Source organism: Rhineura floridana, chromosome 17, assembly GCF_030035675.1.
Source record: "Rhineura floridana isolate rRhiFlo1 chromosome 17, rRhiFlo1.hap2, whole genome shotgun sequence".
NCBI classification, from domain to species: Eukaryota; Metazoa; Chordata; class Lepidosauria; order Squamata; family Rhineuridae; genus Rhineura; species Rhineura floridana.
Window position 1 is genome coordinate 856,926 of NC_084496.1, and position 51,635 is coordinate 908,560.

General features: G+C 53.3%; 3 protein-coding genes across 3 annotated transcripts; 2 read left to right on the forward strand and 1 right to left on the reverse strand.

Annotated features, from left to right (window-relative positions):
* The first annotated feature begins 880 nt into the window (after window positions 1-880).
* On the forward strand, window positions 881-24,392 carry ERN2 (endoplasmic reticulum to nucleus signaling 2). The gene is made up of 25 exons (XM_061600291.1): window positions 881-884; window positions 1,870-2,079; window positions 2,666-2,675; window positions 3,059-3,443; window positions 5,821-5,938; window positions 6,713-6,746; window positions 7,405-7,477; window positions 10,136-10,208; window positions 10,643-10,765; window positions 11,905-12,006; window positions 13,463-13,721; window positions 14,577-14,655; window positions 14,749-14,899; window positions 16,630-16,751; window positions 17,444-17,620; window positions 17,958-18,243; window positions 18,414-18,504; window positions 19,492-19,681; window positions 20,416-20,515; window positions 20,633-20,832; window positions 20,963-21,110; window positions 21,674-21,801; window positions 21,929-22,052; window positions 22,234-22,301; window positions 23,130-24,392. Exons 1-25 carry the CDS (start codon window positions 881-883, stop codon window positions 23,304-23,306), a joined length of 3,432 nt encoding a protein of 1,143 aa, XP_061456275.1. The 3' UTR covers window positions 23,307-24,392.
* A 2,233-nt stretch (window positions 24,393-26,625) lies between these two features.
* PLK1 (polo like kinase 1) lies at window positions 26,626-38,877 on the forward strand. Its single transcript, XM_061600206.1, has 10 exons — window positions 26,626-27,234; window positions 30,976-31,144; window positions 32,319-32,463; window positions 33,321-33,414; window positions 34,687-34,906; window positions 35,404-35,562; window positions 35,715-35,792; window positions 36,387-36,541; window positions 37,150-37,332; window positions 38,171-38,877. Exons 1-10 carry the CDS (start codon window positions 26,833-26,835, stop codon window positions 38,375-38,377), a joined length of 1,812 nt encoding a protein of 603 aa, XP_061456190.1. The 5' UTR covers window positions 26,626-26,832; the 3' UTR covers window positions 38,378-38,877.
* Window positions 38,878-42,422: 3,545 nt separating this feature from the next.
* On the reverse strand, window positions 42,423-43,949 carry LOC133372023 (ras-related protein Rap-2c-like). Its single transcript, XM_061600220.1, has one exon. The coding sequence runs from the start codon at window positions 43,895-43,897 to the stop codon at window positions 43,235-43,237; it is 663 nt and encodes a 220-aa protein (XP_061456204.1). The 5' UTR covers window positions 43,898-43,949; the 3' UTR covers window positions 42,423-43,234.
* Window positions 43,950-51,635: the final 7,686 nt, after the last annotated feature.

Sequence of the window (51,635 nt, forward strand, 5' to 3'; positions counted from 1 at the left end):
AACATCACCTTGGAGGCCCCCACCAGGAGCAGAAGAATGGTGAGGAAGGGGACTTATCTCCTCTCCCTTTTCATGGCCACCAACTGTTCACTCTGAGGCAGATGCTCACTTTGATTTTTTTAAAAAAACTGTCAGGAAAAAAATGCATGCAGTTGTGGATGTCTAGCCCAGTCTTACACAACCTGGTGCTTCCAGATGCTTTGAACTACAACTCCCATCAGCCCTAGCCAGCATGGGAGGCGTAGTTTGAAATATCTGGAGGGGCCTAGGTTGGGGAAGACGGGTGTAACGTGAACTTTGGGTCCAGCCCACAGCTAAAAGCATGGGTGATGGCCTCATTCCCAAGAAGCAGAAACATCCCCTGTAATGCTGGTGGTGCAGAAGCTGTGCTGCAGCTGGTACCAAGAAACTGGGGAGAGTGCTCCAGGTCTAATCTTGCTCCCCCTAACTTGTTGCCTCCCCCCCCTTTCCTTAGGAGGGTCTGGGCTTAGTTCTGCAATGCACATCTTTCATCCGAGGTGCCATATTCTAATAGCATTTCCCTTTTCATACTTGCAGCCGAAGGGAACCTCCGTGGTCCCCCCTTCTCTCTCTTCCTCCCCCCTTCTACACAAACACACACACTAGCTGACTGGTCTTACAAGACTGGCTTCCACCACGGGGGCCCACTTTACCGCCACTTGCTCTCTTTGAAGGCCCCGTCTTCCAGACTCCCACTTGTTCAACAGGCAAGGAGACGCACCACACACACCCCAGTGCCATCTGTGTGAACAAGTGCAGTTTCACCAGCAAACAGGGCGCTCAGGAAGGATCCAAGCACTGGAAGCAGCCAGCCAGGGTGCGGTTGGCATACACACACACACACACACACACACTCAACATGGGTATGGCTGTTTTCCAGGGCTGGGATCTAGGTATTCGATTTCAGGAAATATCTTGCCTCCCCCGGTATCCCTTCCTCTTGTGCCATCCTGTGCCTACAATGCGCTTTTGTGCCCTCCAAATCGTAGCAGGTTTCTGGTGTGGGCTGAAGCCAGGCAGGCAGTGTCTCCCCCAAACAGTCCCTGTATCACCCCAGTTCTGGTTTAGGAGGAGGGGAGGGAGGGAGGGAGGAGGCTGGGTCGGCGTTTAGTCTTAGACCTGCACTGCTGGGACATTTTTAAGTGTAACCTTGTTCGGTAATTATCCTCCTTGTTCTATTCTGTAAGATCAATCAGTCTTGTCAATTAAACTTTGATAATGAACACCTTTGTGTGTGGAGTGGTTTCTCACATGGCACCTGCGTTTTCTGGGAGGGAGGGTTGGAGTTGCCATCTTATTTTGGAGATCGTGGAACTGGAGTTGGAAGGGGCTGTGGCGAGGGGAGGGGAAGTATCCTGAATAACATTTATTTTTTCGTGACTGGGCAGTATTGGAGGTTTGGGGAGGGTCCACATAGCTCAGTGGCAGAGCCTCTGCTCCCCTGCCATAGGTCCCAGGTCCAGTCCCCGACGGCATCTCCAGGGAGGGAAAGACTTCTTGCCTTGAAACCCGTCTCCCAATCTCAGGATGAAGCTGCCTTGGTGGGGGTTGGGGGGGCAAAAACATGGTTGTGCATGGCAGTCTGCAGGCCACCCACACGCAGGAATCCTGCACAGCGCAGGGAAAGGCAGGCAAAGAACATGACACTGTATGCTTGGCTTTGGCGTTCATAGAAGGAAGGAAGGAGCACTCCGCCCGGGAATACGGTCTGACTTAGGAATCGGGAAGGCGCCTTGCCTCCTCTATTCCTCCCTAGCAAAAGCAACCTCATACAGGGGCAGGAAGGACTGGAGGCCCTCAGTTACCAGGGTCTTTGCCCCTCCCTCTTTTCTGCACCCCCTTTGATAGGAGAGCCTTCCACAGAGGAGCCCTTCCCTGGGCCCCAGCATTCGGCCTTGCTCCTGCAGGAAACTGGCATGGTGGAGCAGGGGCCTGGGCCCCTCCAGGTGTTGAGGGCTGCAGCTCCCACCGCGGGCCCAGCACCACAAGGCCAGGGGTGCCAGGGCCGCTGGCGGGAGTTGCAGCCTGACATACCTGGAGGCCCCCAGCTTCTTCCAGGTGCTCTTGCACCTCACCTACCCTTGCCGGTGGGGCCCTGCTGGCTTCCTTGGGCACCATGGGGCAACGCTCGAAAACGGGGCTGTTCTTTCTAAGTTGGTGATCTTTGGTTTCTTAAAAAGCCCACCAGGCAAACAAACAAAAAATGGTCTGCAGAAAAATGCATCTTTGTTGAGGACCCTCCCATAGAACGCTTACTGCAGTGGCTGTGTGCAGATCTCTCTCTCTCTCTGGCTGAACAGGTGAAATAGTAGTTGGCACCCCTAACTGAGTGAATAGGAAGCTACTCTGTGGGGCAGATTCTCTCCCTCCCCCCCAACTAGAGGTGGGAGGTGTAATTGTACATCTTTCAGCTGGTGGACTGTTCTACACAGCCCAGGAGTGAAGGCCAAGAACCGGGGGGGGGGAGGGGGGAGTTCCGCCTTGGCCGCCTCCTAGTCCTCCCAATTTGTTTCCTTCTCTACCTGTCTAGATTTAGGTCCAGGCACTTCCTGCTGCCAAGATCCCTGGGCCGATTGTGGCTGCAAATCTGTATAAGAAAGGGCTCCCTGAGTGCCCTTTTCCCTATGTCTGTCCTTAATTTTAGCTCTTGGGGGGTGAGTTCCCCCGCTTGTCGAGAAGGAAGCACAAAGCTGGAGTTCACATTCCCAGCTGAGGAGTGGGCCTGAGCTTTGGAAAAGGGCCGATCTCCCTCTAAAAGGCTCTTTGCACATGCTCACTTTGCATTTTGTATGCAGGGGGCTTGCTTCATTCTTCCCTCCCTTCCTACCCCATTTCCTTTCAGTACCCACAAAAGAGACTTGTCGCACGGCCCGGCCCGGCCCACTTCTTGGTTCTGGCCAGGCCTGAGCAGCGGAGGGACTCTTCACCCCTTCGGAGGCGAAACAGTAAAAGTGTTCGCAAAAGCATTCACAACTCAGAGGTCTGAAATGCGTTGGGAAGGTGCGACGTGAGCCTGAGTGCCTCTGGGCGCATGCAGAGTGCGTGGGGGGGGGAGGCTTGGCCAGACCCTTGAAGCGGTGCTTCAGCCGGGCCAAGAGGCTGTCGGACTGTTGCTGGCGGGACTCGACGAGACGGTGGCAGGGAGAGGCCCCGCTTGGCTACTGGTCCCAGCAGGGCAAGGAGCCAGATGTGGGGCGGAGGCCTGTGCCAGGTGGGGCAGGAGCGCCCGGGAGGGCGTCGTCGTCGCAGGTCCGGCTCCTCCCCGCGGGGATCTGCGCTGGGCTAGCGGCCCACGGAGGAGGAAGAGGAGGAGATGCCTGGACGTTGCCGCCGCCGCCCCGAGGCCACCCATGGATCCCTCCCAGGAGGAGCAGCCCCGACGGGGCGCCCGCCTGCTGCTGCTGGGCGCGTTGCTGGCGCAGGTAACCCGGGAGAGGGGTGCTCGGTGGGCCAAATCCCGCCCCCCATGTGATGCACCCCGGAGCCGAGCCCAGCCAGACCCAGATGGACGCGGGGGGGGGGCGAGTCTGTCTGGGGAGGGGGCAGAGCCCAAGGCCAAAGGGGGGCGTCCTTCCAGTTCTCCGTGGGGGGGAGATGATGCCGGGACGGCTAAAGCCCCCCGCCCGCAGAGTGCCGTTAGGGCGGGAGTGCCTTTCCCCGCCCCCCAAGCGGCAGAGTCACACGCGGGTGGGGCGGCAGCGGAGGCGGCTCGCCCCCGTGTGAAGCCGCTGTGGTAAAGCCCGTTCCCGTCTAAAAAGGGTCCCCGTAAGACTACCCAGCCCGACTAACTGCCGCCTGGGCTGTGGGTCCCGCCCTGCAACTCTCCCCCCGGCTGTGGCTTCCAGCGCTCCTGTGTCCTGAGGGGCCACCCCGCTCCCTTGCTGGCCGGGCGGCTTCTTTCCTGCTCTCCAGAGTCTTCTCCTCCTGAAGCAGAGCAAGATGCCGACCAGCAAAGGGGCTAGTCCTTCGCGAGGTCTGCTTGCACGGGAAGAAAAAAGGAGGCGAGCGGGAGGGGGGGGAGCATCGATTGGGATGGAGTCCCAAACGTCCCCTTTGCCGGGAGAAGCTTTGGGGAGGGCTGTGTGGGTGAGGAGACGGATGGCTTTGGAGGAAGACTCCATCCCTCCACCCCACCCAACTGTTTGCTGAGCTCTGTTTGCCAAGGGGGAGCGCCTGGTTGGTTGAGCTGGGGAGCTCAGCAGGTGAGTTGGCACAAGTCTGGCTGGAAGTGCTTTTGCCCAGGAATGCACCCGGATGTGGCCCAACCTCTCCTGCAGGTGTTTCTCAGGTGTCCTCTTGGAGAAACTAAACAGCAGCGCCCAGGAGCATCCTATGATGCCCCCCCTTCTCCCCCACCCCACCCCTACCCCCACATTTAGCAGGGAAATTCCTTCTCCCCTTCTACCTAAGACAAGGTACAGCCTGTGAAGGGATGGCTGCAGGGGGCATGGCAGGACCACCAGCACAGCACAGGGGGGCTCAGAACAGAAATAAATTTCCTGGTGGATGGTGTGGATGAATGGATGGCACCCTGAACAGGAACACTGAGCACTGCAACATTTTGTTCCCACTTGTGCACTCTGCTTATGGTAGTTGCTGTCTCCTGGGTTAAGTACTGGACATGAGCTCAAATCCAGCTGAGCTTGTTGCAGGCCAAGTCAGATGCATGTCTGTATTAAAACATGCCCTTTCCCCGTGGGCTGCAGTGCAGGGGGTGGCAATCTACTTCCTATATCAAAGGGGAAGAGAAATGGCACCCACCCTGCTTTATTCTGCCATGGCTGCTGTTAACCCTTTCCTCGCCGCCTGGCTCCTTCATAGAAAACAGCAGAGTGTGGTGAGATAATTCAGGGGAGGGCAGGTGCTGCTCCACCCCCCCTCCCCAAGCTCTGTTTATTATAAAAATCAGACACCCCCCAATGCTGCTTTATAGCCAAACAGGCAGGTGTGCTTATTAGATGCACATAAAACATCAGAAGGGCTGGCTGGTGGATCAGGCCAAGGGGACCCACCTAGTCCAGCATCCTGTTCTTGTAGCAGCCAACCAGATGCCAGTCATGGGAAGCTGCAAGCAGGACCTGAGTGCAGCAACACACACACACACACACCCCTTCCCCCAACAGCCACACATCTGGATTGGCTCTGGGTGTTCTAGGGAAGTCTGTCCACCTGCCCCCCACCCTCTTCCAGCCTCATTTCCCCAGCGACAGTATGATAGAAACTTATCTGGGAGGAACCAGTGGGGATCCGCTGGGGTCATTCTGGATTACAGAGCCATGGCATCCCTCCCCCTTGCAATGGCTCGCATGGAGAAACAGTTCCCTGAACTGGGCTTCACTCTGGCTATAGTCTGGACCCACTGGCAACGTCCAGGGGCTCCCACTTGCTGTGATGTGTTGCAGCAATCCACAGTGGCCAATCGAATCCCTGAAGCAGCTGCCAGAATTGGGTTAAGACAAGGAGTCGCCCCACCTCAGCCCCAGACCAGGTTGGCTTAAGGCCCTCCCAGGGGCATTTTGCCTCCTCCTGCAGCCTGTGCCCTGGCTGGCTGGCTGGCTAGCTGGCTTGAGGGACCTCCAGATTTTTCGTCCGTGAGCACCTTTCTGTGCTTGCTCTTTGCTTGTGCCTGGCCTGGCATGATTTGGGTCAGGCAGGTGGGGCTTTGGGCCAGTTGAGAGGCTTGCTCCACAGCAGCAGGTGAGACTCTTCTGAATAGCTCTTTGGATCTTGCTGTCTCTGCTGCTCTGAGTTCCAAACTCACTCATGCCTCATCTCTTCTGTGCCTGCCCACCCACCCAGTGTCTTGCTGACCACACAGTGACTGTTCCAGAAACGTTGCTCTTTGTGTCGACCCTCGATGGGAGCCTCCATGCCGTCAGCAAGAAGACGGGGGACATCAAGTGGACCCTCAAGGACGGTGAGCCCTGGCAGTGACCTAAGTGGGGACACTTCCGGTATTCCTTTCGCATTGGGAAAGGTTGGGTTGAAAACTTTTTTCTAAACTGTATGATTTGATTGCTGTTGTTTTTTACATGAATCTATGTTGATGCATCCTCCCACCCCCAATTTTATGTTATATAAACCACTTCGAGATTTTTAAATGTATATATATTGAGCGATATATAAATTTCATAAGCAAGTAACATAGACGTAGCCCCTGGGATGTCTGAGCTGAGGTGGGCAGTTGGAGGAGACCCCCAGGGATTTGCTTCTCATCACCTCCCCAAGGGCCACAATCCCAACACCGGAGATTTTGCCAAATCTTTTTGGCTGCCTCACTGATTTGATGCTGCGCCCAGCAGTTTAAAACATTTTTCTGACCTTCTGGTTTTGTTCTGAGGCATCAGATATGGGAAAACAAGAACATCAGAAGAGTGTGGCTGCTGGGTCAGGCCAAAGGGCGCCCATCTGATAGTTTGGCATCCTGTTCTCTCAGTGGCCAGCCATGGGAATCCTGCCAGCAGGGCCTGAGTATAGCAGCCACTCTCCCTGCTACTCAGAGGCCTCCCGCCTCCGAGGGGAGGGATAAGGTAGTCATTCTGGCTAGCAGCCATTGATAGACTTAGCCTCCGTGAATCCTTGTTTAGAGTCATCCTTGGAAAAATGTTACACGCGTACACACACACACCCCAGGCTGGTGACTGCTGATTGGTCTCTAAATGAGCAACCCTCTCTTTCTCTCCCCTTACAGATCCGCCCCTGCAGGTGCCGAATTATGTGGCCGAGTGAGTGTTGCCTCCTGTCTGAAGAGGGGAGGGGGTGGCTCTCCAGCCTTCCTTTGGGAGGAAGGGCTGGCTTCTTGTCCTCCAGCCATAACCTCAAGAGCTCCAGCAAGGCCCAGGGCAGCCAGATGGGCTCCCAGTTTTGGCTGGAGGTGACCGTCAAAAGCACACGCTTAAGAGTAACCCTGAATGTACGGTTGCACATTGCCTCCCCCCCTTTCCAAAATGCAGTCCCAGATGTGATAGGAGGTAGCAGAGAGAGAGGAGGGAAAAGACACTTTGTTGGCCAGGCTGAAAAGGGGGGGCAGTTACAGCACTAACGTCCCATCCCTGGTTGTGGAGAGCTCAGAAAGTCAAAGAATGGTTGTGAGAATCAGCACCGCGAGATCTGGAAGATTTTTTAAAATTAAATCTGAGCTTTTCCTGATGTTAAATATTGCTCAAGGTACCCACTTCAGATTGGGGTGGAGACTGAAGGGCCGAGGTGCATTGCCTGCTGCTGGGGGAGAGATTGGATGCCTCTGCAGTGTTGTGATTCTGAGCCCCAGAAAGCAGCCACTTGCACCCCCCACACCTTTGCACGGATTGGGGAGGCTTGGGGAAGAACCTTGCATAGAGGAGCCGTCCCTGAAGACTCTTTCTTTTGCCTGTCCCTGCTCAGGCCAGCATTTCTTCCAGACCCGAATGACGGCAGCTTGTACGTCCTGGGGGGCAGGAACAAGGAAGGCCTGATGGTGAGTGGCCTGGGAGCAGAGGATGGGGCTGGGGGGCCTCCAGGCCAGAACACTCTTCGCAGGGGCCCTCCTGGCTGGCTGAGTGGGGTTAGCTTCTTCCGGCCGGAAAGCCCCTGCTGACGGGGAGGTGGAGATGGGCCAGGATGCTGCATCTTTGCTTTTGTTCTGAAATAAACCCCAAGACCATACGAGGAGCCCTGCAGTGCTGGATCAGGCCAAAGGGGCCCACATAGTCCAGCATCCTGTTCTCACAGGGGCCAACCAGGGGCCCAATGGGAAGAAGCCTGCAGGCAGGCCCTGCATGCAATTCCGCTTCCTCTGCACTGGAATTCTGAAGCCTACATTAATTATGCCGCTTCCTCCCCCCTCCCACGCATTGAATGTGTGCCTGGGTGGTGCCCCTTGTGCCAGCTCGTCTGGCTCCTCTTGCCTTCCTTGCCATCAGCAGTGCCCAAAATGGAATGCGGTTGCCTCGCTTTGCCTAGTGGCACTTGCAGCCATCAGCCACAGAGTGGGGTGTGTGTGTGTTTTGTCTCCAGCTATTTTCCGGTGAATTAAAGAACTCCTCCAAGGGTTGGTCTCAGGGGGTCATCAAGGCAGAAAAACTGTCCCTGCAAAGCTGTCTGCCTATCTGCTGTGGCTGATTTTTGCTTGCAAAGGGCAGATGCAGGAGGGCGCTGGGTGTTTGTCGTGACCTTCCAGGGAACACACGCAATTAATGGGGTTGGAGGGACGGATCCGAGTGGCCTTGGCCTGGCCAGCACTATGCAGCTGAAGGCAGTTCCCAGTTCCTTGTTCCTACAAAAGTTCCAAGCAGAGTGGGATGAGCTGCCTCAGAGGGAAGGGTGGGGCCATCATGGGTGGGGATGCCTGTGGAGGTCTGCCCCCTAGGGCAAATGGGGCATGGCCACACCGACTTCGCCTGGCCCTCAGCCAGCCCCTCACCTGCCAGCCTTCGTAACTTACTTATTTATTTATTGAATTGATAGCCTGCCTTTTGTCCAGAAGGAGCCCAAGAGTGGCAAACAAAAACAAAACAATTTAATAAGAAAAAGAAAAACATACCACAACAATTGAAAACATTCTGAAATGACAACTGCTGTTACAGCTAGTCCAGGAGGGGGGGCTGCCTCCTCCGTGGCCTCCGTGTTCCCCTTCTAGGAGTCAGCAGTGCCCATCGTTGGCTCTGCTGCCACCTACTGTTGAGCCTCCCTGCCGTCTGCCCCACCAGTCTCGATGGGCCCCAGCCAACAATGGAGAAAGGCACAGATCATTGGTAGAACACATACCCCAAAAACATATTTTGGAGTGCAGGAACATCAGTTGCTTCTCATATGAGCCTGTCTGAGCCCTAAGACCATCCAGGGAGGCCCGTCTCTCAGTCCCACCACCCTCACAGGTGCGTCTGCTGGGAACATGAATGAATGAATTTATTTATTTCGGTTGTAGACCAGCAAATGCAGTACAGAACAAATTCGCATTATAAAATAAATATTTACAGAGGGAAACTTCAGTTTACAAAACTATCGTTAAAACTAATTATTAATAGAAACTAGTGCAACATAAAATCTTTAACTAAGACCCTCCAACGAGCAATAGCGGCTGCACAGAATTTCGCCACCATATCGGTAACCCCTGGGAACCGATCTGCAAGTAAGCTGTAAACATATGTTGCCTCAGGGGCCCTCGACATTTTAGACAAACACGGGTAAATAAAAAGGTCATGGAAATCATAATATAGTGGTCAATGTAATAAAACGTGGTCCACAGATTCCACTGCCCCGATCTTACAGGGTCAAACCTGTTCAGCATAAGGGACTCTCTTATTCCTCCCTTATGCTGGAAACATGGGGAAGAGCCTTCTCGGTGGCTGCCCCAGACTCTGGTACTCCCTTCCTAGGGAGGTTAGTCAGGCTCCCTCCCTGCTGTCCTTCCTTCAGCAGGTGAAGACTTTCCTGTTCCGACAGGCTTTGGGAACTTAATGCAAGGGCTATTAAATAGGGTGCTGTTTTTCCTGATCCCTATTTTGTGGGTTTTTAAATTGCTATGTTTTAATTGGTTTTAATTTTATAGTTAAACTACATTTTAATGAGACCTAGAAAAGTTACTTTTTTGAACTACAACTCCCATCAGCACCAGCCAGCATGGCCACTGGATTGGGCTGATGGGAGTTGTAGTTCAAAAAAGTAACTTTTCCAAGCTCTGATTTTAATTAACTTCTGTATGTTTTATTTATATGCTTTTAACTGTATTTGTTTTAATTTTTGTAAGCCATCTTGAGTCCCATATCTGGGAAGAAGGCAGGATATAAATGAACATCGTCATCATCATCATAGATTATTAGGGCTCCTCATTCAGCTCTGCTCAAATCTTTGTGGGTATTGAGAACTGGGAGCTAGTGGCCAACTTCAGCCACGGCCATCTCACATGAATTGAGTTTGTGCCCTGGAAACCCCCCCCCCAAAAAAAAGCCCTGCTGGGGTTCTTCAGCAGAGAACTGCACATGGAAAAGGGGTCCATGAAGGTAGAAAGTTATACAGCCTGATCTGAACCTGGCTTGAGGCCACAGCACAGAAGGTGAGGAGGCAGAGTAAATCTGGACAAGCCTCTCCTGTGACACCCAGTCTCTCTCTCTCTCTCTCTCCTTCGCTGCTACAGAAGCTGCCTTTCACCATCCCAGAGCTGGTGCAGTCTTCTCCTTGCCGAAGCTCCGATGGGATTCTCTACACAGGTATCAGTTGGAGGGCAGGGAATATGATGGGGGAGGGGCAACCCCTAGTTGGCTTCTGGATGGCAGAGCAAGTATGTCAACCCAAGGCTACTCAGGCTTGGCTCTGGAGTCAATTTTCATTTTGAAGTAATAGTAGTGTCTCTAAGCATGTGCAGAGTGCCTTTCCCTTGCCGTTGGACAACTGCATAAGTTGCATAAGAGCAACTTAAAGGTTATATTTACAATTAAGCCATACACAGATTTTATGAAATGAATCTATTTCTGAGGTCAGAAGGAGGCTTGATCCCCAGAGCTGCTTAATTTAGAAATGGGGTCCTGTGTGGTCCACTGTGTGCAAGAAGATATATGGAGGCAGATGATGCATGGTGTGCCCCCCACTTGCAGGAGGGATGCAATGGCCACAGGGTAAAAAAGCCCCCCCTGCAATTTCCTAGGGAAAAAAGAGGACATGTGGTTTGTTGTGGATCCGATGTCTGGGCAGAAGCAGACCATGATGTCCACTGAGGCGTGGGATGGGCTGTGCCCCACAACTCCGTTGCTCTTCATTGGACGCACCCGTAAGTCAGGTTCCCTTTTCTCCTTTGGGGGCTCGCAGTATGGATATACCAAATGGCAGGTTTCATGTGCACTTGCACTGGCAAGGTAACTTTTGTTAATGTCTACATACGCCCCTCTCCCAGAAAACACTCTCCTCTTTTTATGCATTAAGTTAAACCTGAGTTAGAAATAGTACAGACTCTTTGCTGTTACCTTTTGCTTTTGGATGGACCTACAGCATAGTCACAGCTGCACTAAAACCCTGGATTTCTCCATTATTTTCTCTGGCAACAATCCCTTCTCTACCAAGGAAGAGAAAAAACCAGCTTCATTCTCCATTACCTGAATCTAGAGAGGAAGATCGAGAGTGCCACATGAACAAAGAAAGACCCAGAAATGGCTTCAAAACGAAACAAGGCACATCTGTTCTCCATGGTCTGGAGAGGAGAATTCCTGGGCCATTGTGAAACCAGTTTGGGGTCTTCCTTTTGGCTTGTATGACTCTAAATTTAGCAGTCTGCCACAACTCTGATTTTGCTGATGGACTAAAAACCCTGGAAGGTAGGACAGTCTTGTGTCTCACAAAGCAATTGCTTGGAATGGTGTTGGAAGCCAGAGGAACGGTGAGCGCTCTGGGGCTCACCGCCTGCTTGGAGGCCTCCCATAATGGGCACCTGGTTGGCTGCCGTGAGAACAGGGAGTTGGACTAGATGGGCCTGATCCAGCAAGCAGGCTCTGCTAAGTATTCCTTTGCTTTGCTTTGCTTTGTGGGGGTGTTGCCCACCTGTGCGGGTCTTGGGGAAGGGGCTTTTCCCAGAGCCCTGCAGAATCCAGGTGAAATAATTCCCAACAATGTACTCTTGGAACCCAGTTTCAGGATCCTGGTAAGTGGAACCCAGATATGTGCTGTGAGGAACATATAAAATCATGTCAGTTCCTAAAGAAATCGTTTCTTCTAGACTACTTAACCTTTGGGAGAGGACAGAGCCCCCTCCTTGACTGCTGAGCAGAGGCCCATAGGCAGCGGATATCCCCACCAGATGACCCGTTCTGGGTGTATGGAATAAGTGCAGGCCATGAATGTGCCTAGCTCCTCATGGGGTATGTCCTTGGGGGGACATTGCAGGGCTTTGTGACCACCCCCATTCTCCGCCTGCAGAGTACATCGTCACTATGTATGACACCAAGTCCCGTAAGCTGCGCTGGAATGCCACCTACCTAGAGTACTCGGTCCCATTTTACCACCAGAGCAACGATTACAGTGAGTAACTGGAGAACCAAGGGGGGGCCCACCCAGCCCTGGTGATGGGGTTCCCCTCCATCTCTTTCCTTTAGCAGCTGGGTTTGTAGAAAGAAGAGTGGTATGTCTGCAGGTGCCCACTTGATGCCAAGATGGAATCTGCACTCCCATATTAGGTGGGGTGGAGGGCTATAAATCCTAAAGTGGAAGGTCTAGGCTGGGGGGGGCAGACCTGTGGTGTTCCAGATGTTGCTGAACTCCAGCGGCCAGCATCCCTGGATGTTGGTCATGTTGCCTGGGGCTGATGGGAGTTGTAGTCCAGCAACATCTGGAGGGCACCAGGTTGGAGAACGCAGCCCTGTTCCCTGCAGATCCTGCAAGACAGAATCCAGATCAGTGGCGGGGAACCTGTGCCGCCCGTCCAGATGTTGTCGGACTGCCAACTCCCATCATCCCTGACCACTGGCCGTGTGGGCTGATGCAAGTGGGGAGTCTGACAACATCTGGAGGGGGCACAGAGGTTCCCCATCCCAGTACTTCTTTTGGCTCTGCCCCCTTGATCCTCTGTGTGTGTGTCCCTTTTGAGTGGACAACTTTCCCAGTCTGTGTCTGTATTAGTATTTTTTAAAGATGTTTTAAGGAAGTTTTTTACATTGTTTTATCTCTTGTTGTTTGCAACCTTGGTCTCCTAGTAGTATGTATACTGTCAACCAAAGAAAACATTTCAGGTGTCTGGTGAAGTGTGCACTAGTCCACAGAAGCTAATGCTACAATCACAGTGAATTTCTATACGTGTCTGCTTAGAAATAAGTCTCACTGAATTCAGTGGGACTTACTCCCAGGGAACACAGAATTACAGCCTGAAATTGTTTGTCTTTAAGATGCCACACTTTCCTTTCTTGTTTTTTATTGCAATAGATGGAAATATAGCTACCCCTCTGGATGTAGATACCTTAATATTTGCAAAAACGGTTAAAATCTTCCTATTGCTAAGCTTTCAGTATTCTCATTATATTTAATGTACGCTGCCAAACTGAATTAACATTCTGGTTGGATTACAATTTTACCAATTTTCACAATAAATAAATAATGAAACTTAAGAATTTAGGCCTCTGTTATCTTGCTCTGTACTTTCTAATCAAGGCAGACAAAAGAACTAAAAGCTTGTTAATAACCCTCTGGCAACTGAACTGCTTCTCAGATCTTTCTTGCAAGACCTTAGCTCTTGGCCTATTTAGCAGTTCAGGTTTAACAAAATTTCTTGGCTCCTATGCAAAATGCTTTCTGTTTAGTCCAGCAAGTTCAGCTATCAAATTTAAATAATACTGAACCGTGTGGCACCTGACAGATGAATCCATTTATTTTGGCGTAAACTACAGCTCACTTTGTCAGATGCATCAGAGACTAACCCTCTGGAAATTCAAACAATATTACTCAGGGAAGCTGCTCACTGACTTTCCTCGGCCCTTCTGCCCAGAAATGGCCCACTTTGCCTCGAGTGGAGATGGTCTGCTGGTGACTGTGAGCAAGGAGACTGGAGGGGTGCTGTGGATGCAAGACTATGGCTCCCCTGTGGTTGGCGTCTACACCTGGCACCAGGACAGCCTGCGGAGGGCGCCGCATCTCAACATTGCCGTGGACAGTCTGCGCTACCTTGTCCTGCGCTCCCAGGACAGCCTCTTCATCAACTGGAACTACCAGTCCACAAAAGACTTCACCGCCAAGACTCGGTTGCTGTGGGTACTGCCTTCTCCACCCCTGGCAGTGGGGTCTGGGTGACGCAACAGCTGTCTTCTGTTCCAGTGACCTAGTTGTATGTCGAGTGGGTGTTTGGGGTTTTAGTAGCTAGCTCACTCTTTAGGTGCTCCTGTCTATGCAGCATCCCAGGAAATCACTTGCTGGGGGCTGAAGGGAAGGGGTGGGAGTGGGCGGCAGTATTGTTGAGCCTGCAGGAGGGGTATGGATGTCATGACTGGCCATGTGAGGCAGGCAACAGGCAAGGAGCTGTGCAGGGTTTCAAAAACTGCAGCAGACACAGACCCTATGTTTCTGAGCTGTCCGCTGCAATACAGAGGACTAGCAACTTGCTAGGTGTTCTATCTGAAAGCAGACGGTGAGGCAGAAATGTTGCCTCAGGACATTGCTTTGCTCTGCACACTGATAGGGCTGGCCCTGCCTGGGATGTTTTCAGATGGGCAGTTACTCCCAAAGAGATCATTCCTTGTGCCACCAGTGAAAATGGTTTTCAACCCTAGAAAAATCCCAGGCCTTTATTTGTTTTGTTTTAAACATTTGCAGCCCACTCTTCATTGCAGAGTAGGTTACGATTACAAGACGATTAAAATTGTGCATGTACATAAAAAGAACCATGTTTGAAAAGCAGATTGATCACATCCACATCTAACAGATAACCAAGCAGTCTTGACATCCGTGATTTGCACCATGCACATGTTTCCCGCTCTTCTCTGAAGGTTTATTCCACAGCAAGTGCGAGGTTTTGGTTGCTCTCCAGCTGTGTCTCAAATTTCTTCTCTGATATTGAGATGTGTCCCACTGTGTGACTAACTCCTCACTCCACCCCGGTTTTTCAGGCCAACACTGTATGTGGGCAAATATGCTGCAGGTTTCTACGCCTTGACATCCTTAGTGCATGAGGGCACGGCTCTTGTGGTGAGCACCCACTTTCCCCCTCGGGTGGCCCTGGGTGGGTAAAGGATGAGGTTGGTTGTGGGGTGCTCACAGAGCTGTTTTGTGCCCCTGCAGCCTCAGGGCTTGACACTGGCACGGAGCAGTGGCCCCACCACAGAAGACGTGACGCTGCAGAAGGCCGGCGAGTGTGAGATCATGCCAAGCACAAACGTCAAATATCCCCAGGGCAGCGTCACCATTCCCCACAGCCAGTGGCTGCTAATAGGTGGGTCCCCATCCCCCTTGTGCCTTCTGCGTGCAGGAGAAATGGGGGGGGGGAGAGCCCAGAGGTAGGAGAATGGCCTGCGCCACTTTCGTCATGCAATCATCTTCCTAATGAATTTCATATCTTAAAAGAAATGCAAGGAGAAGACTAAGGGCCCTTGCAGACAGCTTTTTCATTGTGCATTTATGATGATTTGTGCTTGCGATGGTAGCAGGGTGCTTCAACGCGACTGCACTTTCCATGCTGTTTCTTTTGGAGCAGACGTGCTCCTTCGTTTCCAATCAGCGCATGTCCTGGAGCTTCTGGCTGAAACCCTGTATCTTTTCGTATCACAAATGTTCTAGTCGGGGGGTTTATTCCACTTTTGTTGTGCTATAGTGCAAGAGGGCCCCTCTGGAGGGCAATCATGTGAGTAACATTGGGGAAGCATCACAGGACAACCAATAAAGCAGAATGGTGTGTGGATGGTCCAGTATAAATCCACCCCTAATGCGCTGTTATTGCGTCAATGATGGGTTGCACAAGAATACACCGGCAACTCCCCCCCCTGCCAGTCTGGAGGGGGCCTTAAGAGAGCTGGCCCTCCTTATTTTGCTAAATCTGTTTCAGTAGAACCGGGGTGTGTGTGCTAGGCTGCAGCCCTCCAGATGTTGCTGGGCTCCAACTCCCAGGAGCCGCTGTGGCCAGCATGGCCCATTGCCAGGGAGGATGGTGAGAGCGGTAGCGCAGCAGCATCTGGAGGCCCTAGATGCCCTGACGTCCCAGGTCACTCGCTGTCACCTGGGACTCCACCTGGCTCAGCCCACACACACACATAACCTCCCTCCGCCACTGGGGGGGCTCAGGACCTTGCTCCTCTCCAACCCCCCTCCCCATTTTATTAAAAAATACCATCACGTGTACCACAAAAAGGCTTAATTATAACAATCCTGGACTGACAGCCATTTATTCTGCTTCCAGTACTGTTGACGGTCTTGAGTCCTTCCAGGTTGAGGCGAAACGAGGGCGCTTCCAGACGAACAGAGCTGGGCGGCAACTGTGATTTGACTAGAGATGTGAAGGCGTGGAGAAACCCGAAAAGTCAGGAAAAAACATGTTTTTGTGTGGTGAGGGGAACGGCAAAACAAAAAAGGCTTTGGGAAAACGGGGGGGGGGAGGAGCGGTCTCCAGATTTTTTTCATTTCCCCCCTCCCAAGGCCTTCACATCTCTAGATTTCACCCAGCAAGGCAGGCTGAGGATACCTGTTGGCTGTCTTAGCCACAGGAACCTCCATTTCCACAGGCAGTCTACCTGAGTAACAGATGAAGGGGTTAAAGAACAGGGGAGGGCCTGCCCTCCCTTGTTGGTTTCCCAGGGGCTGTTGGACTCCACCCCACACCCTAGTCTGACCCAGAAGGCCGTTCTTCCTGGCTTCCCAGGGGCTGTTGGACTCCACCCCACACCCTAGTCTGACCCAGAAGGCCGTTCTTCCATTTGTAGCTGGAGAGGCTAAATTTGTGATATGTCAAGAGTTTGTGCATTGCCGGTTTGTGATGATGTCCTTGTCGCCCAGTGGCCATGGCAGAGGCTTTGGAGCTGAGGCCTCTCCAGGACAGAATAGTCTCTCTCCCTGAAAGCTGCCCAGGGCCTTGCTGGCATTTCCACTGGGCCGGGTCAGATGTGCGCTGTGGATTCCACGTGGGGTGATGGGCTGCTGGCTCCTCCCCTCCTCCTCTTTCTTTCCCCCCAGGGCACCACGAGCTGCCACCTGTGGTGCACACAACCATGCTGCGGGCGTTTCCCGAGGCACTGCGGAGGAGCACAGAGACTCTCGTGGCCCCCAGCTCCGCTGCCAGGACCCTCTTTGATGATGTGAGTGGGGGGACAACGGTCTGGCTCTGCAACAGAGAAAGGGGTGGCGGGGTGGATGTGGCGAGGGAACGTTCCAGAAGACCATCTTGCCACTTGTGGGGTCTGTGTGCATATTGTGTATGTGTTCAGGTTTAATCTGAACTCAAGAACCTATTTTACAGAGGAGAGGAACTCTGTGCTTGTATCTGTTTTAAAAGTTGTACACTCCTTTTCTGCCACAGTCAAGGCAGCTTAACAAAATGTCATGAAGTCATGCAAGCTGCCTCCCCCTACCTGGTGCCTTCCAGAAGTTTTGGACTCCAGCTCCCATCAGCCACATCCAGAAGAATCAAGTGATGCCGGGGCTGATGGGAGTTGTAGTCCAAAACATCTGGAAGGCACCAGGTTGGGGGAGGCTGCAACAACGGATGAAGTTAGAAAGCGCACCATTTTGCACATAATCCCAGTGAAAGTAGCAACTGACAACCCAACCCAACTGAGGGGTGTGCGGAATATCTAAAGGCCTTTCCTTTTCTCTCCTCCAACTCCTCACCGCTCCCCCATCACCACAACCAGCATCCAGGGCTGGGTGGAGGGGCTTAGTATTGCACCGGACGGGTATCCTTGGGTAGGTGGGCCGCCTTTGGCCCGCCTGCCCCACACTGCCCTTCCCCTCTGGTGCCAGCAACGCCCCCCCCCGTTGTCTGTTTCAGTTCCTGGCCTCCCACAACCTCGGGGAGCATCCTCCTGAGGAGGGCCAGTATGATGCAGGCCCCCCCTTGGAGATGGAAAAGATGGAGGTGTACCCAGAGTTTGGCATCTGGCATCTGGCAGCAACTGGAGCCGCTACTGTGTTTCTGGGCGGGGGGATCCTCTGCCTCGTCCTCTGGGTGAGTGTGGGCTTGGGCCTTTTCCTCTTCAAGGGCCGCCTTGGGCACCACTGCCCCCCATCCCCAAGACAGCGAGTCTCTCTGGCCCCTTTTGAGGGCACCCACCTTCCCTGCTCTGAGATCTACCCCCTCAACCTGCCATCTGCTCCATGGGGAGGGCAGACTGGGCCCCTCCCGCTTCGCAGCCATGAGGGCAAGAAACTTGTGGTCTTTTCAAAAAGGGTCCTCAGAAGGCTGTGGAGCCTGTGGTGGCAGGATACAGCTGGCCTGCTCAGCATTCCTGTTTTGGTGAAGTGGCTGGTGCTAAAGACGTGTGTGGGGTGTCTCCCCTCCCTAGCAAATGCAGCAGCAGCAGAACCGAGAGCACCGGCGGCAGCAGTACCTGGAGGCGAGAGTGCAGCTCCTGCAGCAGCAGCAGCAGCAGCAGCAGCAAGGGGCTGGACGGCCCCCTCCTGACCGCGGCTCTGGGGAGCCCCTCCCAGCAGCAGTCTCCGGGGCTTCACCAGGAGCAACTCCTGAGAGTTCCATGAAGGCGGAGCAGAGTTCGGGACCCTCCTCTTCTTCTGGATTGACTGATTGGGTGTCCCGCCAAAGCTCTCTTGTGAAAGGTGGCACTGGCCACGGTTGGTGTGGTCACACTGCTGGTGCAACCAGGCTCATTTTGTTTTGGGGGGTGGGTGGGAGGTAATTGAGCTCCTTTCTTCAGGCAACGCCTGGCACCCTGAGCCTGCCTGGGGATCCATCTGTGGGCACCGGCCACAGTCTGCTTTCTCTCTCCCTCTCCTCACGACAGGTTCTGATGCAGAAACCGTCCGCGTGGGGAAAATCTCCTTCAACCCCAAGGATGTCCTGGGCCGTGGGGCAGGGGGGACCTTTGTGTTCAGGTGAGAAGCAGCTGGGTCAGCCCAGAATATAGGGAGTTGCCTGGCCCTGAGTCAGGCCTTGGATCATTTGGACAAATGTGTTGCTACAACATCTACACTGACTGAAAACAGAACTACAGTTCATCTCGCCATAGTGGGAGTCACGTCCACACCATGGCCTGTATTCATCTAACTTGTATTCAGAGTAGACCCACTGGAATTAATGACCATGACTGGCTAACTTAGATCCATTAATTCCAATGGGCCTGCTCTGAGTAAAGGTTAGTTGAATACAACCCCCATATATTTAAGGCATGCGGCTTCCTCCAAAAAATCCTGGGAACCATAGTTTGTTAAGGGTGCTGGGAACTGTAGCTCTCTACGGGGTAAACTACAGTTCCCAGGATTCTTTGCAGGAAGCCATGTGCTTTAAGTGCATGGTGTGTGACCAGGTGACGGCCTTGAAGTCGCTCACCCACAGACAGCACCTTCACAGGCCCCCTCGTTGCCCTCCCTCCTTTAAACTGGCAGCTCTTCAAATAGACGACTGTCCTCTGTAAAGCAGGATGCGTGGCCACCCTAAGCTGAAGTCTGCCTTGTAGTGTTGCCCTGGAGGACTCTGCCCAGCCCCTCCCCTCATGTTCACCTGCTTTGTGCAATCCAAAGGGAGTGGGGCTGGGGGGGGCAGGTCTTTGTGCAACTGGTCAGGCACGACTGAACCAACCCAGCTGGCCCCAATCAATCAATCAATCGATCCTGCTGGATCATAGGAAGGTGCCTTGTACTGAGTAAGACCATTGATCCATCTGGCTCAGTGTTGCCTACACTGACTGGCAGCGGCTCTGGAAGGTTCCCTTGAGATGCCATTGGGATTGCACTGGGACCTTCTGCATGCAAAGCAGGGGCTCTGTGCCACTGAGCTACAGCCCGTCTGGCCCAGCTCCCAGTAGCTCACCAGATGCCCAAGATGGGAGCCCAAAGACCGACCCCCTCGTTCCTCCCTCCCAGGGGCCACTTTGAAGGGCGCAAGGTGGCCGTGAAGCGGCTGCTTCCAGAGTGCATCCATCTGGCGGATCGCGAGGTGCAGCTCCTGCGCGAGTCGGACGAACACCCCAACGTGGTGCGCTACTTCTGCACGGAGATGGACCGGCAGTTCCGCTACATCGCCATTGAGCTGTGCGCTGCCACGCTGCAGGAGGTGAGCTGGGGAGGCGCTGCAGGAAGGAGAAGGGGGTCAGGGCTGTGGGGCACTGAGCATGATACACTGGGTGGTTCTTCCCTGGCTTATGGCTCCAGAGCAGGCAGGGGGTTCCTGCCCTCTGCCTCTGGGACCGCTTCCACATCTGCCCTGGGCACAGGACCATGAGAGGATCCTTCCCCCCCCCCGGAGTGATGATAACAGGGCTAGGGATGTGCCAGGCCCCCCTCACCACTTGCCCACAGTGCCAGAGGTTGGGGGAGGGGCACCTGGGGCTGCCCTTTTGGATCGCGCTGCATGGAGTGGGACCCCCAGGATACCATTGTGCCATTTTCAAAATAAATCCTTTTGACTCTTATTTCTACACATGAAAACATTCAGATGAGAAAGAGCAGAGGTTAAAAATAAGCTATGTACTTTTAAAATGAAAGCCCAGGTCTGTATAAGATGACTAAAAAGCTAACTTTGATCAGTCAGTGGGCGTGTGGCAGGTTGTTTTTTAAATGCTCCAGTTGCATTTTGGGGGCCCTCCAAAAGGCTATTTGGTTTTGTTTTTAAGGGATCAGAACCACCATGAGTATGCCCTACGTATGGCAGAATAAGTTTAATCATTTATGTATGGTTTGCCGAGTGCCCCCCCCCCCCGCTGGGCCTGCTATGCTGGGTGGGTGGCAGAGCCCCCTCCTTGGCTTCTCGGCATGGCTGGTCATTCCTGTCTTTCCATCCCCTTTTAGTATGTGGAGAGCCCCACTTTCGACCGGCAAAGTCTGGATTCCGTCTCGCTGCTGCATCAAACCATGTCTGGTTTGGTTCATTTGCACTCCCTCAACATCGGTAAGGGCCACTTGAGGTAAGGGGAAGGTGGCTCCAGGGTGGCACATTGGAGGGCAGGCTGCCCCCCACCCCTCCACTGAATGAACACTGGTCTGTGTGCTGGGGTACTTTTTTCAGTCCACCGTGACCTGAAGCCCTGCAACATCCTGATCTCGGCCCCCAACAGCCACGGGCAGATGCGCGCCGTCATCTCAGACTTTGGCCTGTGCAAGAAGCTGCAGAGGGGGCGACGCAGCTTCAGCCTCCACTCGGGTATTCCTGGCACGGAGGGATGGATTGCGCCAGAGGTGCTGAGAGAGGACCCCAAGCAGAACCCTGTGAGTACGGGCCAGCTTGCTCCCGTCATGTCTGAATCGTGAGGTTCTCAGGCTGCTTGAGAAGCAAAGGGTCTGGCCTGGGAACAGAGAAACCAGCAGTTTCCTCCAAGACCCTCTTTGTCCCCAGCAGACATGCACGGTGGACATCTTCTCAGCAGGCTGCATCTTTTACTATGTTGTGTCCAGCGGGCAGCATCCCTTTGGAGATGGCTTTCACCGCCAGGCCAACATCCTCACTGGGGCCTATCGCCTGGAGCAATTTCAGCAGGAGACGCATGGTGAGGGGGGCACTGACCATCACTGGGGGAGGGGGGCTGAGGAGCACTTCTGCTAACATCCCTGACTCCTCATTGTGGTGAGCTGCAGATCAGGTTGTGTCCCTGGTCCAAATCTCTTCTCTAGAGTCTCAGCAAGCTGCTGTCTCACATTCTCAGCCCCACTCTTCTGAAACCAGTGTGTGTAATGATATAGGACTTCCTTACAGGGGTGTTGTGAGAATAACTGAGGCTTTCAACAAGCCTCTTAAGTTGAAATATATCCCAGTCTGCGTCTTTGTTGGAATTGCTTTTAATGTTCTTAAACCTTTTTAAAATGTTTTTTTAATCTTAGATGTTTTGAAAACTTTTTTTAAGTAGCATTTTTGAAAATGTTTTGTTTTAATGTGTTTTAAAGTTTGTTTTTATGATGTTTTAATGGTTTTGGTGCTTTTGTTTGCCGCTCTAGGCTCCTGCTGGGAGGAAGGGTGTGATATAATAATAATGATGATGATGTTGTTGTATGTGAAGTGCCACTCACCACAGCCTGCTTTTTATGCCTCTCTTCCTGACTCCTTCCACCCTAGACAATGTCATTGGACGGGAATTGATCGAAGCCATGATCAGCAGTGACCCCCGCACGCGCCCCTCAGCCACACAGGTCCTCATGCACCCTTTTTTCTGGAGTCATGAGAAGCAGCTGCAGTTCTTCCAGGTGAGTGCTCTAGAAGGTGGACTTAGGTTTGTCTTTACCCCCTGCAGTCCAGGCAGCAAGTCAACAGGTGCACCCCTGCTGGGCTTGCAAGGGTCAGAGGCCTTTTACCAAACTCCTTTGTATCTAGGATGTCAGCGACCGCATTGAGAAGGAGCCAGCGGATGGAGCCATTGTTAGTGCGCTAGAGGCTGGAGGTCGCGCAGTGGTGAGAGGCAACTGGCGGGCACATATCTCCATCCCCCTGCAGACAGGTATGGGCACAGGTCCCAAAGGTGCCTTGGCAGTCATGGCTGGCTGGGTTGGCTTGGCCCCTGCCCTCCATCGGTTCCAATCCACAGGTGGCGGCAGACAGTCTCCACCTGGTGCCTGGAACTTCCAGGCCCTCAGCAAAAGCAGCTGAAGACGCTCACCTCCGCTTTTTCCCTCTTGCAGACCTCAGGAAGTTCCGGACGTACAAAGGCAACTCAGTGCGTGATCTCCTGCGGGCCATGAGGAATAAGGTACCATAGCTGCCCCAACACCTCGAGTTCTTCCTGCCCAGAGTCACCTTCCCAAGGGCTTGCACCCTGTGAACTCTGCTGGATGGGTCAAAACCTCTCTCCTCTCCCCCTGAACATTTTAGCTTCCTAGAAAGCAGCTCCATATTATTTTTATTACCACTTACTATAAACAAAATTGAAGCAGTTCACAATATCCATCAGATAGGTACAACTGTGCGCAACATCAATCATTGGGGGGGGGAACTGGAAAAGGTGCAGATCAGAGGACTAGAGCAGCCCCCTGATGAGGAACATTTTGGGCTGTTCAGCTTAGGAAAACATTAAGCTAGAAGTGGGTGTAAAATTATGCATGACGATGTGGAGAAAACTATTGTTTTTTTAACAAAATTAATATATTGCTTGACTGTGAAAAAACCTCTAAGCCTGGGATCATCCCATGAAGCTGAGTGTGTCTGGAAATTCAAGACAGACAGACAGACAGGTCTCCTTCACACAGGCACAGCTATGGCATTCACTCCCACAGGAGGCAGCATTGGCCACCGGCGTGGTTGGCTTTAACGGGAGTTAGACAAATTCATGGAGGAGGGTAAGGCTCCCAGTGGCTACCAGCCGCGATGGCTATGCTCTGCCTCCTAATCCGAGGTGGGTCTTGGGCCTGATCCAGCGGCAGCGCCCTTCTGATGTAGATTGTTGGCCTTTGAGTTGAGTTTATGCACAAGCCCTTCCCCCCCGCCTGCCCCTTGCCGCCCTACCCCCAGCTTGGGCACCCTTCCTCATTTCCACCGTGGTTCTGTCCTGTGGGGCATCGGGGTCTCTCTCTCCCTGCAGAAACATCATTACCGTGAACTGCCCAGCAGCGTGCAGGAGACCCTCGGCGCCTCCCCACGGGAGTTTGTCCAGTACTTCACCCTCCGCTTCCCTCGCCTGCTGCTGCACACCCACCAGGCCATGAGCCCGTGCGCCAGCGAGAGGCCACTGCAAGCATATTACTACCCAGCGCCATGAAGCTCCTGAGGCCAAACAAGGCCCACACAGGCATGAGTGGCAGGAATTCATCAGGACAGAGGAGAGAACAACCAGTTCTGGGCCGCCGTCCTCCTTGTGGTTGAGCAGACGTTTCTGCTGTTGGGGCATGCAGGTGCATCGTTGCGTGTGCACCAGAACGTTTTCTGGGGGCCATTTGGAGTCTACTCTACCCCAGGAAAATCCAGTGCTGCAGAGAGACTCCAGGATTCCCCCGAACGCACTGTGGAAGTTCTCTCTAGAGGGCAAAGCTCCTTCCGAGGGCAGAATAGGGAGCAAAGACGCTGCCGTATTCTGAGCCAGTAGGCCATTTAGCTGATTATTGACTACACCGACTGGCAGGAGCTCTCCAGGACTGCAGGCTGGGGTCCTTCTTAGCCCTGCCTGGAGATGCCACCAATGGGGGCTCCTTCAGGGCTCCCCATGAGCACTTAGGCTAGTGGAAGGTCAGGTGCCGCTTTTTAGACAGGACTGCTTTGCCTTCCGTGGGACAGCTGAAGTCCATTTGTGCAAAAATGGACGGGGTCCATCCTGACGCTCGCTCTCTCTCTCTCCCTCTGCCCGCCCCCAGTGCAGCTGGTGTGCTCTCCAGAGCTGGCGCAATGCCACCTTTTGTTGGGGTGAAGCCCACCCATCCCCTCCGACAAAGGCCCATTTGTCCTGGGTGGAATGCAGAGGGTGGCATGGCTTGTCCCAGAAGGCCAGGGGAACGGACTGGGGATGTTGTGGCTGACATGATTTAAGTCCTGTAACAGTATGGCCTGGGTGGATATGGGAGCAGGCATCTGGGTTTGTTGCTGGCCTCCTACAGAAGTGCTTTCAGGAAATTCAGCTCATGGAATCCATTAACAGACAAGGGTCGATGATGCCATCAGCCAGCAAGTGGCTCTGTCACCCTGAGTACCTCCAGGGCCCCTCCACCTCGACCTCTCACGGGGACCACTTGATAAAACGGTTGAGCATAACTGTTTGTGCAAGATATTGCAGTGGCATTTTATCCTAGCAAATGGCAATTGTTGTACTATGACGGTAGGCACGTAGTATGTCTTGCTGGCTCTTTAAATGGCTCTGAGGGTTTTGTAAAACAATATTGTCAATAAAAAAAATTTTTTTTTAAAGAAACAGCTGCATACATGATGTATGTAAAGAGAAGGAGGCTATAGTGTTGCCATAAATCTTTCCTTCTCTGCCCATCCGCTGGCCCTGGGGACAGGACTCTTTTGTGCCCTTTGCTTACAGGATCTGTGCAATGGCTCAAGGGCAACCTTTTCCCCAGCATTGTGTCTTCATCCCAGGGAGAGTTTCAGCTATTCAGACTATTACATGACAGGAGTTGGCAACCTGAGCAGGCAGCATCAGAAGCAAGCCTTGCAATAAAAGTGTGTTAGTGTGGGGCAGGGCTTCAGCCAGGAAGCTCCCTGGGGGACCATGGGTGGGGCCTCTCCTTAAGGCCAGCCGTCCCCACACTGCTGCCCTCTTGAATTCTGGAACACTCTTTTTATCAACTGGATTTCTTACCATAAGGTCTCAGGGCGGATAATAGAAGTACAGTTGTTACAATCATCTAAAACAATTGTCAATCAAAATAATAGGATGGGTTCTAAAAACATGCAGCTCAGACATTAAAAATCCAGGGCAGGTGTGGGGAACACGTGGCCCTCCGGCTATTGCTGAACTACACGCCGCATTGTCATTGGCCAGGCTGGCCTGAAGCTGATGGCCACACGCAGAGACACCAAACGTTCCCCACTCCTTGGTTAACGTCACTGGTAGATTATACACCCAAACCTGTAAGGGGGCAGGTGGGAGGCCAACAGGCTACGGGATACAAAAGGCAGAACAGCTACATGATGCCCCCTCATTATCCTCAAATCCCCCCAGTCATGCCTGCAACAGCCTTTCCCAATGTGGTGCCCTCCAGCTGTTTTGCAGGGCAACAAAATGAAGCTGGATGAAGCGAGATGCGAATGGGAAAAGAACGGCTGTTTCAGTTAGAGGTGCTTAGCTTAGCTCAGGGGTGGGGAAGCCACAGCCCTCCAGATGTTGCTGGGCTCCAACTCCCATCATGCGTGTGGGGGGGGCTGCTGGGAGTCCATCCACAATGGACCTATGCATTTCTTGTTCGTTCCCCTTCCTTGCCCCCTCAAGTAATTTTGGATTATAAGCACCTTGGATCAGGAAAACTGGGCCACATCAGTGCTGCACATGTAAAGCAGCGTCATGCCATCTTAAACAGTCATGGCTTCCTCCCCCAAAGAATCCTGGGAGCTGTAGTTTGTGAAGGGTGCTGAGAGTTGTCGGGAAACAACTCCCAGAAGAACTTCTAGAATTCCCAGAGTGGTTTAAAAATCAATCCCTCTTCCCAGGATACTGTACTCTGAGAATTGTAGCTCTGTGAGGGGAATGGGGCCTCTCCTAACAACTCTTTTAGCACCTTTCACAAACTACAATTCCCAGGATTCTTTGGGGAAGAAGCCATGACGTTTTAAAAGTATGTAATCGTGCTTTAAATGAAGAGTGCAGATGAGGCTCTGGTCTCTTGCAAATTATCCAGGGTGATCTGATGCCCCCACACAATTAAGTCATCACAATTTATTTATAGCGCAGTCCTAAATCTACTCAGAAATAAATCCCAATGAATTCGATGGGGTTTACTCCCAGGTAAGTGGGGTTAGGATTGCAGTCTATGGACTTAATTTATAGGAGTGTTTATGTACCACCAGCCCCTAAAAAATCTAACAATTTATACTATAACATTATAAAACCACAGAACAAACGGATAACACTCAGTTTGGTTGGTTGCTCCCCCGTTCTTCAGTATCTCAGGGCGGCTCACAATAAGAACGCCAAAATAACAACAAAATAATCCAAACAGTCAGAGCAGTAACAGCTGAAAAGTCAAACGCGCGGAGAAAACGATGCAATCCTACGCACAAGCGAAGGGAACCAAGCAAAGGCGGTGAGCGAGCACTTTTAAAGAGCGAGCGCGGAAGGCGCCTCCTCGGCAGCAAGTCGGTTCGGCGGCCCTTCCCGAAGAGCCCAGGCGGGCAAAACCCCACGCCGGGTCCGGACCGGCAGCGCTCTCCCAGGCACGCTTACTCGGGAGGAAAGCGCGCAAAGGGCGGCAGCGGCGGCTTAACGGGAGCTTCCGCGGGGCCGCGGCAGAGCTGCCTTCGCTCCCGGGCAGAGACCCGACCAGCGGTTCCTAGAGCCGCCTCCCTGCAGGCGGGGCTGCTCTGGGCGGGGCCCCTCCTGGGTGGGCGGTCTCGCGCACCGGTTCCCGTGCTGCTCCGGGGCGCTGGAGGCGGGTTGGAGTTTAAATCCTGCCGGCCAATGGGGAGCGCGCTCGGGGCGCCGTAACGCTCCGGCTCCAGGTTTGAAAATTGGTTCAGTCGCAGCAGGAGCCGCCGCCGGCCCGGGAGTCGTTGCTGGGCTTCCGTGACGGCTCTGGGTGCGCCCGCAGGGGGAGCGGAGGCGCAGCGCCGGCAGGAGCGGGAGGGCGCAGAGGATGAGCGCGGCGGTGCCCAGCAGGGGGTCCCGCCCGGGGTCGGGGACGGCGGCGACGGCTGCGCCTGGCGGGGGCAGCGGCAAGAGCCGGGGGGCGCCGGAGAGCAAGGCCATACCGGAGGTGCTGGTGGACCCGCGGAGCCGTCGGCGCTACCTGCTGGGGCGCTTCCTGGGCAAGGGCGGCTTCGCCAAGTGCTACGAGATCACCGACGCGGAGAGCAAGGAGGTCTTCGCCGGCAAGATCGTGCCCAAGTCGCTGCTGCTGAAGGCGCCGCAGAAGGAGAAGATGGCCATGGAGGTCGCCATCCACCGCAGCCTCCAGCACCGCCACGTGGTCGGCTTCCACGGCTTCTTCGAGGACAGCAGCTTCGTCTTCGTCGTCCTCGAGCTCTGCCGGCGGCGGGTAGGGCGGGCTGGCGGGGCAGGGGCAGGCTTTGGGCTCCCTCCTCGACGGGGCGGCCCGAGCGGCGCTGAGCAGCCCGAGGCGAGGGGGAAGGGCCGCTGGGCCTCAGGCAGCCGCTCCCTGACTGGTTGGGCCGGCCGGCCGGCGGGCGAGCGCTCGCTCGCATGAGATGCCAGGCCGTAGCCATAGCTTCGGCTTGGCATGGGGTTGGATCCGGTTCCCCGGGTGACGGCCTCTCATTGGAGAGGGCTGCAGGAGGGTTGCTTTGCTGGCGATGCTCTCCAGTGTCCGAATAAGCCCATTCTCTCGCTCCTTCGATGCTTTCTAGATAGTGCCTCTGAGCACGTACAGAGTGCTTCCTCCCCCCCCCAAAAAAAACCCACTTAGGTGGCCGCTCTTTGTAGGCCTTGACACCTTCCTTGTAGAAAGCTTCCCTGACTCCAGAACTGGAGGGGAGCGGCAACCTCCTTTGCCGCTGTCTTAAGTTCTGCTGTTGCCCCAGCCCCCTCCCAGAGGAGCTGCTTTGGCATCCCTTGCTGTGGGAGAGAGGACCTGGGCTCTGATCAGCCCCACTGAAACGCAGGCAGCTGAGCAGCAGGTTAAAGCCTCAACCTATAAGTTTAAAGTTCCTCGGTGGGCCCAGAACCTTTTGCCAAGGGGGAGATGATCCCGGTGCCCTTACAATGTTGATTAAAATGGCAGGGTGGTTATGGTTATTGTTGTTATCATTTATTAGTCTCTTGATACCCAAAGGTCCCCAAGCGACTTACTCGGTGTTAAAACAAAAACACATAAAACACGCTATGAAAACATAACAATAAGCAACAACAAAACAATAGTAATAGGAACCCCAACGCAGCCACAGAAAGGTTTGGTAGTGTATTAAAAACAAAACATCATCTCAGTCTATCCAGTGCCTGGGCGAAAAGGTACATCTTTGCTCGGAGCCTAAAATATGTCAATGACAGTGCCAGGCGGGCCTCACTGGGGAGCACATTCCACAGACGGGGAGCCACCACTGAAAAGCCCCCTCCCATGTCGGGGTGGTGGTGGAGAAGGGCCTTAGAGGAAGATCTAAGGGTCTGGGTAGGTTCATATCAGGGGAGGCATTCCAAAATATATGGGGGGCTGAGCTGTAAAGAGCTTTATAGGTCAAAACCAGCGCTTTGAATTGGGTTTGGGAGCGGACAGTCAGCAGATAAAATTGGAACAGGATGGGTGTTATATGCTGTGCTTCCTTGAGCCCATCAGCCATCATGCAGCTGCATTCTGCACTAACTGAAGCTTCCAAACCTTCTCAAAGGCAGCCCCACTTAAAGCGCATTGCAGTAATCCAACCTTGAGGTTGCCAGAGCATAGATTACGGTAGCCAGGTTATTCCTGCCCAGACAGGGTTGCAGTTGGGGCAGCGGCCTAAGCTGAGGGAAGCTTTGGTCCATGTCTCAGAGGCCCTAGAAAGGAGCTGTTGTTTGCCTGTCATCTTTGAGGCTCTCTTGCTCATTGGCTGAGCTCTTGTGATGTCATGGAACGTTTGCAGGCTTTGAACTGAAAAGGGGGAAGGTGTGGCCAATAGGATGCTGGTAAGCCATGCGGCTTCTGTGATGGGCACCAAAGGTTGGCATCACACAGGCCCACCCCAAGATGGCAGGAGCCATGGTGCTGCGAGGAAGAGCCTGGGGCACAAAAGGAGGCTTGAGGTGGCAGTGGGTTGGGGGGAAAACCACGCAGGAGTAAACTGCGGGCAGCAAGAAAAAGGCAATATCCGTGTCCTTGCATTTGTTTGCCACTTTCCTGCTTTCCTTAAACGCCCAAGAAGAGCCTGGCTGCTGTGCCTGCCCAGACGCCCCTTGCGCTTATTAAAGCTGGATTAACTAAGCACATAGAAGAACAAGCCTTGCTGAAGCAGAGCCAGCATGGCTTCTGCAAGGGAAAGTCCTGTCTCAGTAACCTATTAGAATTCTTTGAGAGTGTCAACAAGCATATAGATAGAGGTGATCCAGTGGACATATGTACTTAGACTTTCAAAAAGCGTTTGACAAGGTACCTCACCAAAGGCTTCTGAGGAAGCTTAGCAGTCATGGAATAAGAGAGGTCCTCTTGTGGATAAGGAATTGGTTAAGAAGCAGAAAGCAGAGAGTAGGAATAAACGGACAGTTCTCCCAATGGAGGGCTGTAGAAAGTGGAGTCCCTCAAGGATCGGTATTGGGACCTGTACTTTTCAACTTGTTCATTAATGACCTAGAATTAGGAGTGAGCAGTGAAGTGGCCAAGTTTGCTGATGACACTAAATTGTTCAGGGTTGTTAAAACAAAAAGGGATTGCGAAGAGCTCCAAAAAGACCTCTCCAAACTGAGTGAATGGGCGGAAAAATGGCAAATGCAATTCAATATAAACAAGTGTAAAATTATGCATATTGGACCAAAAAATCTTAATTTCACATATACGCTCATGGGGTCTGAACTGGCGGTGACCGACCAGGAGAGAGACCTCGGGGTTGTAGTGGACAGCACAATGAAAATGTCGACCCAGTGTGCGGCAGCTGTGAAAAAGGCAAATTCCATGCTAGCAATAATTAGGAAAGGTATTGAAAATAAAACAGCCGATATCATAATGTCGTTGTATAAATCTATGGTGCGGCCGCATTTGGAATACTGTGTACAGTTCTGGTCGCCTCATCTCAAAAAGGATATTATAGAGTTGGAAAAGGTTCAGAAGAGGGCAACCAGAATGATCAAGGGGATGGAGCAACTCCCTTACGAGGAAAGGTTGCAGCATTTGGGGCTTTTTAGTTTAGAGAAAAGGCGGGTCAGAGGAGACATGATAGAAGTGTATAAAATTATGCATGGCATTGAGAAAGTGGATAGAGAAAAGTTCTTCTCCCTCTCTCATAATACTAGAACTCGTGGACATTCAAAGAAGCTGAATGTTGGAAGATTCAGGACAGACAAAAGGAAGTACTTCTTTACTCAGCGCATAGTTAAACTATGGAATTTGCTCCCACAAGATGCAGTAACGGCCACCAGCTTGGATGGCTTTAAAAGAAGATTAGACATATTCATGGAGGACAGGGCTATCAATGGCTACTAGCCATGATGGCTGTGCTGTGCCACCCTAGTCAGAGGCAGCATGCTTCTGAAAACCAGTTGCCGGAAGCCTCAGGAGGGGAGAGTGTTCTTGCACTCGGGTCCTGCTTGCGGGCTTCCCCCAGGCACCTGGTTGGCCACTGTGAGAACAGGATGCTGGACTAGATGGGCCACTGGCCTGATCCAGCAGGCTCTTCTTATGTTCTTATGCGCTGGAGACTCCAGCGGCCAGTCAGTCCCCTTATGCTGCAGGCTGCATAACGTGAGGCGTAGCCGGTCTCTGGCTAAGGTGATTGGAAAGGCACAATGCGCTTTGGTGCCCAGGGGTAGGAAGGAGGTGCCGTTGCTGTGACTGCATGTGAGAGGGAGGAAGCCGATCTATTCTCAGTTGGCCTTAAAATTAGCATCCACTTAATGGGGGGTGGGGGGAGGGCCGTAGCCCAGTGCTGTGTGTGCAGGTTCACCCTGGGCGTCTCCACGCAGGCCTGGGAAAGACGCCTGCCTGAACCCCTGCGGTGCCACTTCCATGCTAAGCTGGGTGGCTCAGGGGTCCGGCTTGGTGTAAAGCAGCGTCCTGTGTTTCACGGCGGGCCATCTGTCCCGTCGCTTTTCTCTCTGTCTTCACGGTGCTCCTGTCTTTCTCTCCCCGCCCCATAAGTCCCTTTTGGAGCTACACAAGCGGCGGAAAGTGCTGACGGAGCCAGAAGCCCGCTACTACCTGCGGCAGATCATCCAAGGCTGCCAGTACCTGCACAGTAACAGGGTCATCCACCGCGACCTCAAGCTGGGCAACTTGTTCCTTAATGATGACATGGAGGTGAAGATAGGTAAGGGGGCTTGTGTGGGGCCTGGGTGAACCCTCAGCCATTGGCTCACAGCCTGGGACAGTGGGGGTTGTATCTCGCTGTGTGTGTGTGTGGGGGGGGAACAGGGCTATAGTGGCCTGGCCCCAAATAATTTGCTGCCCGCTGATGCAGAGGACCTGTTTTTCCTGTCATTCAACTTGGTGGTGGGTCTTACAGTCTAATGATGGCATCTAGGAATTTTAGCCGGCTCTAATTTTAGCTGGGCCAGGGAATGGCTGTAACTCAGTGGCAGAGTGTCTGCTTTGGGAAAGGCTCCCTTCCTGAAACTCTAGAAGAGAGCCGCTGCCAGCCAGTGCAGACCAGGGGTGGGGAACCTTTTTGACTCCAGGATCTGCCTTGTGGGCCAAATGTGAGAGGTGGGCATGGCGTCCACCTGTCTATTACATAATGTTATTATGACATCTCTTGACAGATGGGCAAGGGTGCCCCCTGTCACAACCCCTTGCGCTTCCCTTCAGTCTCCATGATCACAGGTCACAAATGCCTTTGCCAAGTCTCCCTGCGTTCCCCTTTCAATTCTCCAACGTTGGGGCCTTCAAGGTGGAGCGGGGAGATTTGTTGTTAATTAATTAATTAATCTGTTTGTCACCTCATACCCAGTGGCCTCTAGGCAACGTACAACACACTTCATTTATTTATTTACTTATTTAATTCTTTTTTGTTTGATTTAGATAAAAGTATATAATGTACAAAATTTTAAAACCCAAAAAGGACTAGGGCAGCATACCAAAGGCCTGAGTGAACAGGAAGGTCTTTGCCTGGCACCTAAAGATGGATAAAGAAGGCGCCAGGCATGCCTCCCTGGGGAGAGCATTCCACAGCTGGGGAGGGGGATGCCACTGAAAAGGCTCTGCACCTCCCTTGAACGAAGAAGGGCCTCTGGTGACGATCGCAGGGTCTGGGCCGGTTCCTGTGGGGAGAGGCAGTCCTTGAGGTATGGAGGTCCTGAGCTGCACAAGGCTTTGCAAGTCAAAGCCAGCACTTGGAATTGGCTTGGAAAATATAAACAAAGGAAGCCCTTCGTTTTCCCCCCTGGCCCTTCCCATCTCTGCCTGCTAAGGAAGCCCTAGAGCAGACGCTTCCATTTGGGACCTCTGGTGCAGCCTTGACCAGGGATGCCTCTGTGTTTGTTCAGGTGACTTTGGCTTAGCCACCAAAGTAGAGTACGACGGTGAGCGGAAGAAGACGCTGTGCGGGACGCCCAACTACATCGCCCCAGAGGTGTTGGGCAAGAAAGGCCACAGCTTCGAGGTGGATGTCTGGTCCATCGGCTGCATCATGTAGGTGGCGCTGCATGGAGTTGGGCGGTCTGTGGGCCAGTGGAGGAGCATCCCCCACCCGTGGTATCTCAGGGGCGACTTGGGTGTAAGCACTGGGCTTGATGCTGCCCGTTAGGCTGTGAAGCTGCCCATGAAAGAGACTCTCCCTGCCTCTGCTGCTGTGAAATCAAGAGAGGAAAATTTGGGACAATGAACTCGTGAGGTCTTAGGAGTTGCAGCCTTTTTTCTTCCTTCCACAATTTGGAGGAAAATGTGGTCCTGCCCCCCAAAGAAACTTCCTGTTTCCTTTCCACAGATGCACCACACAAGGCATGAGACTATTCTGGGATGTGTCCAGCGGTAACACTTGTCGATGCCTCTTGATTTTAGCTATGGGGACTGTCGAGGACAAATACCTTTGGGTGTATTTGTTTAGGCCAGCGGGGCTGAAGGGAGTTGTGGCCCAAAACCTCTGCGGGAGGCTAGTTTAGGCACAGCCTGTCTGTCCCCCTCAACACTGACCACTGGAGGAAAGGGAAGAGGCTTTTCTTAAGTCCTGTACCAAGTCTCTGCCTCTGCTGAAATGGGGGGACGTTACCACCCTTGTGCAAATGCGAAGGGCTGAGAGGTATGGTTGGGCACGCTCAGTAAAATCACGGGCGACTGTCCCCACGGTGGCCTGAGACCACATGGTTTGAGGAGCAGGGGGTTGGGCTGTATGAACGTGGCTTGAGAAAAGAGGTTTCCTTCCAAAGGGATCGGGTCCCTCCCTGGACGACCCAGTGGTGAAATGCTTGAGGGCTCAGTGGGCTTCCTGGTGTTCCTCTCCACCTTGCATCTGCAGGCGATGGGTTTCCATGCATGGTCTCTCCTTGCAGGTACACCCTCCTGGTTGGGAAGCCACCCTTTGAAACCTCCTGTCTGAAAGAAACGTACATCCGAATTAAGAACAACGAGTACACCATTCCAACGGTACGGTCTTGGATGGGCACAGTGTAGCTAGGAATTGATTTGGGTGTCAAGAGTGGGCACCATTGACTCTTGGAGCTGGTGCTGGTTAGAACTGGGATTCTGGATGGCTTTTCCTCTGAATTTCTAACCTGCCTCATCTGGAGGGCTTGAGGTGAGGGTGGCACCATGGGGAACAATCGAGCCAGCACAAAACACAGAATTAAAACTGTGCCTTGATTAACATGGCATGTCTACAGAGCGCAATGAGTAGCTTTAAAAAGCAAAACTTGTTTCTGTTGCTCTGCTTTGATTTCTGCTTTCTTTCCATGTTGTCAGTGTGGGCTGACCGTGGTGTTCCAGGACAAACGCTGGGGTGGCTCATCTGTGGCCTTCCCATTGATGTTGGACTACATCTCCCATCAGACCTGACGGTTGGCCATGCTGGTTGAGCCTGATGGGAGCTGGAATCCAGCAACATCTGGAGGTTCAAAGAGAAGGAACGCTTCAGTAAATTATTCAAACTTTTGAAAAACTTACCAAACATTGTAAAATTTGTAGTAATTCATTACAATTATTTAAAAAATTAATGGGGGATCCATGGCTGCCCCTCCCACTTGCAGGAATATGCAAATTAGAACAGTAGGATGGGCAGCTACTATCTCCTGAGCAGGTCACCAACGGGGTGGTTGTCGCTTCCCAGCATGGCAGCCTCTTTTGGCCTCGTCCCCTTTGCCTCCAGTCCTTTCCTGTGAGGAAACTGAGGAGGGGAGAGTCTGTTAAATGCACAGGTGGTTTCTTCAGGGTCTGATGCCAGCACAGGTAGCCGCTGTTGCAAAACCCCCTTTTTATGTGCACAGACCTGTGGGGCTGACTGTCCCTGTCCCCAGCCGCTTCTGTAACGTGAGGGTCTTTTTCTGAGGAGGATTAAACAGCGGAGCCCAGGTTTGTCACGGAGGGCTGTTGTCTCTTACGCCTCCTGTTCCCAGTGGCTCTGGGGCCTCTGTCCGTCCGTGTGCCTGAGCTTTAGCATAAGAAAATACAGCCGCTGGGACTGGGATGTTGCTGGCTACAGAAAGTAGCAGAGAGAGAGACTGGCTCAGAAGGTCCCAAGGAGCTTGCAGGCCCCCTGAAGGGGCATCCCTTGGGAACCCGGATCCTGAGGCCTTGTGCTCCAGGTGCTGAGACCAGGGGCCTGTAGCTGAGGCTGCCTCTGGGGACCTCTTGCTGTGCGGCGCTGGCATTCCTTGGCTTCCGTTCTCTTCCAACCGCTCCTCTCCCTCCCCACCCTTGCAGCACATCAACCCTCTAGCTGCTACCCTCATCCAGAAGATGCTGCGGTCTGACCCGTCTGCGCGCCCCACCGTTGACGAGCTGCTGAGCGACGACTTCTTCACGACGGGCTACATCCCTTCCCGGCTGCCCACCACCTGCCTCACTGTGGCCCCCAGGTTCTCTCTGGCCCCGACCGGGTTTGACCCCAGCGGGAGAAAGCCTCTCACAGTGGTTAACAAAGGTGAGGGGGAAGGGGTTAAAAAAGAGGAAAGACCATCGCCCAGGAAGAAACGGGGGTGGTGGCAGGGGGAGGATAGCGGCTGCTGGTGGATTTGTCAAACAGCTGGATGAGGGGCTTTCTGTCTCTTCATGGCCCCCTGCCCAGGGCAGCAACAGCATGGCAGCAAAACAGTCCGGTTTAAAACTCTAAGTAAATAATTATAATTTAAGAACATCTAAAACGTTTAAAGACAATTGACGGCAGAATAGGAAAATACCTGTATAAAGTCCAGTGAAAACCAGTTGAAACGGAGCACAGGCAGCTTCTGGAAGAGGCCCTTGCTCAGTCTGGACAGGAAGTGGCTTTAGCTGATGAGTGGCCAGTGATGCCCAGCGGCCTCCAGTTGGGGGAACCTGCTGGGAACCCTGGAGCGCTGCTGCCACCCAGTGCCGCTGAAGCTGTGCTAGGCTGGCCAGTGGTCTAAGGCAGCCTCCCACGCTCCTCTCTTTCCTGCTCAGGACCAGAGAGCCCTGTGCTAGACAAGCTGCCTGAGAAGGAAGAGGAGGTGGTCCTGCGGGAGCCAAGTGGGCCGGGAGACAGCCACCTGGCCGACCTGCTGCAGCAGCTGACCCTGGTCAACGCCTCCAAGCCCTCGGAAAGAGCACCAGTTAGACAAGGTATGGGCGTGTGTGTGTGTGGAGCAGGGGGAGTGCTTTGGTCTGGGGGTGGGGAAGGCCTCGCCCTTGAGCCAACCTGGGTTGCCTGCCTGCCCGTGTTTCCCTCCCTCCTTTAAAAGCTCATTTTGCTAACGGGCAGCTCTCTTTTCCAGAGGAGGCCGAAGACCCAGCCTGCATCCCCATCTTCTGGGTTAGCAAATGGGTGGACTACTCGGACAAGTACGGCCTAGGTGGGTAGCAAGCAGGCTCTGGAGAAAGCTTTGGAAACAAGCAAACCCAACTGCAAGCGAGGCAAGCCTGCATTTCGTGCTGCCACTCGCGTGACTTCTTAATTAGTCTTTTTATTTTCATGAGAGTACTGATAAGAAGAGGGGGGAAATGCATGCAAGACCCTGAAAACGTTCAGGAGGGATAATAAGACATAAAGGCAAAGGCGCGAGTTCAGCAACAGAACCGATAAAGGTCCCTGAGGTAGAAAAAGTGCTTGGGGTTATGCCGGTGGTGTTGTCAGTTGATGTCTGGCATTTTGTGACTCTTCCTATCTGAAAGAGACTGCCTTGGAAGGCCTGTTTCAGGACCAAGACCTCTGCCAAACTGTGCCACGCTTCCCTAAGGGGGCCTCCGCAAGGTCCAGGTCCTGCATGATGCATGGCTCAGTTGAGCACAGGGCGCCTGAGTCCTTGGCATCTTGGGTGAGAAAGGGGGTTGGGGTAGGAGGCTAAGAAAGGAGCCCGAGACCCTTGACAGCTTCCACCGTTGAAAGACAATTGTATCCAGCTTGGTGTAAGGCAGCTGCGAGTGTCCCTCTGCCCTCTCAACCACAGGCTACCAGCTATGCGACAACAGCGTTGGGGTCCTCTTCAATGACTCGACACGTCTCATCATGTACGACGACGGGGACAGCCTGCAATACATTGAGCAGAACGGCTCCGAGTCATATTTCAACGTCCGCTCTTACCCAGATGCTTTCAACAAGAAGGTCAGTGACTCGAGAGGTGCCAAAGAGACTAATTCTGGCCATGTGCAAAGTGCCCTTCCCTTGCCACCATGTAGCCACAACCACGGCCCTTGTGCATCTGAGATGAATCAGGGAGCAGCGTCCGGGCAGTGCTGAGCCCTGTTTGTTTTTTTGTGGGTTTTTTTTTGCAAAAGAAGCCACTGTTCCCATGCTAAGGTGTCAGTCCAGAGTGCCACTGGTCCTGCCTAGCTGTGAGCAGGCTGCTGCTTCAGTTTTCCGTGGGGCTTAAAGTAAGATAACATCCGTGTGCAGTTGCTTGTAAGCAAATCCTGGTGAATGCAGGCTCCCTGCAAGAGATTTGGGGCTCACGGAGTGCCCATCAGGCTAGGATGTTTTCTTACTTATTTATTTTGTATCCTGCCCTTCCAGAAGGAACCCAGGGCACCAAACAAGCAATAAAATACTAAAAATTGTTTTTTAAAAATCTTAAAAACAAAACATATTAATCATGTTTTTTTAAAAACCTTGCAGGGCTCTTTGCTGTGAACAGCTTTTAGAGGCCTGCTTGTACATGGTGGCTGGCCTGGGCCATGCTACTAGCAGGCTGATGTGCTCTTTCTCCCCTGCAGATCACGCTGCTGAAATATTTCCGGAACTACATGAGTGAGCACTTGCTGAAAGCGGGGGCCAACATCACCCCCCGAGAGGGAGATGAGCTGGCGCGTCTCCCCTACTTGTGCACGTGGTTCCGCACTCGCAGTGCCATCATCCTGCACCTGAGTAATGGCACTGTGCAGATCAACTTCTTCCAGGTGATGTAACAAGAGTGGGACTGTCTCACGCCCCCCCCCCAGCTTGCATGCATTTTGGGGCGGGTTTTAGAGCTGGAAACCCCCCCCCCAATGGAAAGATTGGTATACTCCTTTGAGATGAAGGACGGGTTATACATTGAATAAATAACAGCATGTTTCTCGCTGCCTGTTATCTGAACTTGTTCAAACCGGAGTACCACAGCCATCTCTTGAGCCGATTTTCTCTCACGTAGGATTTCTGTGTGCAGGCTCCCTCTTTGCCTGCCTTGAGAGTGGCAGGATTCCCAGCAGCAAGCTGTGGGGCCCCTTGCTCCTTTGCATGGTGCACAGGGGACGTGATCTTCCTGCCTCAACAAACGCCTTTGAGTTAGGGTTAAGGAGCTGGTGTGTGTAGAATTCTGTTCTGGTGTTTTTTCGAAACACTTAAAGCGAGGGTGGGGAACCCAAGGGCCACGTTTCCTTCTGGGTAGTCTCCCAGGGGCTGCATCCCAGTGGTGAGCAAAGCCAAGGGCAATAGTACATGTGCCTAGCTTACAGGCTACAGACGCGCATGCCCCTCTCTACCTTCCCTCCATCAGGTGTGGCCAATGTGGTGTGTCCTCCATGTTTTGCTGGGCTATACCACCCACTATCCCTGGCCACTGGCCATGCTGACTAGGGCCGACAGGAGTCGAAGTCCAGTAACATTGGGGGGGCTCCAGGTGCCCCACTCCCGTCTTGCAGAAAATTGGAATGTGTCCCATTTTTAAAAGTGTCTCCTGTCATCCCCCACTGCCTCGACGTCGCCATCCTCTGCTGGGCGAGCCCAGTGGATGCTCACCCTTTCCTCTGCCTGCAGGACCACACCAAGGTCATCCTCTGCCCCTTGATGGCGGCCGTCACCTACATCAATGAGAAGCGGGAGTTCCGCACCTACAAGCTGACCCTGGTGGAGGAGTTTGGCTGCTGCAAGGAGCTGGCCAGCCGCCTCCGCTACGCCCGCACCATGGTGGAGAAGCTGCTGAGCTACAAGTCGGGCTCTGCCTCTACAAAGCCTATCACTTAGCACTCTTCTCCTGCTGCTGGGACAGACTCTTCTGGTTCCAAAACTGTTAACAGGCCCTGGCTTTGTGGTCCTCCCCTCCCAGCCGGAGCCATCTCTGCCTGGCCGGGTTCGGGCAGAAAGAGGCAGGCCCAAGAGCAGCATGTAGCCAGGCAATGCTCCCTACAGGGGACCCAGCAATGGACCCCAGCCTAGAAAACTCTTTAACTGGTTTTTTAAAAAAGGATTTGTTTTCTCCTGATTCTGCTGGAGAAGCAGCCCCCTTTTCTTCCTGTTCGCACCCACCCCATGCAGAGGTCTGTCTGGGGAGCCTTCCTCTTCTGGGTGCTCCATCCCTTCTCATCTTCCTCCTGTGGTTACAGTGTCTGGAGGTGTTGCTCTTGCCTGTTTGTTCTTTTGCCTCTCAGCCACCACAGCTTTTAATATTGAAACTAAACTCTGCCTCAAACTAAACCTTTTGTACATTGCTCAATAAAGATGATTATTTGGAAACTGCAGATGTACAGCAGGGGCTCCTCTGAGCTGGCTTCTCTGTCCTTGCACTCTTGGGAAATAATCTCCTGCCTGATTCAGGGAGCCTTTCTCACAACACAGTGCCAAAGGGCTTCAGCTTTATTCAGAAACTGTCTGGCCTCTTGCAAGCTTCTGCGGATGTGTGCATAGAAAGAAGCCAGACCGGTTGTAAAATGAAACATGCTGGGGCAGGGAGGACAGCAGCAGGCGCCAAAGGGTAAGATCCCCTTTTATTTCAGAAGTTGGGGGTCCCAGTCACTGCAATAGCTGCCTTTCGGTCAACAGACTGGCTGCCTTTTCCCTTTTAACCTAACTAGGATTGTCCCACAGCTGGGCTTCCCTCCAGCTCAACGAATTTGCGGAGCACTTCCAGGACAAGATTGCATGCATCCGTCGGGACTTAGACTCTGATGTTATGACAGATTAATCCATTGAAGTGTCCAGAGCGCGGCCTTGTCCTTTATTATTGGATGAATTTCAGTTGGTGCAGCTCGAGGAAGTGGACAAGGTGCTTGGAATGGTGCGGGCGACCACGTCTGCTCTGGACCCTTGCCCATCTTGGCTGGTGAAGACTAGCAGGGCTGTAACCGCCGGCTGGGCCAGGGAGGTAATAAATGCCTCCTTGAGAGAGGGAGTAGTCCGTGGTGGTCTCAAGGAGGCAATAATAAGACCTCTTTTTTAAAGAAACCTTTGGACCCAGATGTTTTGAACAACTACAGACCGGTGGCGAATGTCCCTTTTTTGGGCAAGGTTCTGGAGTGGGTGGTTGCCGGCCAGCTCCAGGCGCTCTTGGATGAAACCGATTATCTGGATCCGTTTCAATCCGGTTTTAGGTCCGGTTTTGGCACTGAAACAGCCTTGGTTGCCCTGTATGATGACCTTTGTCGGGAGAGGGACAGGGGGAGTGTGACTCTGTTGATTCTCCTTGATCTCTCAGCGGCGTTTGATACCATCGACCATGGTATCCTTCTGGGGAGGCTCGCGGAGTTGGGAGTTGGGGGCACTGCTTGGCAGTGGCTCTGCTCCTACTTAGCGGATCGTCGCCAGAAGGTAGTGCTTGGGGAACATTACTCGACACCCTGGACTCTCCATTGTGGAGTCCCTCAGGGGTCGGTTTTGTCCCCCATGCTTTTTAACATCTACATGCAGCCTCTGGGTGCGGTCATCCGGAGTTTTGGAGTGCGTTGCCATCAGTACGCTGATGACACGCAGCTCTACTTCTCCTTTTCACCTTCCACAGGTGAGACTGTTGATGTGCTGAACCGTTGCCTGACTGCGATAATGGACTGGATGAGAGCTAATAAACTGAAACTCAATCCAGACAAGACTGAGACACTGTTGGTGAGCTCTTTCCCTGCTCAGATGGTGGATGCTTACCCTGTTCTAGATGGGGTTACACTCCCCTTGAAGGAACAGGTTTGTAGTTTGGGGGTCCTTTTTGACCCTTCCTTGTCGCTCGAGGCTCAAGTGGCCTCGGTGGCACGGAATGTGTTTTACCACCTGTGCTTAGTAGCCCAACTACGCCCCTATCTGGACAGTGATGATCTCGCCTCGGTTGTTCACGCTCTGGTAACTTCTAGATTGGATTACTGTAACGCGCTCTACGAAGGGCTGCCCTTGAAAACTGTTCGGAAACTTCAGCTAGTGCAAAATGCGGCAGCCAGGCTGTTGACAAGGACCAATCGGTCTGCGCATATAACACCTGTCCTGGCTCGCTTGCACTGGCTACCTATTTGTTTCCGAGCTAGATTCAAGGTGCTGGTATTGACCTATAAAGCCTTACACGGTGTGGGACCGCAATACCTTGTGGAACGCCTCTCCCGCTATAAACCTACCCGTTCACTTCGTTCTGTATCTAAGGCCCTCCTCCGGGTACCAACTCACCAGGATGCCCGGAGGACTGTTACTAGATCTAGGGCCTTTTCTGTGGTGGCCCCCGAATTATGGAACAGCTTACCGGAGGAAATACGCCTGGCGCCTACAGTTCTTTCTTTTAGGCGCCAGGTTAAGACCTGGCTTTACTCCCAGGCATTTTAATGTTTAATGCTTTATGTTTAATGTTCTTAGTTTAATGTGTTCCTTTGTTACTGATTTTATTCTATATTGTATTTTAATCTCGTTTTGTACAGCACCCAGAGAGCTATTAGCTATGGGCGGTCTAGAAATGAAAATAAATAAATAAATAAAATAAAAGCTCCCATCAGCCAGCCACAGTACACCCCTCTGATGGAGGGGTGGGGAATGGCCTGAGGGGCTCAGGAGAAAAGGGGGGGGGCTGCCACTGCTGTTTGAGCGGGTCTTGAACTCTTGCTCCGGATGGATGAGGACTCTGCAAGCCAGGGAGCTTCTGGGGTGCAGAGTTCCTTCTGTATGCTGACCTCTTTCAGCAGTGGCTGCGAGGTACACAAAGCAAATTAGGCTGGTGAGACCAATGCTCCACACCGACTGGCAGCAGCACTCCAGTGCTTCCAGCAGGGGGTCTCCCCGTCAGCCACTGAACTTGGGCCCTTCTGTATGCTCTGCCACTGAGCTAGCCTTTCCCCCTGAACTCGTCTACTTCTGTGGTAGGAAACCTCTTTAAGCCCAAGGGCCACATTCCCCCACGAGTGACCTTCCAGGGGCCACGTGACTGGTGGGCAGAGCAATGGATGCGACTCACCTTTCTATAAGCGGCTATGTTCAAGCCATGCCAAAGTTGAGAGGTTTCCATTCCATCTCTCCACTCAGACAAAGCAAGGGAGGTTGTCACAGTTTGACGGGTGGTGGTGGTGGTTCAGGCAGTGTCGTGGGCATGGTCCTGCAGGGGGGCACACCCCCATCCTCCAGTTCACTGGGTCCTCCGTGTGTGGGTGGTGGTGCCAGCAGTCCTTGCTTGATGGGCACTGGTGATCTTTCCAGATGGACACTGCAGGGGTGTGTGTGTGTGTGCGGCTACTGTTTGTACACCTTCATGTTTCTGATTGAATCCCCCCTCCCTTCCTGGGGGCTGAGCAGGCTATGGCAGCCATTCTGCCAGCATAGGGGTGGCATTCCCCCCCCAATAACTAGAGTGCAGGACTGCTGCAACGTTCAAAGCATAACATGCCTGTCTGGCTGGGATATCCTGCAATAAAGGTCAGTCCCAGGTCCTCTCACCCTACCAGAGTCTTCACCAACCTGCTGCCTGCCAGAGGCTTTTGGAAGCTGCCTCAGAGCATCAGCCAGCCTAGCTGGGCCTCTTCTTCAACCCTGTGTCCCCAGACACTGCCGGAGTACAACTCCCATCATCTCTGACCATTGGCTAAGCTGGCAGTGGACTATGGGAGTTGAAGTCCAACAACTTCTGGAGACCGGCAGTGCCTGTCTGGAGTCTCAGGTAGGAGTTCCTACCTGGGGATGCTGCCAGGGATCAAACTGGGCCCTTCTGCATTCCATGCAGATGCTCTTCCAGTGACCTACAGCCTTTTATTCTTTGGCAGGTTGGCAAGAGGTTGCCTCTGTCTCCACCCCCACCCCGAAAACTCAGAGAGCCCACCTGGCAAGATCATCTTGGGACTATGAAACAGAACTGAAGTTTATTATACAAAACAGGATGACACTGTATTCAAAACACAGCAAGTAACTCAGGTTTAAAACAGCCCTTTAAAAATCCAGCTGGCCAAGACTTCCTCTGACCCTATTTGCTCTGGGCCTGGGAATTTGCCCCTTAGCCAACAATGCTGCTGGCATAGAGCAGCCTGAAGAGCACCCCAGTTGCACCCCGCATTCCAAGTCAAGGCTGGCAGGCAATGTACTGGAAGCAGCCAGCTGCAGGAGAATTTCTGGGGGTCCCAGTTTCCTGCTGCAATCCAGCCTTTTTCTCTCTTGGGTGCACAGGTCTGTGGAGCCCCGGGCACGTCTCCAGCTGGGGTCAGCATTGGGGCAGACAACTGGGAGAGCGCCCACCCCTCCCCCTCACCGCAGAACGGCAGGCTCGCTCTTGGGGCTCATTCGGGAAGGGTCTACGTCCTGGAAAGGGCCAGGAAACTTGATGAGTAACACGCAGCCAAGAGTCAAAACGGAGGCGCCAGGTGGGGAAAAACGCGCAGCCTGCGCTCTCAGCGGGAGCGTCACTTGCAAAACAGGGGGACCCACTTCTGAAGCCCAGGTGGGAAAACGCGGGGCTTCTTTGAGGTCCCACCCCGCGCCCCTTGGTTCAGCCCATGGGCTCTGTCGAGGGAAGGCGGCTTCTTTCTTCCTCTCAGGTCCCTTCTCCAGGTGCGTCCGAGCGCCGTCCCCTCAGCTGCTGCCGGCGGGGAAAGGGGAGCCCGGGGGCGGCGCCTGGTGGGCTTCTTCCGCGCCCGCCGAGTTGCTGCGCCCGGCACCTGCCTAGCAGATGGCGCAGCTCGGGCTCTTCACCGGGCGCCGCCGTGAGGGGGGCGGCGGCGGCTCTTTGGCTAGGGGGTCCGGGATGGAGCGACGCCGGAGGGCAGGGCTAAGGCGCCCGCTGCTGAGCACGTCGACCTGCCGCAGCAGCTCCTGGAAGAGCCCCACCACGTTGCAGCCCTGCTTAGCCGACACCTCGACGTGGCGGGCGCCCCACTCGCGCTGCACCATGGCGGCCAGGCGGGCGGTGCCGGCGGGGCTGGGGCCCAGGTCCATCTTGTTGGCGACCACCACGAGCGGGGCCGGGGCGCCCGGCTTGGCCTCCAGGATCTCGTCGCGCAGCCGCTGCACGGCCTCGAACGAGCCCGGCTCGTGGGGTGAGTAGACGAGGGCGAAGGCGGCGCCGTGGCGGATGCCGAGGCGGCGCATGGCCGGGAAGCTGTAGCTGCCGCTGGTGTCCAGCAGCTCCAGGCGGAGGCGCAGCGCCGGGCCCGGAGGCGGCTCCAGCTCCAGCTCCAGCACGTGCAGCTCTTCCACCGTGCGTCGGTGGCGGGCCTCGAAGGAGTCGTGCAGGAACTGGCGGATCAGCGCCGTCTTGCCCACGCCCGCCGCGCCCAAGAAGACCAGGCGCACCCGCACCTCGGGCACCGCCGGCTGCAGAGCCATCACCAACCACCCTGGAGGCGCAAGCCTGCCTGACTCCGGGCAGCTCGACGCGGCGGCCCCTTTATGCGCGGCGCCCCTGGGCGTTTGCACCCGCTGCCAATCCCGGGGCCGGAGGAGGGCCCTGGCCGGCGGTGGGAGTGGCCGGCTGCTGCACGCCTCGCGGTCCCCCCCCCACCGGGAAGGCCGGTCGCGGGGGCGCTCGGCGGAAGGCGGCCGCTTGTTCCAGGGCTTCGCCACAGAGATGGCGGAGCTCTTTCCAAGACAGTTGCGCTTTGAAGACCACTGTGGGCTTTTTCCCGTCTCTCACAACAGCCCTACAGGGTAAGCCGCTGTTCTCGTTTTTACGCTCTTTTGGCTCGCGTCTCAGCGAGGCAAATCACTCGCTTTCCCAGCGCCTAGAGATGATGGATGATTACACAGGATAGAAACTCTGTTAAAGTCCTTCAGCGTTCACCCTCGATGTACATTATGGATGTGTTTCTGTCCCACCTTCCAAAGCTGTTGTAAAGCTCGCTTTCCTAATGCATATGAAACACTTTGAACAAAAATATTCTTATTCTTATTATTACCCGAAGCTGCCCACTAGTGCATACAAAGCATCCATTTAAAGCACCTCCCCCAAGGAATCCTGGGAACTGTCGGCTATCCCTCACAGAGCTACAGTTCCCAGGACCCTTGACAAACTACAGTTCCCAGGAATATTTTATTGGGGGGGGAAATATCCTTTAAATGTGTGGTGTGTACACAGCCAAGCAGTTTCTAGTGGAAGTGGGACTTGAACCCAGGTGCTCTCTGAGTGGCCTTAGGCTCTTCCCCCCTCCCAAGCAAGGAGACGCACACAGACAGCCGTTGTCAAGTTTGGCCAACATTTCCGAGTGTGGGCAAGAAGAGGTAGAAGGGAAACAGACAGACTTGGCAACTTCTGCTTTTATTCTTCTCCTGCTGCTGTTGAAAGGCGTTACTTTGTTTTGGTGTGCCAGCTACGCCCGTTCCTGGAGCTGCCTGATCTGACTAGGGTGATGCACGCCTTGGTTACATCCCGCTTAGACTACTGTAACGCGCTGTACGTGGGGCTGCCTTTGAAGACTGTTCGGAAACTTAAATTGGTACAAAGAGCTGCAGCCAGAGTGTTAACTGGGGCTGGTTACAGGGACCGTACAACTCCCCTGTTACAACAGCTCCACTGGCTGCCAATTTGTTTCCGGTCACAATTCAAAGTGCTGGTTTTGACCTACAAAGCCCTATACGGCTCAGGTCCAGACTATTTGACAGATCGTATCTCCCTACATGAACCTGCCTGGGATTTGAGATCTTCAGGTGAGGCCCTTCTTGTGCTCCCCACACCTTCGCAAGTACATATGACGCAGACACGAGATAGGGCCTTTTCGGTGGCCGCCCCTAGGCTGTGGAACTCCCTTCTGAGTGAGGTGCGATCAGCTCCCTCCTTGCCGTCTTTCAGGCGACAAGTAAAGACTGTTTTATTTCAACAGGCATTTGGGATGGAGAACGACCAGGATTAAGTGTCATCGGTTTGGTGATTACATTATATGATTTTATTATTTTAAATTGTCCGCTGTTTTTAACCTATATTTTATGGTTTTAATTTTTCTCATAGTTTAATTCTTTTTTAATAGTATACTTCTGTATGTTTTAATGGTGTTGTTTTTAGTTGTAAGCCGCTCTGAGTCCTATTGGAAAAAGGGCGGGGTAGAAATAAAGGTTATTATTATTATTATTATTATTTTGTAACTTCTGTAGCCAGGAAGGGCTAAGATGTGTGTGGGACCTGCACCTCTCCAGACAGTAAAATTACTCCTGGGAGGGGAGAGGGAGGGGAGGAGCAGCTTTTCTAAAGACAGAGAAGGTTCCTTCTGCCAGCTCCCCCAAGCTCAGCCTTCTGGACTCCCAGAAGGAGCACAGCTGGAGGTTCCTGTCAGGAGAAACTGGGCCGAGTTTCCTGGGACAGGCATGGGCTCCCTCTGCCAGCTTCAGACTTGGACAAGGGACTGTCAGTGTTCAAATCCCGCTTTTCACACCAAGTCATTGTACCGCTTTAGGCAGTAATGAAAACAAGTGGGACCCCCTAGGACTGGCAGGGTGGTCAACAGGAGGTAGGCAGGGCCAACTCATTCTGCCTTTCTCCTCCTCCCTGCCGAGTTCGACAAGGGCATCACTGAGACTAAGGAGGAAGATGGCAGGCAGGGCCACCCGTGGGCTGGCTGTAAGTAAGAAGGCGAGCAGATGGGGCCTGGGGGAGGCCAGACTGAGGTTGATGGGGCCCTAATGCCCCAGCCTCCACCTCCCCAAGGGCCTGTGCCCTGTGAACCCGGGCTTATGGTTTGTCTCACTCCAAACAAACCATGAGCTGTAACCAAGGTTCCTTCTGTTTACATCTTATGCTGACAGACCTCCTTTGGGCCTAACCCTCTCCATAACCAAACACCAAGTGACTCTGCAGATGGACATATCTGCATATGTAAACCACCTCTGGCCACTTTGTTGTCAGAAACCAGGTACATGTGTGTTCCTGCTTCTGAGCATTGCAGCAGCACATGGAGTGGCCAAGGCCTCAGCAGTGGCCTCATGCTTCTTCAACGGAGCATGACACCTTTCCTGTATCTTATTCCTGCGCTTTTGTTCTGAAGAAAGGTCGCTCTGCTCTGGCTGAATCACTTTCTCCAAAGCTGCAGCAAGGTGTCACTCACCCAGACTTACCCACCCTGTTTGGGTTTGGGACTAAAAAGGCAGAGCCTTTGAACAGGCCCTGGGAAGTCAAACCGAGGAGAGACCAGCCCCTGCCGTTCACCACCCTTTCTCACCCTGGAGCCCTCCGGGTGTTCTGGACCACGGCACCAGGTTGGGGAAAGGCTGGCATACATTCTCTGACTGAGTTGTGGGGGGAGAGATGACTTGGGGATAAGGGGGGAGTGCAAGCAGTGGGTGCTTGCAACAGCCTTTCCTGCTAGCTGAAAGAGGAAACCTGCTGGCTGTCGAAGGATGGAGTGGCTGGCAAGGCCTCACACCCTTCTCATGATCCTCTCGCGAGGGATTCCGGACCCCCTGAACTGGGCTGGGCTTCCTCTGTTACAAATCCCAAGGCTGGATATTTGCAAGTGAGCATTAAGCTTCCCAGATCTTCCTCCCTTGCTGGTGCAGTCCCATTTTCACCGGGAGGTTCCTACCTTGACTGCCATATATTCTGACGAGGCAGTAAAGGCCAAAGTGCAGGGTGTGTGTGTGTGTGTAGGAGAGCAGACCCACTTCCCTGCAGTTTAATTGTGCAACTCTGCAATAAACTGGTCTTTTGTTTTGTTTGCCCTACGAGACCTGCCATCCGTCTGGGTTTTGTTTCTGTGTTTATGTTTATCATGTTTTAGGATGTCTTTACGGCTGCTCCCCGTAATTGCTTTTACTGCTGGCTGGTTATTCCTCTTGTTCTCCTTATGGCTTGTTGCCTTTTATTGTGTTTTGTTACTGTTTTGGTTAGCCACCTTGAAGGAAATGGGGGAAAGTATTTGAAATAGTAAACAATAAGGAACGATTGTCCCTGCAGAAGCTGTATGGAAGCTCTGAGCTCCATAGGTGGTGGCTGTGGGCTTCCAAATTTCAGTTGCTGGAAACTGAAGGAGGGGAGAGTGCTCTTGGCCCTCAGGTCCTGCCTGCGGGCTTATTCCCATTGGCCCCTGTGAGAACAGGATGCTGGACTAGATGGGCCCCCTTGGGCCAGATCCAGCTGAAGGCTCTTTGTATGTTCTTATGTCAGAGTTGTTGCTTCCCACCCAGTTACACTTTCATACCTTCAGGGATGTGCCTGGAAACCTCTGCAAGGACTTTTGGGGCAGAGTTTTTTGGGGAGCAACTGGCTGTGCAAGCCAAGACCTGGTACTGTTGCTGCTGCACGACATTTTGAAGTGTTGCTGGTTTGTTGTGTTTTCCTGCCCCTAAAGTGGGAGCGAGTAGAGGTTGCTGGTGGAGGTGGAAGAGAGGCGGAATTTTCACCTTCAAATACAGACAGTATTAATTCAGTTCTCTCACTGTGGTCTCTGGACCACTGATGAGCTTCAGGCTGCTTGTTCAGCATACTTTTAAAACATCCAAAGCACATTCCCTCCAGCCCCAATAATTGGGGGGGGGTTGTAGTTTGTTAAGGGTGCTGGGACCTGTAGCTCTGTGAGGGGTAAACTTTAGTCCCCAGGATTCTTGGTGGGGGACACACACGATGTGCTTGGAACATTGGTGTGTACACAGCCTCATTCAGGTGCCCCACGCAAAGGTTCCAGAAGGATCAACAATATCTGTGCTTGGTTTATTTGTTTTCTGCTGACAGAAAATGCATTGTTTTGGTTTATAAAGGATGTTTCTTTCACTGAGCCCTTGAGGACAAGGTGGGTTTACACCCACAACTTTATTTGCCAAGCAGGTGGAGGCTTGATATTTTCCTGTCTGACTTTGTGTACACATCTCATGGCGAGGGGACCTTTCCGCGCAGGCCTCAGGCCACAACCTCTCACCTACTTTTGAAGAGAGTAATGGTTACATAATGCATCACCCACCCACCCCATACGCACATGCCAGCCAGCCCCACAGGCTTGGCAGCTGTGACTCTGCTGTGGGAGCCAAAGTCTGGCTTGATAGTGGTAGCAGCCGGAGGTGTCACTGCCACTCGGGTGACAAACTCTCAGTCGCTTGGCCAGCTGGAAACCGCAGATGCAGAGCAGGGCTGCCGTACACCAGCCTTTATCAACCTGGTGATCTCCAGATGTTCTGGTCTGTAACACGCATAAGTTCCAGCATCACACAGTCGTGGCTGGCTTGTACTGAGGGTAGCCCCAAACATCTGGAGGGCCCCAGGTTGGGAAGGCTGCATCGGACCACCAGTCAATTTATTCTAGGGGCAGGGGAGCCTTTTTCTTCTTTGAGGAATGTGATGCGTCCTTCCCTGGCTCTCCCTGTCAGGTTCCTACCTGCTCATGGTTACTGCCTGTCTCTAGGCACCACCAGGGACTCCACCAGTCCGGACCGCACTCTCTTATGGTTTACCTATCCGCTCTAGCACAGATCTCAACAGATCCCCCTGCTAGGCAACCACCAGTAACTGGAACTGGAACATGCACAAGGAACTGCATGATAGGAACATCGGAGGCCGCCTTATACAGAGTCAGATCCTTGGTCCACCTTGCTCAGGGTGGCCTGCAGTACCAGGTGGCTCTAGGGAGTGATTAAGTCTTCTCTGGAGGAAGGGGAGGTACCATCTGCCTTGAAGGTGGTGGTGGTGGTGGTGCGTCCCTTCCTTAAGAGGACCACCCTGGACCCAGAAGCGGTAGGCAACCGTCCCCCAGTCGCAAATATCCCATTTGTGGTCAAGGTGCTCAAGAGGGTAGTGGCGGTCCAGTTTCAAGCATGCTTGGAGGAAGCTGATTACTTGGATCTGTTCCAGTCAGGCGTCAGGCCTGGCCGTGGCACTGAAACTGCCTGGGTCGCCCTGGCTGGTGACATCTGGCGGAGAGAGATGGGGGAATGCAACCCCACTCGTTCTCCGTGATCTCTCAGTGGCTTTCCATACCGTTTACCACGGTATCCTTCTGGAACGTCTCAAGGAGTTGGGGGTTGGGACACTGTGCTCCAGTGCTTCCGCTCATACTTCCAGAGCTGCTTCCAAAAAGTCGTTAAGGGAGGCTACTGTTCGGCATCATGGGAGCTGTCCTGTGGTATTCCGCAGGGTCCCATCTTCTCCTCCACACTGTTTAACATTTATATGAAGCACCTGGCAGCAGTCATCGGGAGATCTGGAGTGAGGTGACATCAATATGCAGATGACATCCAGCTCTATCTCTCTGTTCCATATAAATAGGGGGAGGCAGTTGAGGTGCTGGACTGGTGCTTGGAGGCCATATTGGGCTGGATGCAGGCCAACAAACTGAGGCTGAATCCTGAAACTACAGAGGTGTTATGTGTCCAGAGTTCCCATGGCCAGGAGGCGGGAAGACGGCCTGTTCTGGACGGGGTTGCACTCCTGGAAGCAGCTGGTCCGCAGCTTGGGGATACTCCTGGATCCAACGCTGTCACTGGAGGCTCAGGTGGCTACGAGTGACTTTTTCCAGCTCTGGCCTCTTTTGGACAGAGATGACTTGGCTGTAGTACTCCAGTTCTGCTGACATCCATATAGGATTATTGCTGTGAGCTCTACGTGGGGCCTGCCCTTGAATATGACTGGGAAACTTAAACTGGCCCAAAATGCAGCAGCCAGATTACTGTCTGCGGTTTCTCTTAGAACTCATGTAACCCGTTTTACAACAGCTGCATTGGTTGCTATTTCATTTCCGGGCCCAGTTCAAGGTGCTCGTGTTAGTGTTTAAAGCCCTAATCGACTTAGGTCCCAAATATCTGAAAGACCGCCTCCTTCCCTACAGACCCTTTCGGGTGTTGAGGTTAGCAGAGGGGTCCCTTTTGGTAGTTCAGCCACCCTTGGACGTTTGGGGTGGTGACCCAGGAGAGGGGATTCTCTGTGGCGGCCCCTAATTGTGGGACTCCCTCCCCACCGAGGTGCGCCTGGCAACCTCACTGAACGGCTTTTGGCAAATGCTGAACAGGGACCTCTTTCCCTTGGCCTTTGGCCACCTGAGATGTGTATTTTTAGGACTCGCCCTATTTTGTGATTCTGGTTGCTTTTAATTGTTTTTAACACTGTATTTTAAGGTTGTTATAACCCGCCCCAGGGACCTCTGGGTGAAGGGTGGACAAATAATAATAAATAATAATAATCAAACAATGACAGGGTTTGGGGCAGGGAGCCTTTTCCAGCCCTCCGTTGAGATGCTGTGAATTGAACCTTGGACCTTCTGTCTGCCGCTGAGCAATGGCCCATCCCCATCAGCCCCTCAGGAGGGGGTCATTTCTTGGGGGACACATTCTGGCATTGGGCAGGGAGGAACCCATCGATGGCAGGGCCAGAGATAAAGTGGGTGGGGTGCCCCTTCTCTCTCTCTGCCTGTCACCTCCTTTCCCCCCATTTCCCCCACCTTGTCACCTGCATGAAGATAGAATGAGGCCCACAGTCCCCCTGCCTCACCCCCGCTTTATTTAGCTGCTGACCGTGTGGCTTAAGCAGAGCTGGTCCTTTCAGGCCATCCCTTAACCGCATCTCTGTCTCCTCCCTTGCCTCTTGATTCTGGTGGTGCAGCTTGGGCTGGACTCCAGGGCCCCCAAATGACTCTCCAGAGAAGAGGGCAGCAGCAAACCTGCCCCACCCCAGCATCAGGGCCATCCTGGGCATGCTGGGGATCCTCAGGGCTGCTGCTGGTAGCTGCACCACCCTTTACTTCTTTGCACTTGAAATAATAATAATAATAAATAATACATTTAATTTCTGTGTCGCCTATCTGGCCAAAGGCCACTCTAGGCGACGTACAAAACAGTTAAAACACAATGAGATAAAATACAATAATACAATAAAAAACAGTATGAGAATAATACAGCTTGAAGACAATATTTTATAGTCGGGGGCAAGCCAGATGCACAATCTGTTATTTTCACAAGCTATTTGTGCACCTGGGACCTGCCTTGTCCTCTGTGGAGAAGGCCAGGACATAGAGAGGAGCCTTCCCCTCCCTTCACCAGAGCTATGCTGAGCGCTGGAGATGAGTCTTTCTTCAAAGAGAGCCAAGCCTCTTCTGTATTACTGCTACTGACCACGCTGTTCTCAATAGCAGGGATTTTGATGGGTAGGGTCCCTGCCAGC

What these genes read in the sequence shown, in the direction of transcription:
- ERN2 (XM_061600291.1), top strand. An exon ending in GTGCCGAATTATGTGGCCGA is followed by an intron (nt 6,747 to 7,404) that starts GTGAGTGTTGCC and finishes GTCCCTGCTCAG; the next exon opens with GCCAGCATTTCTTCCAGACC. An exon ending in AGGACCCCAAGCAGAACCCT is followed by an intron (nt 20,833 to 20,962) that starts GTGAGTACGGGC and finishes TGTCCCCAGCAG; the next exon opens with ACATGCACGGTGGACATCTT.
- PLK1 (XM_061600206.1), top strand. Translation starts at nt 26,833, where the DNA reads ATGAGCGCGGCGGTGCCCAGCAGGGGGTCCCGCCCGGGGTCGGGGACG. An exon ending in TCGAGCTCTGCCGGCGGCGG is followed by an intron (nt 27,235 to 30,975) that starts GTAGGGCGGGCT and finishes CCGCCCCATAAG; the next exon opens with TCCCTTTTGGAGCTACACAA. An exon ending in ACGAGTACACCATTCCAACG is followed by an intron (nt 33,415 to 34,686) that starts GTACGGTCTTGG and finishes CCACCCTTGCAG; the next exon opens with CACATCAACCCTCTAGCTGC.
- LOC133372023 (XM_061600220.1), bottom strand. Translation starts at nt 43,897, where the DNA reads ATGGCTCTGCAGCCGGCGGTGCCCGAGGTGCGGGTGCGCCTGGTCTTC.